The 60,948-nt window shown below is 39.7% G+C and overlaps 2 protein-coding genes and 2 non-coding genes across 4 annotated transcripts in view; 2 read left to right on the plus strand and 2 right to left on the minus strand.

Moving 5' to 3' along the window:
* Positions 1-671, minus strand: part of LOC148791717 (uncharacterized) — a 2,746-nt gene extending 2,075 nt beyond the window's left edge. The window contains exon 1 of the mRNA XM_088888301.1: positions 299-671. Within this exon, the coding sequence (XP_088744427.1) occupies positions 299-671 (373 nt within the window). The remainder of the gene's footprint in view (positions 1-298) is intronic.
* A 22,656-nt stretch (positions 672-23,327) lies between these two features.
* On the minus strand, positions 23,328-24,975 carry LOC148791718 (uncharacterized). Its single transcript, XM_088888302.1, has 2 exons — positions 24,918-24,975; positions 23,328-23,839 (listed from the first exon to the last, which is right to left on the minus strand). Exons 1-2 carry the CDS (start codon positions 24,973-24,975, stop codon positions 23,328-23,330), a joined length of 570 nt encoding a protein of 189 aa, XP_088744428.1.
* A 23,919-nt stretch (positions 24,976-48,894) lies between these two features.
* TRNAI-UAU (transfer RNA isoleucine (anticodon UAU)) lies at positions 48,895-48,968 on the plus strand. Its single transcript has one exon. It is a non-coding gene; the product is annotated as a tRNA-Ile (tRNA).
* An 11,124-nt stretch (positions 48,969-60,092) lies between these two features.
* On the plus strand, positions 60,093-60,199 carry LOC148791719 (small nucleolar RNA R71). The gene has a single exon (XR_016076882.1). It is a non-coding gene; the product is annotated as a small nucleolar RNA R71 (small nucleolar RNA).
* The last annotated feature ends 749 nt before the right edge of the window (positions 60,200-60,948 follow it).

Below are 60,948 nucleotides of genomic sequence, written 5' to 3' on the forward strand. Positions count from 1 at the left end.
ACATGGACTCTATACTCTTATAAAAATTATGAATAATTATTAAGAAAATATGGCTATGGTACCTAGGAAACTACCCTAGGATCTATGTTTACTATATAAAAAAAATCCATCGCCTTAGTGTCGCCTAGGTGGGTGCCTAGGTGACTAGGCGACAAGATGCCCCCTAACACCCAGCCTTGCCATGGCACCTTGAAAACTATGCAATCAATTCATACAAGTAAGCTACATTGTAAATTTCATTGGAGGCATCAACTGATTTCAAGAAGGAAGTAAGAATTCACTAAAAAGTTTATCAAACTTCTTTGCCTCTTATCTGTCCATCCATCAAACATAATAGTGCAACCATAAGTTTTCCAAGAGGCCTCATACTCCTTATAAAGCAACTTTGTTTTCTCAACCTCCCCTTTCAAGAGTGACTCTCTCAACTCATGATAACTTGGAGGTTTGTACACATACCCAAATTGTGCAATTGCTTCTAGTATAATCTCAAAACTCTTCAACTTTATTGTGTTGAAGGGTATTCCGACTTGATAAAACCACTTTGCAACATATTCATTCACCGTTTTTCTTTCTTCCTTTTTCAACCGACTTACTATGTTTGTTTGCACCAAGTGTCCCTTGTACCTTGCCTCAACCACTTCTTCTGAACTTAGCCTCACAAAAGCATCCATGGGTTCTCTAACATAAAGGTGCAAAGTAGGTTGTGTCGGGCCGGCATGGTCGGGCTGGGCCACAGTGTGGGCCTTGGGCCTGTGCCGAATCGGGCTAGATTGATTTTTTTTGTTTTCTTTTTTGAAAATTTTGATTTCTTTTCTATGTAAGTGTAAAACTAAAATATTTAACTTTCCATTGAACTTTGTATTTGAAAAATTAAGAAATGAGAAATCTAAGTTATCTAACACAAATGAAAGAAAAATACTTAACCAAATAAGAATGAGGGAATAACAAATTGGAAGAAAAATGAGAATTTTATTTCATTTAAATTTGAATGATACAAATTACAAATACAATGATCATTGGATACTTGGATGAATTAAATATGAAGATGAAATAAATTAATAAAAATATAAAATATAAAAAATACAATATAGTTACAAATTGACAATACAAAATTATATTGTTAAAAAATAGAAAATAAATTAAATAAAATTAAAAAATTACAATAATTTGAAAAAAATATAAAAAATTCTATACTAGTCAACTTCCTGAATCATGATTTTCATCATCTACTTCAGGTGAAATATCCGGTTTAGTATCATGCCCTCCTTTGTCTTGTAATCTATCTTCTGCATCTAGACAATCCTTAAAGCAGATGCATATCTCCATACCTTCATCATTCATGCATCTTCTCTTGTCGCCCAACACCCTGGTACTTGCACTAAAACAATATTCTGATGGAATTGTAGACGGTGGAGGGGTTAGTAGATCACGTGCCACGGCGGCGAGAACTGGATAGTTTTTTGAATGTTTATTTCACCAGGCTAAAATATAAAAAATTATTCGTTCCCTCACCTAAATTAGAAAATGTCTCAACTTTATTGAAGTTTCAACAAGAAGAAGGTTTGCTCAACCAGCTCAAGTATCTCAAATTAGCAATTTGGGAGGCTTGGACGTTGAAAGGCTTTAACCATTGAAATCTAGTTGGGATTCTAAACCGGCAATCCGAATAAGTCCAATTTAATTAATTTTTATCTTTTCAGAATTAAAAAAAATGGTCGGCTCTTCCCAAAACTGATTCCCCAACATGTTCGCTGTTGACGATATTCAATTGCATCATGATAGCGTTAACATTGATGCTATTGATATTGATGAAAGTGGAACTTTCACCCCTGATATTGATACTAGGGGAAAGAAAAAGAGGGCCGCTAAGTTGAGTAGCCCGGTTTGGAAACTATTTAAAGTAGAGGATATTGAGGGGAAGGGAAAAAGAACAGTTTGCCAAAAATGTAGAAAAAGATTTTATCTATTGTAGCAAGGGTGTACTAGCCATTTGAGCAGACATTTACTCACACATGAGAAGGAAGAAGAAGATGAAGAGAGAGAAATAACACAAACACAAATTGGGAGGAGGAGTTTTGGTACATTTAAATATTCACAAGAAAAAATGAGACAAGAATTAGCAAAATACATTATACATGCAAAACAACCATTTATGTTAGCTGAAGATACTAAGCTTGAAAAATGGTTGCGCAATTCTGTAAATCCACAATATGAAAAAGTTTCTAGGAATACTATTAGATCGGATGCTTTAAAAATTTTTTATTCATATAGACAAAATTTAATTTATTTGTTATCAAATCTTAATTCTAAAGTTGTAATTACTTCTAATATTTGGACTTCTAAATTTAAGATAAGTTATATTTGTGTTACTGGCGATTTTATTGATGAAAATTGGCTTTTAAATAAAAGAATTTTAAGTTTTACTAAGCTTGAATGGCCACATAATGGCCCAGTTATTGCTGCAATCATTTTAAATACTTTACATGCTTATGGAATAGAAAATAAATTATTTTCTATTAGTTTTGATAATGCCAACAATAATGATTCTACAATAAATATTTTAAAATCTCAATTAAAACCATGTTTAAATGCTAAATTATTTCATATCAGATGTGCATGTCACATCTTAAATTTATGTATTCAAGATGCCTTAAATATTATTTCTACTCATTTCTAAAATGAGAAATTGTATTATAAATATTAAAAGTTCAGGGGCAAGAAAACAATAATTTAAATATTTATGTCAAAATTATGGTTTAAAATATAAACATTTTATATTAGATTTAAAAGATATGTGAAATTATACCTATGCTGTTAGAAAGTTGTATCTCATAAACAAATTTTTACTGATTTTTATAGTGCAAATTTTTACTGATTTAAAAGATAGGGGAAATGGTAGTTTGTATAAGAGATTTTTTAAAACATTTTTATGATGCAACTAATGAATTATCAGGTATTTATTATCCAACTAGTTGTATTCTACCTTATCAATTAATGGTGATTAGTGAATGTTTTGCAAAATATAGAAATAATTCACAATTTAAATGTATTGTTGAAATAATGGAAAATATATTTAAAAAATATTGGGAGAACATTTCTCCCCTTTATTGTTTAGCTACAATATTAGACCCTAGGATTAGGAAAGATGGTTTAGATATTTTACTTGAAACATATTGTGAAAATATGAATATTGAAATTGGAAATAAAAAAGAATAAATTAATAATTTGTTATTTGAAATGTACATTTTACATGAATCTAAAACAAAAGGAAATATTCCTACAATTTGTACAACATCTTCTACTTCTGATCTTGAGCCCAGTAGTAGAAGAGAAAAAAATTTTTATTTAATAAGTAGAAGACAACAATATGCTACTTCTATAAGTTGATTTACTGAACTTAATTTTTATTTACAAGCAAATGTTTCTAGTTTAGGTGAGGGAACAAATAATTTTGATATTTTAGCCTGGTGGAGTGAACATTCAAAAAATTATCCAGTTCTCACTGCCATGGCAGGTGATCTACTAACCCCTCTGGTGTCTATAGTTCCATCAGAGTCTTGTTTTAGTGCAAGTACCAGTGTGTTGGACGACAAGAGAAGCTGCATGAATGATGAAAGTATAGAGATGTGCTTCTGCTTTAAGGATTGGCTAGATGAGGAAGATAGATTACAAGACAAAGAAGGGCATGATACTACACCAGATATTTCACCTGAAGCAGATGATGAAAGTCATGATTCATGAAGTTGACACTAGTTGTATAGAATTTTTTATTTTTTTCAAATTATTATAATTTTTTTTTAATTTATTTGCTATTTTTTAACAATGTAATTTTGTATTTTCAATTTGTAACTATATTGTATTTTTTATATTTTTATTAATTTATTCCATCTTCATATTTCATTCATCCAAGTATCCAAGTATCCAATGATCCAATCATTGTATTTATAATTTGTATCATTCAAATTTAAATGAAATAAAATTCCACTTTTGTTTCCAATTTGTTATTGCATCATTCTTATTTGGTTAAGTATTTTTTTTCATTTATGTGTTAGATAACTTAAACTTCTCATTTCTTAATTTTTCAAATAGTTCCCAAAGTTCAAAGAAAAGTTAAATATTTTAGTTGTACACTTTTACTTAGAAATGAAATCAAATTTTTCAAAAAAAAAAAAGAAAAGTAAAAAAATCATTCTAGCCCGATTCGGCCTAGGCTCAAGGCTTATGGCCCAAGCCTACAACCCGGTCCAGCCCAGGCCCGCGACACGGCATGGGCCCGCATGGACCTGGGTCGTGGGCCATGTTGAGCCGACCTCCAAAGTTTTCTACGGGGTGGGCGGCTCAGCCCATGACGGCTCGTGGGTCGTGCCGGCATGGTGAGATTCTCTCTCATAAACCATTTGCTCCCATGGCCCACAATTGTCCTCCACAATGAAATCACTTAACGGTTTCTTCCTCTTATTTTTGCATGTATTCTTGCATCTCCTCTGCAATACTCGTAGTTTTTGAACACTTGGTAACATCTCCAAATCCTCCAATTAAATGTTGTTTTACTCTCTTAATTCCTCCTTTGACAATCTTTCCACACAAGGAACAAATAATAGCATTTTTGTCTTCTAAATCATGCCAATATGTATATTTCCATGCTAGATCTTTTGACAGAGCCTTATTCCTAGTGCAAGAAGTGTTTTGATTTGTCTCATTTTCCATTATCTAATGAAAATAAAAACAAATCAGCAATAAAAAGACTAAGACCAAGGGAAAATCTGCAATGACAATAATTAGTAAATTAATAAACACAAATAATAATTTCTGTTGAAATATAAATTAAATAAAAATTTCAAGCAAGCAAATTTCAGTTATATGATATAATCAAATTTCATTCAGTCTTTAGCTATTCATAGATTTCCTAAGTAAACTAAAGAAAGCAAAGCAAGCAGTAAGTCCAAATCAGCAAATGAGAAAATGCAATATACAAATAGTAATTAATTAATTAATTAAACAAATTTCAGCCATATAATAAAATTCAGCCATACAATTAAGTTTGACGTTTCAGACTTTCAGTTCAGCCATATATTAATGATATAAAAAATATTTGAAAAAAAACTAATGAAAAAATTAAGAGTACAAAACATCCTAATTTTATTTAATGAGAAGAAGAAAAGAAGAAGAAGAATTTAAGCAGAGAAGAGTGTGGTTCAGTTGTTTCTGTTTGAAAACTGAAAAAAAAAAGTGCAGAAACTAGGAAGGGAGGAGAGGAGTATAGGGGCGAAAGAAGAAGAGGAAGAAGAAGTATAGGGGATTAGGGGTAGGGAGGAGTATAGGTCCCTGTTTTTCTGAAAAAAGTGATTAAGACTATTGACTAGGAATAGTCAGGGGCGGAAGAATAAGAAGAAGAAGAGGGGTTTAGGGGCAGAGAGGAGTATGGGTTGGAGACCCTGTTTTTTCCAAAAAAAAAAAGGGACTGAGACTAGCGGTTGAGAACAGTCAGGGGCGGAAAAAGAAGACGAAGAAGAAGAAGAAGAATGAGTAGAACTGTGGAGGAAGCCCTTCTTTTTCGGAAAAAAAAAAGCAAAAAATGACTAAAGCTGGGCTAGAAGAAGAAGAAACTTATGAACTGAAGCTAGAAGTTGGACTGGAGATGGAGCAGGAAGCCTTCGGTTCTCCTCCCTCTTCAATCGAGTAAAAACCCTTGCAGGACAACAAAACAAATGAACAATGTATTCTATTAGTATTGGCTTAATAATAAAATGTTAACATGTAACCACTTCTATTTTATAACAGTATAATAGCCAATAAAAATATCAGAATAATAAATATAAAAAAAATAATTTCTTAAATTTATTTAGGTGCCCGCCTAAGTCTCTAGGCGGTTGCCTAGTATACAAAACCATAGGCGTTTGGGCGAGGTGACACTCTAAAACCACTTAGTCGCCTAGGTGTCGTCTTGACAATTATAAGACATCCTCTTCTCCTTGCTTATACGAGGGAGAAAACACATGGGAGGGATCTTGTTAGATGTGCTCTTACAAGGTTTGCCACATCATTTCTTACTTTGCAAAACTTGTTTACTTTCAAAGAGTCATTGCATTCTTTATTTGTTAGTGATGTGTGGAATAGAAGTAAATGGACAAACAAACCAGAGGGTTTAAGAGTCTCAAGCAATTCTTTCTGTTACGTTTTAGAAAAATTTAAGGATTGCCCTCTAGCTTCCCAACCAATTGTGGAGGACGTACAATTGGTTGATGGTGATGAAAAACTTGCAATGAGGTACTTTCACTTTGTAATGGAACGAGCAAGGGAAAAGATCAAATCAAATTTTGGTGGAAAAGAAAGAGAATATAAACCCATTCTGGAAATTTTTGACAAGCGTTTGAATAATATGATGCAACACCCTTTGCATCTTGCCGGTTTCTTCTTCCTTCCAGTCCTCTTTTATAAAGCTAAAACTGAAGATAAAGCATCAATTGGGAAGTTTGAGATGGGCTTTATAGATTGTATTGGGAGGAACTTGCTTAGTGAAACAGGTAAAATGGGTGTAAGACCAATGGCTACACCTATTGATATGAGTCACAAGCTTTCTGCCTCTGATGGAGAACTTTTGGAGGATAAGGGAGTGTTTCAAAGGTTACTAGGGAAACTACTATATCTTTATGACTTGCCTTGACATTGCATATGCTATTAGCTGCATTAGCTAATTCATGCATGCTCCCAGAAATACACATATGGAAGCAATAGAGATGATTTTATGATACTTGAAGAGCACTCTAGGGAAGGGTATTCTTTTTGCTAAACATGATCATATGAAACTAGAAACCTATATAGATGTTGACTGGGCAAGCGACATTGATGATAGGAGGTCAAGTTCGGGATGTTGTAGTGTGGTGGCAAGCAATATTGTTTCTTGGAGAAACAAGAAACAATCTGTGGTTGCTAGATCTTCAGCTAAGGCAAAGTACAGATCTATGGCTCATGGAGTTTCTGTGTTACTTTGGCTTTGATCCCTGATGAAGGAATTAGGTGTTGAGTATGACAGACCACTGATGTTGTATTGTGATAGTCAGACTACCATTAACATTGTCCATAATCCTGTGCAATACGATAGAACTAAACACATTGATGTTGATAGGCATTTCATCAGAGAAAGAGTGGCTTTTGGAGAAATTTGTTTACCTTTCATTGCATCTGAAGAACAGTTAGCTGACATTCTTACCAAAGGAGTCTCCAAGGCCAAGCTACAACATGATATAGGCAAGTTGGGCATGATTGACATCTATACTCAACTTGAGGGGGAGTGTAGTGGGCCAAATGTGCCATAGCCCACAGTTGTTATTTCTTCTTTATTCTTCTGTTCTGTTTTGTTAATGGGCTTGTTAACATCAATTTTATTTTGTTTAATTAGTTGGTCGCCCAATTAAAGGCTTACTTGTAATTTCTGAAAATTAGTGATAATCTTTTAATGAAAGGATTAGGGGAAGGAGGGATAGTACGAAATACTCTTCTTCTCTCTTCTTCTCTCTTCTTCTTCTCTCTTCTTCTTCTCTCTTCTTCTTCTCTCTTCTTCTTCTTGCTGCTGCTTTCTCCATTCTACTTCAATTATTTGAAAATCATTAGTCATGAACACAAGGTTCTCCTTATTCTATTTGTGGTAAGAGGAATTTGAGTTGATAGGATTTTTCAATGTGTTTATTTCTTAGTGGATACCTGTATGTTTCTTTTATACTGTGTTCCCTATGGGAGAGCATTGTTATGAGATCATGTTTGCTGGGTTGGTTCATGAATGGTGTGCTTTGATCTTGATGAAGATATTAAATCTTGGTGGTGTGCTTTGATCCAGGCTGTTCTGATGGAATACTCCTTGGTCGATAAAGAAATAAAGAATTGAGCATCTGTTTTGTTATTCTTGTTTTCTCATGTCTTTATAGACATTCTTTATTTTAATGTCATTTGTGGTGTGGTTGTGATCGTTGATGGTGTTGATGGAGGTGAATATGTTGAGGTTCTGTCATCGTTTTACATTACTAGGTTATGTTATTTATTGATGTCCTTTCTCTTCTTGCCTTTATTGTAATTTGTGTATTGGTTGTAATCATGCTCAAAGAAAATAGCAGTTTATGGATGTATAGTAATGAGAGGAGGAAATTTAGATGGCTTGTTCAAGAGATGGAAATTAAGATCTGCTGGGTGAAAAGGTCAGCTAACTCCTTCGCCGATGGATTAGCTAAGCAAGGAGTCGAGAGGGAGTTAATGTTTTGGGCACAAATGTAATTATTTTTTTCTGTTTTTGTTCTTGGGAGCTCAAGCTCCAGCTGGAAGATAAGAAAGTTTATCTCCATCCTTGTAATATTTTTGTGATTAATTAATGAAATGTGGTTATTAATAAAAAAAACTCAAATTTGTGCCAACTTTGTCTCAAGATTGTTGCGGTTTACCTTTTCTTTTTCGTTTAGGATGGCGGTAGTGCTTTATTTCAATATGTACTAGGTGTTTGTGTTGTCTGTATTACTCCCTAGTTCAGTTCAACCATCAATTTCCTTCGGTTTAACACAGGTTCAATTCAACCACTCTAGTACTCAACCACCTTTGTCCATGGTGGAACCCCAACTCAGTTCAGCCTTCTTAGGGTCATCCCCTCCACCCAATCTTGGTTAGTTTTAACTCCAACCTGATTAGAATCCCATCTTATCCCTTAATTTGCGATGTAATCTCACCCAATATAGTTCAATGTCTGAAGGCTCATTCCTTATGTAACCTAGCTTAGTGTTAAAAGAGTCATAACTTGTCCCCTATTTTCTGGTGTACCCATAGCTTGGTTGAGTATTCCTCATTCGGTCTAGCCTTTAATCCAGTCTAATCTTCACAAAGTCATAGTTTGATTTACCTTCAACCAATTGGGCCTAGACCCCATCGAGTTACACTCCCAACCCTATCATCAGTTCAACCCATACCTAGCTTATTTAAACCTTGATGAGTCATCCTTTAGTCACCTCATTCCCCAATTTGACCTAAGATTGATCTAGGTAAAACCTATGGAGCCATCATTTACTAGCCTTCTTGGTGACCCATTTCTTACCTAAACCTAGACTTGTCTAGACCTTCTTAAACCAATTCTAACCATGTTGAGTCAATTTTGTTATGCTCTCTGGTCTCCTTTCCCCTTAGTTCGATTCAAACCGATTCCAATTGAAGATTTATTTATTCAATATTTTTCCTTTTGTTTTGAAAATAAGAGGTGTTGCTTTTGTACTTGTTTTGTTAATAAAGTAACCCTAAGTTGCTTGTGCACTTGTGTCTTAATGAAGCTCCTTGAGCGTGAACTCTTTGAAATTGACTTGTGAACTTTCTCTTAAAATCATGGGGGAACTGGTCTTCTGTCTTTAATTCTAAAGTCTGCTCGAAGATGTGGTTTAGATGGTGATAAAATCCAGTTGTAGTGTCCGTACGATTTCATATAAGAAGAAAAAGAAGAATGAGAAGAAGAACTATTCCAGTCGAACTAGAGAGAAAAGATAATCTTCTCTAATCGACCAGCCTTTATTTATACTTTTTTAAACAAACAAGAATTACTCTTATACCCTCACTTAAGTGAGAGCCACATCAGCTAACTTAATATCTACTCATCAGTACAATTAACATATAACTTAATGTAGAAAGCCTATACTACCCTTCTACAGCCGACTCTAACAGATGGTGGTAATTCTAACTCGAGAAGGTAGGAATTCTAGGCTTAGAGGTGTAATGGAAAAGAATGAAAATAAAATAAAAATAGGAGGGTGGAGTGGAGGTCCCAATCCTCAATTAGGGATAAGAGTTATTTTAAGAACTAGGGATGTGTTTACCTCATAGGTCTTAATCGGGGAAAGGAAGCCTAAGCCCATTTCCAATATTAATTGGATGTATCGAAACCCCCCAAATTGTGTGCACCAATGAAGGGAGGCCATCCTTGGGCATTTATTAATCCCTTATAACAACCCAAAGAGTATGGTCAATTACCGCTAGTTAGCCCTTCAAGCCTTACAATGATAAGACTTTCTTTCATGAAGCACATAATCTGTTCCTAGGGGTGGGAATGGATTTTGCTTGGAAGAAGTTGTGGAGAGAGTCATTTTATCTTTTTCCACCCATGCCTTCTTTGGGGAAATGAAGAAAGTAAATCTCGCAATTGTCCAAGGAGGTACAAAGGAAGAAAAGAAAGCAAAAGCCTAAGAGAAGGAAAGAAATGCAAATCAAACAAGGGGCAAGTATACATAGATAAAGGTACCCAAAAGAGTGCCATACAAGGGGAAAGTAAGGATAGAGGTACCCTAAATGATTCTCAAGCAAGGCACAGAAAGAAAAAATAAATAGTTCCAAACAAAGGCAAAATCAAAAGATACCACAAAAAAGGGGCAAAAGGAAAGAAAAAGAAAAAGGAAAGAGAGACAATGAAGAGTGCCAAGCAAGGGAAAAATCAAAAGGCACCACAAACAAGGGCAGAAAAAAAAAAGGAAATAATGATAAAGAATATCGAGCAAGAGGATAAAATCCCAAAGCACCAATAAGGGGTTGATGCGAAGTGCCACAAAGAATGCCGAACAAGGGGTCGGAGATGATGAAATAAATTCCCAACAAAGGCAAGAGATACACTTTTGAGTGGAATATCCTTTTTCTTTGGAACCCATAAACCTATAAACCTCTTTACAACATATAGAAGTCCTCCTGATGCCCCAAGTTGGATAGATTTTTCCAATTGGCAACAATGGAATATGACTCTTGAAGTGGGGGCAATCCAAGTGTTGTTCATTAGATCTACGTTTGACTTGATTCCTGGGAGATGCGAAGAATGTTGGCAAAGAAAGAAGAGAGTTGTCCAATTAAATCTTGATACGTAGGTAGTCCAAGGAACTCACCCACTTCTTTGATGAGACCCAACCTAGGCCATGTTGCATCCTATATGCTAAGACCATTCCGAGATGTGCATACTAGGGGCTTCAAGATTTCCTTTCAAAGTAGGGGAAAGGGTGTCCAATTACTTTTTTTGATGTTCAACCTTGGGCAGAAGAAAAGAGAGAAAAGTAGAAAAAAACAAAAAGTAAAGGAAAAGAAAAAAAAAATAGAAAAATGGAAAGAAAGGAAAAAAATCAGAAAATAAAATTTTCGAAATGGGAAGAGATGGAGGTGTTCACCTTGGCCTAGTTTGGAAATGCATGATAAGGGTAGAATTGAGAGTGCCAATGGCTATTTCTTTCCTTTTTGTGGAAGAATGAATCTTTTCACCCCTCTTGGGCAGGTAGGCAATCTCTTTTTCTTCGTGATGAAAGGGTACCCCTGTGATGAAGGGCTTGGTAACATTGAAAGATAAATGTATTTTGGAGCGTCATTATTTCACATTGTAAATGCTAAGTAGTGGGCCAGTTCTTTTAGTTTTTGAAAATAAAAGTTTTATGATCTTCTAAAAAAATATAGAAAAACAAAAAAAAAAAGCCCCACCTTTTTGGGTGATGAATAAGTTAGTTGTAGACAGTCACTTAAGAAGTTCTTCCCTTTTTGAGCTAACACATCCTTTCCTCTTTTTTACATTACCGTGCTAGTTGGGATATCTAACAGACCTTGTAAAGCTAGTACACTCTTCAGTCTTCACTTTTGCAGGACCATTCACTGACTTAAAACTAACTCCTCCGATACCAAAACCAAGACCAAGAACAAAAGGACAATTGAAAAAGGGAACAGAGGTACAGACAAAAGAGATAAGCTTAACCTTCTCCATCAAAAGCCTCCTCTTGGTTGTTGCCATCTTTGTCCCATCTCCCTCTTCCAATTAACCCTTTTCTCGGTCTTTCTTCTTTCTTCCTTTCAAACTCTTTAAAAGCATTTAAGGCGAAATCCTCACCTCCCCAGAAAAACAAACCCAAGATTTTACCAAATTTTGAATGGGGTTTGGCCCAAAGCTTGAGCCCAACACAATGTAAGTCAAGCCCGAAGCCTGCCTGAGCCCGACACAATGTAAGTCAGGCCCGAAGCCCGACCTGTGAATAGGTCTATTGTCAACCCACTTTAGGACTACTGCCATAGAGAAGATCGAGAATGTCCATTGCAAGCTTAAAAGGTTACAATATTTTTGTGAGTTGACTGATTGAGAGAGGGGAAGGGTTGTTCCCATTGATTAGGAATGCTCCATCATTGTTAGGCTCCTATTATTGGTGGATGGATTTGGGTGATTGAGATAGGCTCCTGTCATTGGTGGCACCTGAATCTATAATTCAAGCATGTGAAGGGGAAGAACAATATAAAGAGAACTTACTAGACACGACAATAGCAGAGAAAGGAGAGGAAATGGCAGAAGATACCAATTTCCGAACCTTTTCTTCATCCATGACACCTGTTGAATCACCTTTAACCGAAGAATCACTTTTGGTGGATACAGTATCAGTTGCTTATCCATTTGTTGCCTGATAGGCCCGGGGCTGAGTCTTTTTTCTGAGAACCCTTAGCTGGTCAGATTGGACAGTCTGGAATGATGTGACCGTGTTGTGAGATGCAATGTGTCCAAAACCCTTACACTCTGTTGTGAATCTTATTTATTGGTTCTGTGTTAAAATGTTGTCACTATGTTGCTTGGTTCTATGTTAGTATGTTGGTAGTATGTTGTCAGCCTAGTCTATCTAGGTGCTGACAACTAGCTTTCTTTTTTCCTTGTTAGTTGTTTATTATTAGGAACTACCGCTAGGGGCATTCTTTTAACTTCAGTTCTTATTATATTTAAGTGAATATAAATAAGAAGCTTGGAACCGCCAGCCCTTAGTTTTTGAGCCTCAATCGACTCTCTCTTCTCTTCTCCTCTTTCTTCTCTCCTCTCTCTCTCGTCTCTCTCAAGAAGGAACACATGGTATCAGAGCAATAATTCTGGGTTCGAAAATTGTTTTCTCTCATCTGAATCTTAGTCGTTTTTTTGTTCTCTTGATCTCTTGGACGTGGAAGACCAAGAATTCTATCGGACTGTTCAGAGTTCCTATGGCTGTTGTTCTTTGGGTTCCTCCTTGGTTGTAACACCAAGGAAACCCTAACAGAAGAGGGGCAATGCTGGAATGACTATCCTCTCTTAGTTCAATGCTGTGAAAAATATTTTTCTGGGTTTGCACCTTCGTACAGGTGCTGGATAGGGGTATGTGTCCCTTTTTTTCTCTGTGGTCTATGTTGTCAAGGGCTGAGAAGGCCTTGGTTTTGAGGTTTACATCTTCGTACAGGCACTGGACAGGGGTATGTTTTTTTTTACTCATGTGCTGTGGTCGAACTGTTAGTAGTTTTTTTTTTAATGACTGATTGTGGTCGAACTCTTGCTGTTAGTAGACTGTCTTCAGTAGCGTATTAGTAGAGTAGTTGCTGGACTAATTACTGGGCTATTCTAAGGGCCGAACTATTGCTGAACTGATTTCAACAGTATCTTTCTCCTTTCGAAAGTGAAAATTCTTGGGAGTTTAGCATTCTATTTGTGTGGAATCTGGTCTGGTATATTTGTGACCATTTTTTCTCAATGGCAAATTATGATTCAGCATCATCTGGAGTTACACCAACTTGTAGTACACCTGGTATGGGGGTGAAAACATGATGTTTCCCATGCCAATTACCCCTTTAAATGGCCTGAACTACCTGGAGTGGGCTAAAAGTGTGAAACTTTATGTAACAGCAAGGGGAAAAGATGGTTACATAAATGGCAGAGTGAAAGAACCTAAGTGTGAGATAGCTGAACATGATAGGTGGGACCAAGAAAACAGTAAGGTGATATCTTGGCTCCTTGCAGCCATGGAACCCGATGTGAAGAAGAACTTAATGTGGGCAGACACCGCGAGTGAGATTTGGGAATGAGCCAAAACCACCTATTCTGAGCAAAGGCATTATTGCCAAGATTTACTAGATGCAAGCTGAATCCTCAACCTGCAAACAGGGAAATCATAGTTTGTCTGCTTATTATTCAACCCTTACTTCCGTATGGAAAGAATTGGATCATTATCAGGCTATAGAGTGGAAACATGATGATGATGCTAAGGCCTATAGGAAGCTAGTTTCTCAGCAACGTGTGTTTGCTTTCTTGTTGGGATTGAACCCTGCCCATGATCCCTTGAGAGCTCAGATCTTAAGAAGCAAAGAGTTGTCGTCGGTTCAAGAGGTATATGCCCTTCTTCAATCTGAAGAAAATAGGCAGAGTGTGATGGTTACAACTGAGGGGGAGCAACAGATAGCATTGGCTGCAATGGGTAATAACAATATGGGAAAGAAAAGTGACTCCAAGAAGGCTGATGATTGTGAAAACCTTATTTAGTCCTATGTTACAGTAGAGAAGAAGGAGAAGAAGGAGAAGAAGAAGAAGGGTTCGACCAGTAGAGGAAAACCAGTCCTCTCTCTAGTTGATTCACTTGTATTTATCTCCAATAACATAGTTACAAGAAAGACCATATTGTCCCTCATAAGTGATGGGGCACATAACTTAAACTTGAATAAAATAGACCTTTCACTCTCAAATAGATAAACCCAAATGACCAAAATACCCCTGTTCTGTGTACTCTAACACTCCCCCTCAAGCTGGAGAGTATATGTCATATAGTCCCAACTTGTCACAAATATAATCTACTCTGCCCCGAGACAATCCCTTTGTAAAGAGATCTACCCATTGATTTCCTGAGCTCACATGAGATGTTAAAACTCCACTTATCACTTTCTCTGTCACAAAGTGACAATCGACCTCAATATGCTTGGTTCTCTCATGGAAGATAGGGTTGAAAGATATGTGAATAACAACTTGGTTATCACAGTATAGTCTCATGGGTTTGTCAACCGAGAACTCCATCTCTTGTAGCAAGTTCTTAAACCATACTAATTCACATGTGGTATGAGCCATAGCTCTGTACTCAGCTTCTACACTACTCCTTGCCACCACTGTTTGTTTTTTGCTCTTCCAAGTTACAAGATTGCCACCAAGGAAGGTACAATACTGTGTAGTTGATCTCCTATCTGATATAGAACCAGCCCAATCAGTATCTGTATACCCTACTATCTCAAGAGTCCCTCCACTTTTGTATAGCAAACAACAACCTGGAGCACCCTTCAGGTACCTAACAATCCTTAGAACTGCTTCCCAATGAGGAATCCGAGGATGCTGCATAAGCTGACTCACCATACTCATAGCAAATGATATATCTGGTCGGGTAATAGTCTGATAATTAAACTTTCCCACCAACCTCCTGTATCTTCCAAGATCATCAAACCCTTCACTCGCATCAACACTCAACTTGACATTAAGTTCCATAGGAGTCTCTATTGGTTTAGCACCTAACAGTCTTGTTTCTTCAAGTAGGTCAAGAAACATATTTTCTTTGACATAAGTTAATTCCATGCCTTGACCTTGCAACTTCTATTCCCAGGAAGTAGTTCAGCTTACCCAAATCTTTTGTATTGAAGTGGTCCTATAGGAACTTCTTCAACTTGTCAATCCCATTACTGTCACTCCCAATTATGACAATATCATCCACATACACCACTAGCAAGATTTTCCCATCTTTTGAGTCATGGTTGAACACAGAATGGTCTACCTGACATTGTTTCATCCCAAAGTCTTTCAGTACTTCACTGAACCTGCGAAACCATGCGCGTGGAGATTGTTTCAGTCCATAAATTGCCTTTTTGAGTTTACAAACCTTACCATCCTCCCCCTGAGCAATAAACGTTGGTGGTTGCTCCATATACACTTCATCAATGAAATCACCATGTAGGAAAGCATTTTTGATGTCAAATTGCACAAGAGGCCAATCATACATAGCAGCTAATGAAATCAACAACCGAACTGAACCAATTTTAGCCATAGGAGAAAGTGTCTCCGTGTAGTCCACACCATATAGCTGAGAATAGCCCTTGGCCACTAATTGGCCTTCAATCGCTCCACACTGCCATCTGGAATATACATCACTGTGTAGACTCATACCCAACAACATGCTTACTAGGAGGAAGAGTAGTGAGTTCACACGTGTGATTGTGTTGTAGAGCAAATAGTTCCTCTTCCATTGCTTGCTGCCACCCTGGGGAGGTAAAGGCTTCCTGGACAGTCTTGGGAATGGAAACAAATGATAGCAATGATATAAAGTTGCGATGAGAAGCAGAAAGGTGAGTAGCTGAAACATAGTGTGAAATAAGATGAGAGGTACAAGTGCGTTTACCTTTCTGCAAGGCAATAGGAAGATCAAGGTCCAAGGGAGAAGAAGCAATGACAGGATCTATCGACGAGGGCTGAATTGGAGGAGGGGCTGGTGCTCTTTTGTGAGTATACACTTGTCTGATTGGTGGCCTCTCAGTAGTAATTGGCACGGGAGGTGAATCTGCAACTGGAATGGGAACCACGGGAAGGGGATCTACAACAGGGATGGGAAGAGGAACTATGGGGGAAGGAGAAGAAACCATAGTGTCCGAGAAAAGAATGAACCAATTCAAAGAAGGTGACATCGGAGCACACAAATGACTTATGGAAGTTAGGGTTATATCACTTATACCCTTTCTGAGTCCTTGAGTAGCCAAGGAAGATATGTTAGACAGTTGTATGCCCTTAGCTCCAATCAGAATGATGTACATTATGAATTTATTGTAAATGAATAAAGTACATATTTGATTCATGTTCCTATGGTATGTTTCTGTGTAATACCCTTAAACTAGACACTTATGAGACTCGTGTTAGTTTAGAATGTTCACAGCCGTTGGATAAGTCTGGGGAGATTTATCCTGCCAATGCTGACACTGGTGTGCTGCCAAATGTTGGGGTGGCTTGTCTCAACCGCCAGCGTGAGACCCAAGGCAAATGCAGTGTAGGATTAATTGAATCTTTGAACCGGACCAGATTTCCAGTATTGCCCTAGACCTTGGAGATTGATGGGCAAAACTGGAAAGTTACACCTGACCCCTAGACTTGATTATGATACTGCACTAGGTGTCAGATTGGGCTATCTTTGAAATACCAATCAGTGAGATCCTTAGCGGGGGTCAAAACCTGGGTATGTTGGGACAGTCTGAAAATTCATCTGAGTGGGTGATCATAGTGACAGGATCAGCCCCTTTGTCGGACAAGGATAATGATTGGGGATGCACTCTCTCTGATGGAAACCAAGACTGTTGGCAGCCGATTTCAATTGTTGAGATTTGTTTTGCAAAATATATTTTATATGAGATATAAAAGTATATATATTACGGTTTCTAATTGTTTGCAAAAAGGTTTTAATTCACGGGATCCATGTGAGTAGAGAGTGCAGCACTGTTCCTTGCAGCCGAGGGAGAGGTTCTCTCCTGTCGGGCGGTGTTTGATCATTATGGGCTGAGAGGTTAAGTGTAAGACCATTGAGGGCAATACCTGATGGGCTAATCTTGCATTTTCCTACAGTCCCTGGGTGTTACAAGGTGGCTTGGCCCAGGGAGGGTTAGTGTTGGGCCCATAGAGCCCATGTGATGGATTTCAGGGGGTGCACTGTCCATAACAGTGTATTCGGCCAGACCTTGTAACAAAGGTTGGGCTGAACCCATGTGGCTGATGTGTAGATCAATGTTTGGGTCCCACGCCATACAAGGAAGCCCAACTGGGCAGCAGTTTGGAAGGCTAAGTGAGCACATAACCTTATTGGGCTTAAAGCCCATTTCGAACTGGGCTGATTTGATCAGTTAAATAAGGGGCAGATTCTAAGATTATATTAGCAGATAGGATTGGGTCTTAACCCTATCCACTCAGAGAGTCCAGATCTAAATGTGATTCCGATCTGGAAACCTCCTAATGAGATTAGGAGAAGGCTGATCTAATCTACAGATAAGATAAGGGTTTACCCTTATCACTTAAAGGGAATTCTGACCCAAATATGATTTGGATCAGCAACTCCTAATGGGATTAGGAGCTGATCCCTTTAAGCTTATAAAAGAAGGAGGGGGCGATAGCCTTTAGAAGACACATATTCACATCCTCTTCAGAGCTGAAATCACAGAAGAGAGAATTCAGCACCACTGTGCTAAATCTCTCTTGCCGCCTCCTTCCTACCGCCGCCATATCTACCAGTTTGATCTCCTGTTCTCAGTGGGAGTGATCAAGATGAGATCTTGATATTAGTTCTTTGTGAAAGGACTGATTGGAAGAAGTGTTCACGTGCCATCCAACTAATTTTTGCGAAGGATCTGGTTTTTTTAAAGAACGCTGCTGATTCTGCTCCATCCTACACTGCGCCATCTTCAGTGGGAGCAGTTTTTGGTTCCTCCCTTGGGCGTGAACACCTCCACTGGGAGATATTGTTTCTCCGTATCAGGTATATCCCTCTCCTACTATTTTTGTTCAGATCTGGTTCGGTTCTTCGTTCAAGATTGATCCTTGAAAAATATGATTTTTCTAAAATAGGGAATACGATTCCCATTAGGATGAAGAGAAATTTTTGAAATTTGCCCATTCTATTCTGCAAGATTCGGGCGTCCATACGATGGATATCTCATCCCTTCAAGATACAATTAGTAGCTCATGCATTTAACTTGTCTAAATCAGGCCCTAAGTTTTGAACAAAACAATCACATCCAAAGACTCTTGGGGTGAGAGGAAATGGAGACAAGGTGGGAAACAACACCGAGAAGGGGGATTGACTTCCAATGATGGACATGGGCATCTGATTGATGAAAAAACAGGATGTGAGGACAACATCACTCCAAAAATGCTTTGAGACATTCATATTACGCATCAAAGACCGAGCAATTTCAAGGAGATGTCGATTTTTCCGTTCAGCTACACCGTTTTGTTGTGGGGTGTAGGCACAAGAAGTTTGATGAATTATCCCATGGTGCTCTAAGTATTGCTGAAATGGTATTGAGGTGTACTCTTTGGCATTATCGAAGCGAAGAATTTTAATATGAACACCAAATTGGGTACGTATTTCAGCATAAAATTTTTGAAAAATAGAGAACAATTCACTACGATTTTTCATAAGATAAATCCATGTCATCCTTGAAAGGTCATCAACAAAAATTACAAAATACTTATAGCCATTGTATGACATCGCTTTGATCGGACCCCAAACATCAGAATGAACTAAAGAAAAATGACTCAAGACACGACTATCAACTCTTTGACTAAAAGAGAATTTATGATGTTTCCCAATCTAACATGACTTACAATCCAAAGGTGAAAAATGACTCAAGAAAGGAACCAACAACTTTAGAGCCTTGAGAGAAGGATGACCAAGTCTGTTGTGCCATTGAAGAGGAGTAAGAGACGACTGAAAAGCTACTGGAGGGCCACCACTATCAAGGTAATACAATCCATCTGCCTCATGCCCTCCACCAATCTTCATCCCCGTCTTGAGATCTTGAAACACACAAGAAGATGGATAATAGGTTATGGAACAATTAAGTGACTTGGTTAATCTACTAACAGACATAAGGTTAAAAGGGAACTTGGGGACATATAAAATAGATGATAAAGATAAGGAGGAGAGATCAATATCACCAACACCACAGATGGGAAATGTAGAACCATTAGCAAGAGTAACTGTTTGAGATGTGGAGGATCGAGAAAGAGAAGAAAATACATTAGGAGTCCTAGACATATGGTCCGAGGCTCCGGAGTCAATGATCTAGTGTGAAGGCTTGGAAACCAAGCAAGGCTTACCTGAATGGGCAAGGGTAGCTGTGTTTTGTTGAGAAGATGTCTGAAGGAACTTCTCATATACTGCATGGGGTACACTCACCATCTCCTTCCCAGAAACACCAGTAGATGTGGAGGAGATTGGGTCAGTTTGCTGACTTTCAATAGCTGTACCACTACCCTTAGTCACAGCATGGTTAGCCCAAGTTTTGGGTGGACCATGTAAATCATAGCAGAAATTAACCATGTGCCCCTCTAATCCATACTATGTACACTTCCTAGGGGCATTACTTCTTCCTTTACCACGACCTCCCCCTGAGTCCCGACTTCCACTCCGGCCACCAGCACGGTTAAACATGGGACTACCACGACTACCTGGAAGTCCACGACGACCACCACCACCACCTTTATTTCCACGACCTCCCCCTCTAGTCACCACAAAACTAGATCTTTCTGAGAGAGAAGAATGCTTTGTAGACTCAATAGATGTCCTCCTAAGATGGGCAAAAACTTCTTCAAGTGAGGGAAGAGCAGACCCCCCCAGTATTTGTGCTCAGACAGGCTCATATTCAGCCTTCAAACCCACCAAAAACCTTGTCACATCAAGTTGCTCATGTTGTTGTTGCTGAATCTGAACATCTTGTGTCAGAGGATGATACATATTGAGCTCATTTCGGATATTCCTTAGACTTGCATAGTATTCCTCCAAGCTTTGACTGCCTTGCTTCAGATTAAAGTACTCTTTGTACAATTGATACACCCTAGTTGTCATGTCTTTCTTGGAATACAGTTTCTTACCATGATCTCAGATTTCTTTAGTTGTATCTTGGAACATAAAGTTCACACTGATTTTTGGTTCCATGCTATTCCACAGCCATGTCATTATTTGTGCATCTTCCTGTTCCCAGTCACTAAACCCTAGAGAATCAGAGGAGGGTTTCTCCTCTCTTACATGTTTTACTTTTTTCTTGGCTTTTAAAAACACCTCCACAGATTTTGCCCATGGCACATAATTCTCACCATTGAATTTAATAGATGTCATTTGAACATTTTGGTAATCTGGAGAAATCATAACACTTGTTTTATTGTCATTCCCATCTCCAATAGATGCCATCTTAACTAATTCACCTTACCTCACAAAGAAATCACTACTATATGTAGAGTATTCACCTTCAAATATTCAGCACAACCTCATGCACCTCCACAAAACCTATCTCACTTTCAGCACTACCAACTTCTTCAAATACACATTACACATCAAATACAAAAGCTGAAATCACTCAGTCATTAAATCAAACACCTGTACTGCACACCGTAGAACCACTCACACACCAAATACAAGAGCTGAAATCACTCAGTCATTAAATCAAACACCTGTATTGCACACTGCAGAACCATTCACACACCAAATACAAGGGCTGAAATCACTCAGCCATTAAACCAAACACTTACACTGCACTCTGCAGAACAAACTTGTACTCAGCTGAACACTGTTCACCCAAACCTCCTCTCTTCATACCATCAAATAGAGAGCTTCCTACCAATCACCACAAACAGCCATTGCACCACAAACCGGAGGCATGAAGGCCTCCCATAGAGAAAAACACCCACTCCTTTTCAGCCTTTCCCTTAATCTCCCAGTGGTTCTTGAGAAATCTGCAAAACCCTAGAGAGGAGGGCGATAAAAAAAACTGGGTAAACCGAAAAAAAGAGCAAGACAAGCAGATCTGAACTTGTTACATGTGCTCTGATACCATGTGAAAACCTTATTTAGTCCTGTGTTACAGTAGAGAATAAGGAGAAGAAGGAGAAGAAGGAGAAGAAGAAGAAGAAGGGTTCGGCCAGTAGAGGAAAATCAGTCCTCTCTCTAGTCGACCCACTTGTATTTATCTCCAATAACATAGTTACAAGAAAGACCATATTGTCCCTCATAAGTGATGGGACACATAACATAAACTTGAATAAAACAGACCTTTCACTCCCAAATAGATAAACCCAAATGACCAAAATACCCCTGTTCCGTGTACTCTAACAATGATAAAGACAAGTTACCCATTGTCGGCTCTCGCGACATACATGTGACACATGTTGAAAAAATCACGAGAAGCCCAAGTGGGCAGTGAAGAACCAAGAATAGGGTAAAGTGCAAGGAAAGAAGAAGACAAATACAACACATAATGTAGCACGTGGCAACCCAAGATACTCAGATTGTTGGTACTACCCGGGACCACTTTACTAGTTCTGACCCCAAGGAAGATATCATGAATTCCTTCAGAGATCACTTGGAGTCATATGGTAGGGCTTTGCAATAGATGGATAGTTCAGTCATTGGTACTCTTTCTACTTCATTTGCATCTACAGCAGGTAATGCGGCTTCTGCATTCCATGTCACTATTACCACTGATTCCCCTTGGAATTGAAGTTGCCTGCCCAAAAAGGGGTATCTTCATTTCTCAAAGAAAGTACACTCTTGATCTGTTACAAGACACAAGCAAGTTAGGTGCAAGGCCAACGGATACTCCTAAGGATGTTGATCATAAATTGGGTAACTGTGATGGGGAACCTCTGAAAGATGTAAAACAGTTCCAAAGGTTAGTGGGGAAGTTGATTTATTTGTCCATGACTCGTCCAGACGTTGCCTATTCATTTGGGGTCCTGAGCCAATTCATGCACTCTCCTAAGAAACCTCACTTGGAGGCAGCAGAGAGAGTTCTTAGATACTTTTTAAAAGTATCTAGGAACAAGTCTACTATTCAGTAAGCATAATCATCTAATGGTGGAAGTCTTTACAGATGCTGATTGGGCAGGTGCTCTGGATGACAGAAAGTCCACAAGTGGGTATTGCACACATTTGTGGGAGGAAACCTAGTGACCTGGAAAAGCAAGAAACAAAGTGTGGTAGCAAGGTCGAGTGTTGAAGCGGAGTATAGGGCTATGGTACATGGGGTGGTTGAAGTTCTTTGGCTTAAAAATCTTCTAGGGGAGCTTGGAGTTGTTGTTCACAATCCTATGTCTCTTTATTGTGACAACAAGGCAACAATTAACATCGCCAACAATCATGTCCTACATGAGAGGACCAAGCACATTGAAGTGGACAAATACTTCATAAGGGAAAAATTGGAAAGAAATGAAATTTGCATCCCTTATGTCAACTCCAAGGAACAACTTGCTGATGTCCTCACAAAAGGACTTCCATACTCGCAACACAATGAGTTGTGTGACAAGTTGGGCATGATAGACATATACAACCCAACTTGAGGGGGAGTGTAGTGAATCTTATTTATTGGTTCTATGTTAGTATGTTGTTTGGTTTTGTGTTAGTATGCTGTTAGTATGTTGTCAGCCTAGTCTATCTAGGTGCTGACAGCTAGCTTTCTTTTTTCCTTGTTAGTTGTTTATTATTAGGAACTGCTTCCAGGGGCATTCTTGTAACTTCTGTTCTTATTATATTTAAGTGAATATAAATAAGAAGTTGGGAACCACCAGCCCTTAGTTTTTGAGTTTCAATCGACTCTCTCTTCTCTTCTCCTCTACGTTCTCTTCTCCTCTTTCTTCTCTTCTCTCTCTCGTCTCTCTCAGGAAAGAACTCACACTCATAGCATTGAATTTTGGAGAAGTCCTTGGAGGTTGGCTTCTTACCTCCATGAGCAACAAAGGTTGTTTCAGTCCCAACTTCAGTCATCTTCCTATCAAACTCGGCTGCAATGAGAAGTCAAGTCTCTTCCCTCAAAAGTTCCCCTAAAACAGAATCCATATCTGGAATAGTTCCCCTACTCAGAATGTTGGACCTGATTATCTCATATTCAGGTCTAAGTCTCATCAAGAACTGAGTCACCTTTCTCTTCTCAAAATGTTTCTGGAGATATTTCACACGCTCTACTGGATCTGAGGGTTCAATGTGAACAATCTCATATTCAACCCATAAATCAAGAAAACTTGAATAATATTCTTGTATCCTCCAATGTCCTTGGTTGTAGGAAAATATTTCTGATTCTATCTGGTACTGTTTAGATACGTTGGACTGTTGATAAACTTTTTCTAGATACAAGTACATCTCATAGGCTGTTTTCATTTTCCTCATAGGTACAGATATATGATAATCAATAGAACTCAGAATCCAAGAAACAAGCTTACCATTATCCAACTTCCATTGTTGTAAAGCCTTGACCTCGGTCTCAGTTGGTTTAGTGACCGTACCATTCAGGTATCCTTCTAAACCTTTCCCTTGAACATAAAAGTCAAAATGGAACTTTCATATACCATAGTTCTTCCATTCATCTTCACAGGAATGATATCCCCTCTGTCTGAAGCCATTACAACAAGAAAATAGCACAAAATAGGGTTCAGCTGAAGTTTAAAGGAACTAGACTAAAGTAAAAATGGATCAAAATGAGTGATGTAAACTGTAATTGAATCCAAGAGAGTCAAAAAACTGAGAAATAAACCCCTTACTTTCACCGGAGATTGTCCAAGATCCAGCAGAAGAAGAAAACTGGATACGCAGTCCATAAAAGGAAAGTTTGGCGCAGCCGCCTAGAAGAGAATTCCAGATCTCTCTCGAAACTTCACAGATCTGAGTGAACCTTTTAGAGTATGTTGAGAAGGGCTAGGCAACAACTCATTTTAAATCTTGCTGCAAACGGGGATGTCAAACAAGAGAGATCCAATGAAATCTCTCTTTCTGGATGTGCAGAAAGCAGAAAAATGGCTCTTGGAAAATCAAAATAGTCCAGGACCAATCGGCAGAGATGCAAGTTCTTAATGAATCAAGAAAACAAGGTGGATCAGAGAAAAAGAAGATCAAAGGGCAACCTGTTCTGATACCATGTGAACTGAATTGAGAGCAAGAAGAAAACAGAATTAAGGGTGCCAAGAATGGTCGACCCCCACCCCAAAGAGTCTCTTTTATATTAATGAGATAAAAGATATGCACAGTTACAAGAATGCCGTTACAGGGCTGAAAGATAAAAACAACAAATAAAATAATGACACAAAACTGTACAACAAGGACTATTCTAATAATGTACATCAAGGTATATCTTCACACTATGTGCCTTGAAATTTTATAGTGGCTTCTCATTTGTCCATGCATATTTATGGTTTGAAATAAGATCTATTTTGATTAATAGATTTTTACTCTCAGACTTAGAAGCCTGGATCCACCCCAAGTGCAAGCCCAAGCCACTTGGTAAGACTGATCTCTTCATACCTTTTTTTTTTTTTTTTTGATAGGCAATGTTTTCTTCATTCCTGGGGCTTAATTTCTATGCAGGATATATGTGACATTTTTTTGATGAATTACAGGAATCTGTGACATTTATAGATAAAGATGGAGAGGAGAAGTATGTCAAAGTTCCCATTGGAATGCCTATGTTAGAAGCTTTAAAACCTATGCAGAACTCACTGTAGGCAACAGTTTCTTCCCTATAACTGTTTCTATCTGTGGTTTCTTCTATGAAATCTGGCTGGTGACTTATTAGTCAATCGTATGCTGATAGACTATTATGTGGTGCGCTTCTTTTGTAATGAAATATCCAACTTTATTGTGTATCATTTTGAAATTTAGCTATTGTCTTCTTGAACATGTGATGGTTTCAAGCTTATTATGTGCTGTGCTACTTTTTGGTAATGATACACAATAAAGTTGGGTATTTCCTTCTGAGAGAGGTTCATGTCAGAATTAACCCCAGTTAAATCGGTTCAATCCAAACTATTATAATGCTATTTTACTTTCGAGCATTTTTTGGAGCCTATTTTAACATTATTTTGCCTTTGAAAATCTTTCTGAATTTGGTGCAAATTTGATTTAATTCTATGATTAACTCTGATTTAATTTTGATCAGTTAAGATCAGTACCGAGCATGGGCTTTTTGAAGACATGGTTGAAAGTTCTTCACTGAATAACTTGTATGACAATTTGTTTGTGTCTTAGTTTTTCCTGGGGGATGGCCAGATGGGGATATTTAAGGACAATAACTTTAAAGAAGGCAATCTGCATTTTTTGATAGATAACCACCGGAGAAGAATTCATTCAAGGAAAAGAGTGAAGAATTGATGTTAGTGTGCTATGGACTGGAATCCTTAAAACTTGTGTAGATGTATGTGCGGATAAATTTTGTATATGGATTGGAATCCTTAAAACCTTTTAAGTATTGATGTTAGTTGCTATGATGGTTGAGTTTCCACCATGGTAAAATGTTGGTTTTGCAATTCTTTGTAATGCTTGACATTGTGAATTATTTAAATGACTACATTCAAGGATGGGAGGTTTATTGGATGAGACTTTCGATGTATTTTTAAAGGACAAATGCTTGATAAAAGTCTCACATGGTGGGTTGGTCATTGGAGAAGGTGATTGTGATTTTTGTGTAGGCAGCACCTGTGAAAAAAAGATTGATCAAGTGACTAAGATTTCGAAAGGTAATCCAGTTTCCTTGGATTCTTAAGTAATATTATAAAATATTCTGAGCTTGTGAAATATCCGAAGCCACTAATGATGATAAGTTCTTTGGTTTGTCCAAAATTTATCCATTATTCTGGGCAGCACTAGTAATATTAGTTTTCTGAACCCGGTGAGTGGAAAACCTCCACTGAGTTTGATTCAGTGGAAGACTGGAAGATGACATGGGCATCTATTCTGCATCTGCCTGTTGTCAACTGCATATCAGTGTTTCTAATTTTTCATGGTATTTGATTTAAAGCCTTTCTGTTTGTTTGAAGGTAATAATCTTATGATTATGGTAAACTTCTATCTTTTGGGGGTGTAAATTTTCTTGAGCAATTATTTGAACTCAAATCATGGTCCTTTAAAATGTTGAAGAATCGAAAGTGCTGGACTGTTAATTTTTATGATTATGATAATATTCTCATCATGGATACGTATGAATGATGTATGATTCAATTTCTTCAGGTTAATTCCATCTTGATTTGGTTAACTTATTAGTTGCATAAATCATTTATTGATATAAGAATGCTAAATTATGATGCCTTTGAGCTTAAAGAGGTGGGGGGCTGTAGGATGTACACCAGGGAGTGGCAAGAGGCGAAGATGAGGCTGGCCTACCTTTAATCAATGCTGAACCAAGATATCAGTTCTTCAACACCGAAGCTTTGACTTCAGAAGTGATCTTTGTGATTACCAGCGATGTTGTTGTTCAAGATGCCATCTTGGAGAAGGTATGGCCATTACTCTGCTCTCTTTTTTACCAGTGTTAACTGTTAACTTCAAATGGGCGATGTTTAGAGACAAGAAAAGTTGATTTTTTTTTTGTTAGGAATCTATTGAATTATTGGAGTATGGGATGCTTTGATTATTCCAAACCAGTAAGAGGGCCATCAACCTCATCTATTGGGATGGGTATTTAATTAAGATGATCATAACCCAGTTGATTATATCAAGTGATCAGTTTATTTGTTTTAGAAAGGGAGGGACTAGGGAGAGGGAGCTTTCATATTCTCTGCTGTTTTGTTTCTATTTCTGGTCTGTGTGTTTTTTGTTTCTTTTTTTGAATTAAGTATAGCTCTAATTTTATTTATTGCTCCACGGCCCATCCCTGAGCTGATAGTGATGGCAATATTAAGGTTGTAAGGTAAAAATTTAATACTTCTCTAAGCAGAGATATAAGGCACGGATGTCCCTCAGCTTTTGATTGTAGTCAACCTAGCACAACTTGACAGTCTTAAACAAAATGTTGTTCACAACTATCGGCCCTTGTAGCAGTGCTAGAAGTTCAGCTCTTAATAAGTTACCAATTTCAGTTGGGACTGAATAGCTAATTAAGATAGATGTTCATTGCCCCTTACGGCTCCTTTATCAGGAGGGGTAATCATGTAACTTGTGTAAAGGGAAAGGATGAAATACTAGATTGGAAACAATTCAGCATTTACCATGGGGTGCTAAAGCACATTTAACACTGTATATATGCCACTATTTACATAAGTAAGATAGGGGATTGATATAATTTACTGTTGCTATTGTTTATAGCAATTACTAGACTTTGTTGGGCCTTGACTATGCTTGTTCTACAACTTCAAGTAGTCAACCTCATCAATTTGAAGATTTACCTATAAATTAATTATATTATCATGAAATTTTATTCATAATTTCTTTGATTATTATATTATATACTAACTGGAATCCATGTGATGCGCGGACCTTGTTATGCAAAATCCAACCAACTCAAGTGTTATCACTCTAGAGAAGCAATTCCATGGAACCCAAATCTAGTTTAGTGTTATATTTTCATATTTAATTACTATGTAATTATTTTACCAAATTAAGTAAATAAATTTGAAATTATTTTAATTACTGTGATATTTTACTTAAATAATTCAGTAATTTACTTAATTCAAAATTTTGATTAATTCACTAATTTAACAACAATTTACTATTAAATTATTGTTATCTTAATTACTGATATTTTACTTAAATCATTCATTAAATATGGTAATTCACTATTAAATTTCTTTTTCAAACAGTTTTGTAACTAATTAAGTGCTGGTTTGGATGACTTGGCCTATTGATTCATAATACCCCTACAAATATAAAAGGTATTCTTGTAATTTTGTCTGACTTCTAACCGCTTACTCCCTAACCGTAATGTTTATGATTTCTTTTAATGTTTGTTTTAACCCAAATCTAGTGTAGGGTTAGATTAGAGTTTTGATTACTTAATGGTTTGGCTAACCCCTGTCCATCGGGTCATAATACACCTACACACAAAAGGGTGTTCTTGTAATTTGGTCTTACTTCTAAACCCTAACCTTAAAGTATATATTTATTTGACTATTTGTTTTTGTTTTTTTTTTCACTTTGGAGAAGTGATACCAAGAAAGCCATCAACAAATTTCCACCTTAAATTAATGGCTCTTGAGTTATCAAAAAGTCTCAACAAAAAATACAATTGAAAGACTACGATACGGATTTAGTCAGTATTGAGTTAGGTTGGGCTGGGTTTGAATGGAAGCATGAGAGGGTTGAGTTTGGGTTGAGCTAAACCATGCCAACACACCCTACCCCAGGGTTCAACCTAATACCAACCCAACCCGTATCACAACCTTTTAATTGTATTTTTTGTGACACATTTTGAAAACTCAAGAGCCATTAATTAAAGTTGGAAATTGGTTTATGGGTTATACTGGGTTGGCATTCTTACTCCCTTATGCTCTATTTTTATTATGTATGGACTTTTTTCGAGAGAAAATGAAGTAGAAAGAGCCCTATGACATTCATAATTTGGTTTGATCATGGGCTAAGTTAGGCTATGCCAATTATAAGTCTTTATTTATGTAATTATTTTAAATAGAATTAATGAAAAAATAGTTTTATAATTATTAAATTTTTCAAAGCAAAATTAATTTTTTTAAGACTATAATTTTTTATTAATTTTATTTGTAAAACCAATTTTATTTTCAATTAATTTTATTTATAATATTAGTAATTTAATTGGACTTTTAATTAATAAAAATTATTATTATATTATTATTAATTTGAAATAATATTTACACTTTTTATAATTTTTAAATGTCACTTGGATTAAAATTATAATTTTTATAGTTTTATTAGTAATAATAATTATTTATTTTGTTACCAAATTAGTTAATTGGGATTATTTAACTACATAAATAAGTTACATAATTAAATAGGTAACATAAAGCAAAGCTTGTTAAATAATTTCCACCTCCAATTGTTGTAACAGGCATATCCATAAGTAGTACTAATCTAAACACAAAAACTACCTATACCTAGGGGTGCAACTTGGGTGAGCCCAGCCAAGGTTCAAAGTATCGACACGTATCAACCCATATTGGCCGATACGTATCATTTTGGGAGCTCCCTGTTATGCCCCTACAGTGGGTGTATTGAGGTTCTAACTGGTTCATGGGTGGAGGAGCCTTAAACCGGCCCCCCTGAACTGGTTTTGAAAAAATATAAAAAAAAGTAAAAAAGTATTGATATTCGATATTTTGAACCTTGCTTGTGTTACAGTCTTTCAATTGTATTTTTTGTGACACATTTTGAAAACTCAAGAACCATTAATTTAATTTGGAAATTGGTTTATGGGTTATTGGGTTGACATTCTTACTCTCTTATGCTCTGTTTTTTATTACGTATTGAATTTTTTTGAGAGAAAATAAACAAAAAGAGCCCTATGACATTCTTTAAGTATGTGTGATTAAACCTGTTCATGGGCCGGGTGGCCCGACGGCTCGGCCTGGCCTATTATAAGTCGGGCTTGGTAATAATTTTAGGCATGTGGGCTCGAGCTTGGGCCTAAAGCATCGGGCCTGACTTTTTTTGGGTCGGGCTCAGGCTTTCTCAAAAGTGTCTGGCTCAAGCCTGACATGATACTATATATTAAATAATAAAAAATATACTTTATTTAATAAAAAAAATATATAATATTTTTTCTTTGTTCTTCTCATTCTTTTCAAGTAATAGTGAGATGTGATGAGAGTAGAATTTATCATATTTTTATCCCCAATTATTCTGTCTTTTATACTAAATTAGCATCTAATTGGACTCATATTTCTTGTATTTCGGTCCAGGGTATGAAAGAAGGCATCAAGAGCAAAGAAAGACAAATCGGATGATTTTTCACAGTTTCGACATTATTCAGTGATCTTTGCTATCTTGCGTCTCCGAATTCCGAATGGGCTGATTCAAGACCCACTGGAAAGATAAGAGAAAGAGCCACAACTTTCATGTTTTGGGATTTCGCATATTCGGCCTGCATCGAAGTCAAATCTGGGCCCGAAGACGGGTTAAATTCATAGGAAGGCCCAATCCGCAGCTGAAGCCCAACTCGCAGAAAAACCTGGCTGAAGCCCAATTCCTAGAGGAGGTCTATTACGAATCCAAGAACAAGAAACTAAGAAGAATCCTTCCAGATCTAAATTCTTGATGTAATCTTAGAGAGATAAATGGATTGAGTTCATTAGATAAAGAGATAAGATTAGAATTAGGATAGGACTTTCCATTCTTGTAAGATTAACTTCAAGAGGAAGTAGGAGACCACCCCTTCCCCTTCAATCTATATAAAGGAGGGGGCGGACCAGCTAAGGGTATCACTCAATCACACAATCACTCACTTCCTGATTTGAATCGAAAAGAAAAGAAGCAATCAGCCAAGAATTTCCAAGAATTCAAGAAACGTGGAGGAGGAGATCAATAATTCAAGAATCCCCAAGAACAAGGTGGTGAAAAGAAGAGGAGATCTTAGCACCATGGGCGAATTCAAGAGTTCTTTCTTTCTCTTTGTTTGCTTTAATTCTTCCATCATGAACTGATTTGTTTCTTGCTAGGACTGTGGAAAGCCTAACCATGATAATGAATATATTTTTATCTTCTTGATTTATCCAAGATTGTGATTTTCATATAGTCTATGAATTATTGTGCTTAATGCAATTAAGAGCTTGGCCACCTCTTAATTGATTTGGGTTATGTGAATGAATTGAGAGAGGAATTCACATAATTGTCAGAATAATTCATAGTGTAAATTGAATGGTATATAGATATATATACATGATTCATCTGAATTTAATGATTTTCTTGGACTTAATGCACTTCCATCTTAAGAGCTCTACTCGAGAGATCGAAGGGTTACCTGATGGGCGTAGGTTTAGTATATCTCGAGAGAGAATATTAAATAAATTTGTGAAAATCTCAGCTTATGGGAATGACAATTAGTCTTGGATAATCAGACCCATCAATATTCATTACATTGGTTATGTGGACCAAAAGTCCTAGCAATTTCACCATTTGCATATTCGATTAGCGATCACCCTTGTTTTTATTTTCTTTGTTCCAATTTTATTTTCAGTAGTTCTTGCTCAATCCTGATTTTTGATTGTCCAAATAATTAGGGAAAACTATGATTCTAATACTTATTTTGTTAAATCCCCATGGGAACGATATTATTATACTACTTGATAACTAATGCACTTGCTAGGGTTATATATTTATAGCTATCAAGATGTTTATTATTTTTGAGTTTTGAAGGTTTTTAATATAAATAAAACACATTTTTATTGAATAAAAAGGAAAAATTTGTTTTCAAATTTTTGGCTGAGCACGGGCTCGGTCCCAAACTTCGGGCTTTATACGAGGGTCAGGCTTGGGCTCAAGACCTAGGCACTAGGCCCGATGGTCAAATTGGGCTCAAACTTGGGCCTGAATGTATTCTGTTGATACATAGACAAAGCTCGGCTCAGCCCGGCCCATGAATAGGTCTAGGTGCAAATGTGTGGTCATGGGCCAGGTTTAGGGAGATCAGATTGGCGCCCCACAGAGGGTGCCCCACAGGACATCCCACCCGTGTATTGGAAACATCTCCCCACGATGTTCCCAATGCATGCTGAGATGTGCATGTGGGGCACCAATGTGATTTTTTGGCTATAGCAAAATTAAATTTATAAGATTAATAACTTTGCTAATTTTATTTATTAAACTAATTCTTTTATTTTATTATTTATAATATTAGTAATTTAATTAGACTTTTAATTAATGAAAACTATTATTTTTATTAAAAAATGAGAATGAATATTTGTAATTCTTATAGTTTTTAAATGACTTGAAGGATTAAAATTATAACTTATATGGTTTTATTAGTGATAATAATTAAAAATTATATTACCGAATTAAGTTAATTAGGATTGTTTAACTACATAAATAAGTTACCTAAACTCCTAAAAATATAGGTAACTTAAAGCACATGCTTGTTAAATAATTTGCCCTCACATTTATTGTATAAATTAAGAAGTCATATTGGTATCAAACTAATGTGGACCTATATGTAGTATGGGACCTACGGGTCTAAAGTCAAAAAGCACCTATATCTAGGGATGCAACTTTGGTGGGCCAAACTTGAATCCAGACTAGCTCGACCCACAAATTTACGTGGGTTGGGCATGGATTTTTGGTCTTTGGGTTGAGCATAAGCCTAAATATTTGGCCTTTCTTAAGTTTTGGGGTTGGCCCTAGGCCCTTGGGCAATGTAAGCTTAGCCCGACCACACATACACATACATATATATATATTTAGTTTAAATTTTAGGGTGTATGTGTATTGAATAATCCAAGCCTGGCCCAAACCTGAGCCTAACCCAAGTGCATCAAATTTTAATGCAAACAAGGCCCCAGCCGAACAAATTTGGCTTGACCTCAAGCTTGAGCCTTAATAATTCTAAGGGTTGGGCCAAGGTTGAACTTAATTATTATTAGTTTAATTACTGTGGAATTATTTTACCTAATTAAGTAAATAAATGTAAAATTATTTTAAATTACACCAATATTTTACTCAAGTAATTCAGTAATTTGCTAAATTATTTTCCTTAACAAGATTATGATTAACTCACTAATTTGACAATTATTTTCCATTTACTGTTATCATAATTATTGATATTCTACATAGATAATTCATTAAATTTGATAATTTTACTATTAAATTGCTTTTTCAAAAAGTTTGGTAACGAATTAACATAACATACATAAATTATTTAACCCAAAGTAGGTGCATGTTTACTTGACCGATAACGGGTCATAATACCCCTACGTATATAACGGGTTTTCTTGTAATTTGGTTTGGTTTCTAACCCTTAACCTTAAGGTTTATGATTTCTTTCAATTTTTGTTTTAACCCAAATCTAGTGTAGAGTTAGATTAGAGTTTTCATTACTTAAGCAAAATCAAGTTTCGGTATGGCTAACCCTCCACCAGGTTGTAATACCCTACACATATAAAGGGTATTCTTATAATTTGGTCTAGTGCCATGATAATGAAGTACTATAATGTTTAAATTATATGATCTATAATCTATAAGAAAAGTGCAATGTAACTATTATACACTGTATAAAAGCATATCAAATAAATGTATTGTTGATTTAATAAAAGAATTTATTTTTTTGTTTTTTGAATCCGGATACACCACCGAAATATCACCTACATAAATGATTGTTCCATGACATTTATATTAGATACAAATGTTAGGAAAAAATACATTTTTTTATCTATTTAAAAAAGAATAAAATGAAACATATCTATAAAAACCTTTTTGCTTGTATATTCTGGAATATAATTGATGTAGTGCAATCCGGTCACTCCTAACTGGCGCTCGCATGGCTCCTGAGAGGTACCTAAGACGAGAGGAAAGAGGAAGAACTCCCGGGGGGTTTCCTAGCGGGAACGCTCCGATGCCTAAGTTTGTATTGTGTGCAAGAAGCAAAAGGAGAACGAAGGCTAAGAGTGCAGGTTATGCAGGTGATTCAAAGATACCTTGTTCTTTGAGAATAAGCCCCTTATAACCGAATTCCGTTGCTTCAAGCCCTCTGACCTCTGACAGGGCAGGTATAACCGCCACTATCAGTCTGCCACAGCCGTTACAAGCAGGGCTGAGGTGGCATGCGCGGGCCCGTCGTGCAGGGTACGTGTCTGTCAGGTGTGGGACGCCTTTCTAAAGGTGGCAGGCGCGGCGAGGGGGCCATGCCTGCTGTCCACAGGTTTGTCGGGTACGGCGGTCGGGCAGGAAGTCCTCCTATGGTATACCGAACTGTTCTCCTGCGAATTACCCTGAGCTGGGCTGTCCTTTGAGTGACGAGCTGCCTGTAGCCAGTCATGCCGAGCTAGCCGACCTGAGGTCTTTGTGCCTTGGGGCATCCGGAGAAGAATCAGTGCGTTCTTGCTTGGGAGTGGCCTGAGGTCCATTGGGAGGAGATCAGGTCTCAAAAGGGGTTAGGGTGCCCCGAACTCGGGACCCCCTGAAGTGCCTTAACCCCGGGGAGGAGGTGCGGGCAAGGTGGCTTTCGGCGAGTAGTTTACCTGCCGAGCTGCCATGCTGAACTCGGCGGGACTTTCCCTCCGAGTTGTGCTCACGTTCATTGTGCTGTCATGCTGAGTCACTGTTTGAGCAAGGTCACGCCCACGTGTACCTGAGCTACGAGGTTGGGCCAAATCACCCTCCATCAGTAATCAAACGTAATAAAATTGTACTTGTATAAGGGGATTTCAATGCAATTGTCAACACTACATATAATCTTTGTATTTTTAGTAAATTGAAATTTTATATTAGTACATGATGATGCACAATCCGGCCACTCCTATTTGGCGACGGGCAAGAGATACCTGCATGAAGAGAGATGAAGGAACCCAGGGTTGCTCACCCGGCGGGAGCACTCCGATGCTTAAGTTAGTACTCGGTTGCGAGCTAGAAGAGAATGAGTTTGCAAAAAGACGAGAAAGCTAGAGAGTGGTGAATATGCGATACCTTGGCCCCTAGAGGGTTGAAGTCTTTATATACTAGCATCCTGACAGGTTTGGTGGGATGGATCCCAAATCTCTGCTGTGGCGATCTATTGTCCGGTAATGTTTCGGAGTGACTGGCTGTTATCATTAGGACTGGGGAGTAGGTGGGCAAATGCGACCGTTGTAGGGTACGGTCCTGCCAGGTAGGAGACAACCTCCGGGGTTGGCAGGCACAATGCCACTAGGCGAGAGACATGAGTGCAATCCTCAGAGTTGGCAGATACTGTGCCGCCAGACAAGGGTCATGGGTGCAGTCTTCAAGGTTGGTAGGTATGGTCCTGTCAGGCAGGAAGCTTCTTGCGAGACCCCGGGCTACCTGACAACGAGCTACTTGGTGGCGAGCTACCCGTGACGAGCTGCTGATGGCGTGCCGAGGTGATTCCGCCCGAGGCAAGTCATCTTTGAGGTGGCCCACTTGTTTGGGTTCGGACTGCTGAGAACTTGGTGTTGTTGTTTCAGTTCGCGATCTGGAATGGACTCAACCCGAAGTACCTTCAGCTCGGGACATTAGTGTACTCAAGCTCGTTCTGTAGCGAGCTGATACTTGCTGAGTTGTCACCTGCGTTGAGCCATGTCCACGTGTCGATCTGCTCATGTCGAGTCACGTACACGTGTCACCCAATTATGAGGTCGGGCCAAATCATCCATTATCAATTTCCCTTCACTCCCCGAGCTAGGGGTCTTGACCTGGTGCGGGGAGTTCATGATGTGGCAAGTGGATTTGATGCGGAGTTCAGGCCGCCCCGTCAGATCGCGTGTTGCTTACGCGCGGACGTCACACGAACTATAAGTCCCACGGACGCGAAAAAACGCGTTAAACTGTCTTCGGTCTAGAGGGTCGTGCAACCGATTTTCTTGTGAGCCGTCAGATTGTTTTGCTTTGGACCGTTGCTTCTTCATTACAATGGCTATAAATAGGGGGTCTTGAGACTAATTTTTCACATCAAAAGTTGTCTTGCCTTCGACTTGAGGTCGTGCTCTAGCTCCGTTAGCTCGGGTCTTCCCAGTTCGCGTATTTTCTCCAATTCGGTCGTCTTTCTTTAGTGAGTCCCTTTGCTTCCTTTCAATTTGGTTCAGTTATGTCTTCTAGTTTTGATAGCTTTTTAGATGAGGCCGTGGTGGGTACGTCAGCCCGGGTCGGTAGCCGAGACGAGGCTACTTCGGGCTCAGGGGTAGCCCGTGGTCTTCCTGAGGGGCAGTCTCCCCCGGAGGCTTGAGAGGCCTCTGGTAACATGGCATCTGCTTCTCATCGAGGTCGGGTGCCAGACAACTTTGGTCCTTCCTCAATGACCCCGGACAGGCTTCGGGCTCTGGTACTTCGGTACAACCTCCTGAGGGAGCTTTCCTATAGTCTCCCTGGGGGCAATTTTCCTTGGGAGCACAATAACAATGAGATCGTGATTTTTGAGGAGCAACTCATGGCTGGCCTCCGTCTTCCCTTGCACCCGTTGGTCAAAGAGGTCCTGAAACACTTTAGTGTTACCATAGATCAATTACACCCAAACTCTGTCCGTAACGTGGTAGGGACCATTTCGCTTTTCGACGAGTATTGTCTCCCTCTCACCCTCGAAATATTCTCTTCGATTTTGTCTATAAAAATGCTTCCTACGACACCCCCGCGCACAGGCAGTCTTACTATCTGTCCCCCTACCTGAGCTACAAGCTTCTTCACCGGCTACCCAATAAGATCTCGGCCTGGAAACAGGACTACTTCGTGGTCCACAACCCCGAGGGGTGGCCTTTTGAACCCACTAGAGGGCTGCCATTCAGAATTTGGTGTTAGGCTAGACCTGAAGACGAGGGAGACGCTTCAGTCCTAGGCAGAGCTCGGCCTTATCCGCGCGGACTACCTTGCCAAAGATAAGCTCGTGCAGGCCGGCTTAAGTCCTAGTAGGTTGCTTTGGGTTTTTCCTCTTTAATGTTTTGATAGCTCATGCTAACCTTTTTTTTGCCTTTTATAGTTATAATGCCAGAGGTCAATGCACGAAGCCTCCTGATGAGTTCCCAAAAGGGAAAAAAGAGGGTGGCGAAGAGGCCGCGTCTAGACGAGGCTTCGTCGTCTAGGGCACCCAAAGCCTAGGTCGTGGAGCCAATCTCTACTGAGCTCCCCACAGAGGAGGCCCAACCTGCGGACCCCGAGGTGGAGATAATAGAGGGCGGTGATGAGGTGGCCCATCCTCAGGAGTCAGAGGATGCACCCACGCCAGCTTAGAGGGGCCTGCTATTGAGTCAGAGCTTGCTCCCGCTGCAGGAGAGGAGAGCATCACAAACCACGTGCTCGCGGTGCGAAAGAGCCGGGATGCGATCTTCATGAATGAGGTCGTGCGGTGGTCGGAGATGCTTTCGAGGCGGCTTTTGGGGCTAGCTGCTACTCACTGCATGGTGGTAAGCATTCTATTTTTTCTTTTCTTCCTCCCCCTCCCTTTTTTTTACCTTAATTCTCTTTTGATAAGTGAACTCCGCTCTTCACGCGTTGGCGTGCCTATCCATGATCCAGTCTCAACGAGCTCAGGATGACAAGGTAGAGGCGCGGCTTCATCGCGAGCTGGACTTAGCTCGGGGTGAAGTGCATCAGGCGAAAAAGGGGGGTGAAGGCCAGAGGTTGCTGATCTAGGACCAAGAGAGGCGAATCTCTTCACTAACCGAGGAGAACGCCTGGCTTAGGGAGCAAATTTCTGCCATGACCGCGAGGGAAGAGGAGCTGTCCGCGAAGATGGCCGAGGAGAGAGCACAACTTCAACGAAAAATCCAAAGCCTCGAGGCCATGGTCCAAGAGTGGGCTCGGGTCTTTGATGTCATTGTTGAGGAGGCGCGGTCAGAAGAGAGGGCCAAGGCCGTTGATCACTTTAAGGAGTCTTCGGAATTCTGCGATCTTCAGGTCAAGCATAGCACGAGCTCCTACCGCTCTGGGTTCAAGCTCTGCAGACATCTGGGTCGGCAGGAGTTCCCTGATCTTGACCTTGGTGCTATCACGATGAAGGGCCTGGCTTCGGAGGCAGCAGATGCAGCGAACGAGGAGCTCGACACGTCAAAAGAGGAGAGTGATAACGAGGTTGAAGTGGTGGATCCTTCCGCATGATGGCTCCTTGCTCTATCTCCTTTTTCTTTTGAACTATGGATGTACTCTCCCGAGCTGCTGAGCTCGGGTTTTAGTAAAAATTCTTGTACTTAGAGCTTTTTGTTAATGAAAGAATATTTTTTCAACCCAAAGGATTCTTTTTCGATCTAGATGACACATGTATAGGTTACCCGAGTCATCGAGCTACCGAGCTGGCAACAAGCGAGGGTAACCGAAGTATGGATCATCATTCCAAACTGCACAAGTCACCTCGAACTATCAGGCTACCGGGCTTGGTAACGAGTGAGGGTAACCACGGCAAAATTTTTCTGAGTGTTTGTCACTTCGAGCTATTTGTATATGAGCCACTTGTTTAAGCATTGGTCCTCTGATAGACCTGGACTATGGTTGTCGCCGAGGTGGTATAGACATCGTAGGGTTCATGCCCGAGCTGTCTATACTTTCGGTTCTAGTAGCAAGGCAACGAGGTCTTATGTGTTTCCGTCAGTTCAGTATTTTTATCCCTTAGGCTCTAGGGGTGACTTGGAGTCCACTCCTAAACTTTTCCCATGCCAAAGAGGCGACTGGGGCTTATGCGATGCTGAGGTCTTTGCCAGTTCAACACTTTAGCCCTTAGTCTCTAGGAGTGACTCAAGGTCCACTCCTAAATTTTGCCCATGCCAGAGAGGTGACTGGGGCTTGTGCGGTGCCGAGGTTTTTGCTAGTTCGGTGCTTTAGCCCTTAGGCTCTGGGAGCGACTCGGAGTCCACTTCTAAAGTTTGCCCATGCCAAAGAGGCGACTGGGGCTTATGCGGTGCCGAGGTCTTTGCCAGTTCGGCACTTTAGCCCTTAGGCTTTGTGAGCGACTCGGAGTCCACTCCTAAAGTTTGCCCATGCCGAAGAGGCGACTGGGACATATATAGCAACGAGTCCGTCAATTCTTAGGCCTTGGGGGCGACTCGTAGTCCACTCCTAGGCTTTCTGGGAATGACTCTCAGTCTGCTCCCCTTGTTCAACAATCACAGGTAGTATTGTCTTAGATTGTTGATGTTCCAAGCTCGAGGTACTTGCTTTCCTTCTGACGTTTCGAGCTCGTATGTACCTTCCCCGAGTACCCGTTTTACTCAGTAGGGACCTTCCCAGTTCGGTCCGAGCTTACCCACACCGGGCTCAGGCACCATTACTTTCCGAAGGACCAGGTCGCCGACATGGAAGTGCCGCTTCCTAACCCGGTTATTATAGTACTGAGCTACTTTTTGCTGGTAGGCTGCGGTCTGGATATACGCGAGGTCCCGTACCTCTTCTATCAGGTCAAGGTTGGTGCGGAGTTTGTCAACGTTTGCTTCTCTGTCGTACGCCTTCAAACGTAATGTAGGTGCCTCGAGTTTGGCTGGATTTACTACCTCTATGCCATAGGTGAGGTTAAAGGGGTTTCACCTGTGGCGGTCTTGACGGTAGTTCGATAGGCCCATAATACGCTGGGCAGCTCGTCTACCCATAGCCCTTTTGCCTGGGCTAGGCGGGCTTTCAGTCCACGGAGTATAGCTTTGTTTGTGACTTCTGCTTGCCCATTTGCTTGAGGGTGTGCCACTGAAGTAAAGTTCTGTTGTATCCCCATCTCGGCGCACCAGTCTTGAAACTTGATATCTTCGAACTGTTTGCCATTGTTAGAGATAAGTACTCGAGGTAGTCTGAAGCCACATACTACGTTCTTTCAGAAAAAGTTTTGTACAGTTCGAGCTGTGATTGTCGCTAGGGGTTCCACCTCTACCCATTTTGTGAAGTAATCCACTACTACCACTAGGAATTTCCTCTGTCTCGTCGCTGGTGGGAATGGTCCAAGAATGTCAATTCCCCACTGTGCGAAGGGCCATGGGTTGGTGAGGTACATCAGGTCGGCAATAGGTTGGTGAGGGATATTGGCATGCCTCTGGAATTTATCACATTTCTTGACGAGCTCGAGCGCATCTGCTTTCATCGTGGGGTAATAATATCCTTGTCGTAACGCTTTCTGGGTGAGGGCCCTGCCCCCCAAGTGTCCGCCGCACAACCCTTCATGAGTGTCATGGAGGATGAGCTTGGCCTCTGAGGGTCGTAAGCAGCGCAAGTAGGGGAGCATGTAGGAACTTCGGTAAAGTCGTCTGTCTATAATGACGTACTTGGCTGCCTGTCGCTCTACCCTTCTGGCTGCGTTGCGATCTGCGGGGAGGGTCCTGTAAAGTAGGTAACTCACGAGTGGGTCAGTCCAGCTCGGCTCTGCTTGTGCAATAGGAGCCACCTCTTCTGCCCCCCCGAGAATTCTAGGCTAAGGCAGGTTCTCTATAAACACGGTCCTCATGGAGTTGCTGCTCATGCTGGCTAACTGGGATAATGCATCGGCCTCAGCGTTCTCAGATCTTGGAATTGGAATTTTCTTGATGAAGTACGATTGGAAGCCGCGTAGAACTTCCCTGGCCTTGGCTAGATAGGCGGCCATGGTGGGGTCACGAGCTTCGTATTCGCCAGTTACTTGGTTGACCACGAGCTGGGAGTCACTGCAAATGACGAGGTGCTTCGCTTGTACTTCGTTTTCTATCATGGGTCCAGCTATCAGTGCTTTGTATTCCGCTTCATTGTTGAATGCTACGAACTCGAACCGGAGTGCATATTCTAGTTTTGCTCCGCCTGGCCCATACCGGATGACTCCAGCTCCGCTTCCTTGTTGGTTCGACGAACCGTCTACCTGAAGGATCCAGGGTTCCTCGTCCCAGGTTGACTTCGTTCTAATCGGGACTGGTTCGGCACTGGTTGAGGCATCCTTCGCATTCTTGATCTCTATTAATTCGGAGGCTGTAGTGCTGAAAGTGCATTCTGCCACGAAGTCGGCCAAGGCTTGGGCCTTAATTGTTGTTTGGGGCTCGTATCGGATGTCGTACTCGTTGAGCTCTATAGCCCACTTAGTCAGTCTTCCAGATACCTTGGGCTTGAGTAGGACTTGCCTTAGGGGTTGGTTGGTAAGAACGATGACTGTGTGGGCTTGAAAGCATGGCTGGAGCTCTCGAGCTATTGTGATCAGCGCATACGCCAACTTCTCGATCTCTGGGGTATCTAGTTTTGGCACCCTGCAAAACTTTGCTCACATAGTAGATAGGTCGTTGGACCTGATCTACTTCCTTTATTAGTACCGAGCTGACCACCTCATCGCTCACGGAGAGGTACAACTTCAATACATCACCCTCCTCGGGTCGGGTCAAAACCGGGATGCTAGTTAGGTACTTTTCAGTTCGTCGAAGGCGAACTGGTATTCTTCAGTCCATTCAAAGTCTTTGCTTTTCTTAATTGCCTTAAAAAAAGATAAGTAGCGATCTATTGATCTGGACATGAAGCGGCTTAGGGCAGCCATACGGCCGTTCAACCTCTGAACCTCTTTTATCTTGCGAGGGGGCTTCATGTCCAAAATAGCCTTTATCTTTTCAGGGTTAGCTTCGATGCCACGTCGGCTAACTATGTAACCCAGAAATTTTCCCGAAGTGACACCAAAGACACATTTGTTATGGTTTAGCTTCATATTATACTTGCGGAGGATTTCAATCACACATTGCAAGTCACGAATTTCAAACACTCAAAAATTCGGTTCACAAGTCTTTGGTAGGTTGCCCCAGCATTTTTCAGTCCAAAGGGCATGACCTTATAACAATGCAGGCCCAATTTGGTAATGAAGGCCGTTTTCTCTTCATCAGCAGGGTCCATCTTGATTTGGTTGTAGCCCGAGTATGCATCCAGGAAACTCAGCAACTCGTGCCCTGAGGTCTCGTCCACTAGATGATCGATCTTGGGGAGCGGAAAATAGTCCTTTGGGCAAGCCCGGTTTAGGTCGGTATAGTCGACGCACATGCACTATTTACCGTTGGCCTTCTTTACCAGAACGGGGTTAGCTACCTAGCTCGGGTAATGGACCTCCCTGATGAAATCGGCTGTGAAAAGTTTCCCAACCTCCTCGTTGACTATCTTCCAGCGCTCCGAGGCGAGGTTGCGTTTCTTTTGTCTAATGGGCCTGACAAGGGGATTAGTGTTTAGCTTGTGAATTATTATCTTTGAGTCTATGCCGGGCATTTCTGCTGCGGACCATGCAAATATGTCTAAATTCTCGAGTAGGAAACTTACCAGTTGAATTCGAAGAGGTTCTCCGACTGCTGCCCCGATCTGGAGTGTCCTAGTCAGATCATCTTCTGAAGTTGGGACGAGGACCGTTCCCTCGGTCGGTGTAGCTCGCTCTTCAGGATACTCTATGGGCCGTTTGAGCTCAACTTTTTCCGCTAGCTTGGCTTTCCCTTTGAGGGCCGCAACGTAACACTTCTGGGACTCGAACTGGTTGCCCCGGGCTACCCCTATCCCAAAGTCTGTGGGGAACTTCATTGTCAGGTAGTAGGTTGATACCACCGCACGAAGCGCGTGGGTGATGGACGGTCCTACAATGGCATTGTACGGGGAAGGCAATGCAACCACTAGGAAGGCGTGTTCAAACCTCACAATGCTGGGCCACATTCCGACCTCTATAGGCAACGAGATCCAGCCAAGGGGCCTAACTTCTTCTCCACTGAAGCCCACTAGAGAGGTACTTGCGGGCTCGAGGTCGCTCTCCTGGAGCGTTTGACTTCAAAGTCGTTGATCTTCATCTTTATGACCAGCGCATCATCATGAGGATACTGGATTACTCGTGCATCGTCCTCGGTAAAAGATATGGAGTCCGCGGGCCGTGGGTGTTTCGGCGGGTTATGTCTTTCATGCTCCAGTTCGCGGACCAAGGTCTTCCCTGCTGTTGAGGTGCAGCCCACGACGATGGACCCACTGGTAATCGTGTCGATCACTCCGCGGACTGATCTTTCCTCGAGCGGTTGTCCCTGCTCATTCTGTATGTTACTGGACTTGGGAGCATCTCTCCTTTGCTCCCCTTGTCGATCTATCTGATTTTTATTACTTTTTTGTACAAAATTTTTTAAGTATCCTCGACGGATGAGTTCCTTAATCTCGTCGTGGAGGCTTTTACAATTTTCGGTACTATGACCGTGATCTCTATGGAAATGACAATATACATTCTTATTTCTGGTAGCGGGGTCCCCCTTCATCTGGGGTGGCCACTTTACAAACGGAGCGTCTTTAATCATCATATGAATTTCCCCTCGCCTCGCGTTGAGGGGGGTGTAACTCGTCCTTTCAACTAGAGGAGTTCGGGGGTGCCAACCTGACTTGCTGTCTCCCCTGGTCGGGGACTTGCTCTTCTTCCTCTTGCCACTTCCGTGGTGCATCCTGTCATCGTCTCTCCTCCTCTTCTCTACTGGAGCTCCGGATTTTTGATTCATTTCCTCTTTAGTCTCGATGAATTGGTCAGCGAGCTTGAGGAATGCGGTGATGTCCTTGGGCTTGTTCACCACTACGTGCCACTTGAACTCCTGGTGAGTAACTCCTCTCTTTGCTGTGGCGAGTCTCATAGCGGGGTCTAGGTACGGGATCAGTAGGCAGGTGTCGTTGAAGTGCTTGATGTAGCTCCGGATGAACTCTCCCTCTTTCTGAACTATGCTAAGAAGGCTTTCCTGCGACCTCGGACACTTCTTGATAGTAACGAAGTGCAAGGTGAGTGCTTGTACGAACTGCGCCCAGCTCTGGATTGCTCCGGATGGGAGGTTTCTATACCACGTGCGCGCTACTCCTCTAAAGGTCGTGGAGAAGGCAACGCACATGCAGGCTTCACTGGCCTCGGCGAGGTGAATCTAGGACTAGAAAGAGTCCACATGGTCACTTGGGTCAAACGACCCGTCGTACTTGTCTAGAGGGGGTACCTTGAAGTCCTTTGGCATGGGAGCTGCTAGGAGATTGGGGGAGAGGGGAGATGGCACCGAGAGGAGAGGGGCGGTCTTCATGACTTCCGAGCTTGCTCCCGTTTTACCTTTGGGTTGTTCGGGTCGGCTGGGCTCCGCGAGCTGTTCAGGGATTATCGCATGGCTTACCTTGGGACGCTGTCTTGGTTGCTTCCTGGCGGGATCCATGTTGGTGCTGCTTGCTTCGGTACTGTCAGGTTGGGTCTTGGCCTGGTGAGAATCAGGCTGATACTGGCTTCCGCGAACCGAAGGGTCTCGTTCAGAGCTCGCGCCCAGGACTTCGAATTGGTTGCCCGTTAGTGAGGTTTCCGGTTGCGCGCGCTGGGGCAGACCGGCCTTGGTGGGGTGAGTGTCTTCTGATCTGCCTCGTTATCGTGAGGCGGTGGGAGCTACTGGCTCTCCCCTGCTACGGGATGAGGCTTGGGAGGTTTCTCCTCTACGAGGAGGGCGACTACTTTGGCGGCGATTGAACGGCTACTGGTTCTGCGGCGTTATTGGGCACCGCAGTGGAGCTGGCTGTCGGCTTTGTTGTAGCGTTGGGAACTGGTGCTGGTAGAAATTACACAGGACTTGCTGCTAATAGTGCTGAAGCTGCTGGACTTGCTGCATCTGGGCCTGAATGGCCCGTACACACTATACTAGGTCACCCAACTGGTTTTGCCCCACTACGGGCGGAACCACGAAGGGTTCAGTGAAGGTGGTGTTCACCGCAGGAGGGAGTGGGGTGTTCACTGCCTCGGCGACCTGGGATAGGTTCAGCGTGGGGACCCTGAAAGTGCTAAGAGGTATAGTAAATTGACCGATACGCATGGTGGGAGCCTGAAGTTGCCCCCCAGAAGTGTTCATTTCGTTGTTCTGCCTAGCGTTGCTAGAAGACGCCATTGATGCTGGTGAAAGTTTTGGTAGAGAAGGCTTTTCAAAGCGTTCCCACAAATGGCGCAAATTGATGATGCGCAATCCGGCCATTCCTAGCTAGCGACGGGCAAGAGATACCTGCGTGAAGAGAGATGAAGGAACCCAGGGTTGCTCACCCGACGGGAGCACTCCGATGCTTAAGTTAGTACTCGGTTGTGAGTTGGAAGAGAATGAGTTTGCAAGAAGACGAGAAATCTAGAGAGTGGTGAATATGCGATACCTTGGCCCCTATTGTCAGGTAATGTTTCAGAGTGACTGGCTGTTATCGTCAGGACTGGGGAGCAAGTGGACTAATGCGACCGTTGTAGGGTACGGTCCCGCCAGGCAGGAGACAACCTCCGGGATTGGCAGGCACAACGCCGCCAAGCGAGAGACATGAGTGCAGTCCTCAGAGTTGGCAGATACTGTGCCGCCAGACAAGGGTTGTGGGTGCAGTCTTCAGGGTTGGCAGGTACGGTCCTGTCAGGAAGGAAGCTTCTCACGAGACGCCGAGCTACCTGACAACGAGCAACCCTGTAGCGAGCTACTTGGTGGCGAGCTACTCGTGATGAGCTGCTGGTGGCGTGCCGAGGTGATTCCACCCGAGGCAAGTCGTCTTCGAGGTGGCCCACTTGCTTGGGTTCAGACTGCTGAGAACTTGGTGCTGTTGTTTTAGTTCGTGAATTGGGATGGACTCAACCCGAAGTACCTTCATCTCAGGACATTAGTGTACTCGAGTTCATTCTGTAGCGAGCTGATACTTGCTGAGTTGTCACCTGCGTTGAGCCATGTCCACGTGTCGATCTGCTCATGTCGAGTTGTCGTTTATGTCGAGTCACGTACACGTATCACCCAATTATGAGGTCGGGTCAAATCACCCCTTATCAGTACATGTTAAGGTATAAATAGAATCAACATAATCAATCATCAACACTGAATGCAATATACAATACTCAACTCATTTCAAAATGATTCAATTTATGCATCATACATTTTAACTTCAATATCATTCCCCTACAAATGTAAAAAATGGAAAATTTATTAAATGAATATTAATTGTAATTATATAATAATTGTTAGCACCCGATTTTTACTCGATCCACTGCTTGAACCCCTAATGTACCCTGAACACCTGATCAAACCCTTATAATCTCTTCGAAACACCCAAAAACCTAAATAATTCAAATGTCAACCAAAAAACCCCCCAAAATCTACTATTCTCCACTATTCGTTGATCTCTTTTCCCTATCATTTCCCTTTCATTATCCTTTCTATTTCTCTCATCTTCCCTTCCTCTTCCCATCACGTTTACTATCTCTCTCTCTCTCTCTCTCTCTCTCTCTCTTTCATTCTTCGCTCACTCTTCTCTCACTTCTTTTATTCTCTCTCTCTTCCCCTCACCTTCATTGCTGAAATCATCGAAAATCCACTCAAAGTTACTGTTGAACTTCTCCTTCCTTGTGATAACAAACCGACGGCAGCGACAACCCCTACCACATCCGTTCTCTCTTTATCTTTATCTCCATTTTCTCTCCTCTATTAGACCCCCTTTCTCTTGGTAGCGTTCTTACCCTTGGCTCGGTCTCCCCTGCCGCTACAACAAATTGCTGCAACAGCCACCGCTTAAATCTGTGCTCTTCTTGGTCTCCAACGAAACCTACACGTAGAGGATTGTCTTCTCTCCCAATTCACGGTAGATGTAAAATATAGATGGAATTCTACTTATGCTATGTTAGAAAGTTGTATATCTCATAAACAAATTCTTACTGATTTTTATAAAGCAAAAATGCACAATGATATTATATTTGATGAAGACTGGGAAATGGAAATTTATAATGCAAAAATGCATAATAAATTATTAGGTATTTATTATCCAAGTAGTTGTAATCTACCTTACCAATTAATGGTGATTAGTGATTGTTTTGCAAAATATAGAAATAATCCACAATTTAAATGTATGGTTGAAATAATAGAAAATAAATTTAAAAAGTATTAGGAGAACATTTCTCCCCTTTATGGTTTAGCTACAATATTAGACCCTACAATTAGGGAAGATGGTTTAGATATTTTACTTGAAACATATTGTGAAAATATGAATATTGAAATTGGAAATATAAAAGAAGAATTGATATTTGAAATGTACAGTTTATATGAATCTGAAGCAGTAGGAAATATTCCTACAACTTGTACAACATCTTCTACTTCTGATCTTGAGCCCAATAGTAGAAGAGAAAAACTTTTTTATTTAATAGAAGGCAGAAATCCGCTACTTCTGCAACAAGTTCATTTACTGAACTTAATTTTTATTTATAAGCAAATTTTTCTAGTTTAGTTAAGGGAACAAATAATTTTGATATTTTCGCCTGGTGGAATGAACATTTAAAAAATTATCCATTTCTTATCGGCATGGCACGTGATCTACTAACCCCTCTAGTGTCTACAGTTCCATTGGAGTCTTGTTTTAATGCAGGTACCAGGGTCTTGGACGACAAGAAAAGCTGCATGAATGATGAAAATATTGAAATGTGCATCTGTTTTAAGGATTGGCTAGATGCAGAAAATAGATTACAAGACAAAGGAGGCCATGATACTAAACTGGATATTTCACCTAAAGGAGATGATGAAAGTCATGATTCATGAAGTTGACTACTTGTATAGAATTTTTTATTTTTTTCAGATTATTGTAAATTGTTTCTAATTTTATTTAATTTATTTGCTATTTTTTTAACAATGTAGTTTTGTATTTTATTTGTAACTATATTGTATTTTTTATATTTTATTAATTTATTCCATTTTCATATTTCATTCATCCAAGTATCCACTGATCCAATCATTGTATTTGTAATTTGTATCATTCAAATTTAAATGAAATAAAATTCTTATTTTTCTTCCAATTTGTTATTCCATCATTCTTATTTAGTTAAGTATTTTTTTTTTCATTTATGTGTTAGATAACTTAGATTTCTCATTTCTTAATTTTTCAAATAGTTCCCAAAGTTCAAAAGAAACTTAAATATTTTAGTTTCACTTAGAAAAAAAAAATAAAAAAATTTCAAAAAAAAAAAGTAAAAAAATCAATGTAGCCCAGTTCATCCCAGACCCAAGGCCCGCCCTGTGGTCTATCCCGGCATGGCCCAAGCCCCACTTTACACCTCTAGTTTCAAGTGGCTTCTAATATTAGCTATTTTTTAAATTTTAGGTTTCATGTATGGTTATCGTCATCTTTCTGTTTTTTTGTTTTGGTTATTATTCTTCTGATATTAGCTATTTTATAAATTTTTGTGTATTTCTATCTTATTTGAATTCAAAATGTGATTCAAGTATTGCTTGGGGGCATCTCAATTCTAATGTAATTGTCATCTCAATTCTCATGTAATTGACTTTCTGAATAGGTTCCAACAATACAATATTCCAGGTTCTATACCTTGTCAATTTACATGATGAGTTGGCTTGCCCAAGACCTTATCTTAAGCCCTGAATAATTTTCATTAGAGTTAGGAATTACGATCTCTCACTCACTATTTCTCCTTTTCCTTCTTTTCTGGTATTTCATCAAACTATAAATGAAAGAATTGATATAATTTGTCTCCTATTACACACCACAGAAATACTGCAAAAACATGCCAACTGGCTTCATGGGTATAACCCCTTTGTTTTGGACCTATCAAGCAGAAGCCACCTGGCAAACAAACACTTCAACCCAACTATGTAAAGTATTAAATCCTAAACAAAGGGAGGAAAAAGCTACAACTTATGTGTATTTAAAAGAAAATTATGAAATCATGGTTACCCCAAAACCACCTTGGCACATAAAAGAATACTTATTGATGTCTTCGTATCTTTATACTTATTTTGTTTATTTTTGCAAATTGATAAATGCGCCATAGTATGCACCTAAGATTATCTTGTACAATAAAATAAAGGAACCATTGTCAGCATCCAGTCTATATCTTGGTTCTAGCAATTTATCACCTCTTGCAATTTAATGGCTTCTATCTTGCTTCATATTTTGGTTGGTTGCCACTACTTCTTGGCTTAGCTCATCAGATGGTATATTAGAGCAGTTGTTTTTTTTTTTTTTTGATTAATATATATCATAACAGTTATTTAAACTTTAATGACCCAACAATGGAAAGTAAGAAGGGAAAAGTAGCAAAAGGTAAAAAGTTAATGCTGACCCTGTAGCTCAGTTGGTTAGAGCATTGGTCTTATGAGCCAAAGGTCGCGAGTTCGAGCCTCGTCAGGACCATTACTGCAGCTCAGCTATGCATTTCAGCCATGATGTTGCAAATATGAATTCAAGCATAGGTCTGTCTATTGAAGCATGTTCTATGCCTATTTTGAGTTATTAAAATCATGGTTTTCAAAATCGGACCAGATCGGACATTTGGACCGGAAAAACTAGAAACCGGATAGGTGATCGATTCTGTTTTTCTCAAAAAACCGAATTTTCCTTCAAAACCATTGATTTTGGTTAACAAACTACTGAACCGGGCAATTAACCATTCGAACGGTTTTGACCGTTTTTTATTTTTTTTTGTTTTTTTGTCAGAACAGGTTGAGCGTTCAGTTCAAACGGTCAAACCGTTCGACCCGATAACCGGACCATGACCGGTTCACTCACCGGGTCGATTTTAAAAACCATGATTAAAATTGTCAAAACTCTAAACTACTGAACAATCTTGGCATTATTTTATTGTCTTTTGAAGCTTTCTTACATGTTTGATGGTCTCCTGCTAGCTGGTAAGGTCTTGCTTTGCACAAGTATTAATAACAATGGGTTCTTAAGATTGAATAGTTTTAATGATTTTTTGATAAAATGTCATCAAGATCTGGTGTAGTGTGGGTATAAATGGAATATTTTATAAGATAGATTTATGCTCCTTATATTGCTAGATAGATTTTTGCCATCATTCTACCCCCACCAAAAATCTCTTATCAAAACATTAATTTTGTGAAATATTTTGAAGAAGAAGTTGACATGCCATGAAATAAGCTAAAGAAGAAATAATAGATTTCTTGCTGATTCCAGATTCATCAAACCTTGTTGCCACGAGCATTCAAAATCCAAGTTTTAACAACATCATATATAGTTATATAGACCAAGTGTCTTTAAGAATTCATAAATTGACTCCTTTAACTCTGTCTTGAAGGTTTTCTCAAGTCTTAAGTCAAATTTCTGGAGCCCCTGTGTGGAATTGGTATTTTCTGGTTTGATTTCTTAAAGATACACATTTTATGTTTATTCTGATGCAAGTATTGGGATTCTACAACCCTGTGCTGGAAAACACTGCAATGTTAGTTGTGGCCTTTAACGTGTACTAAATTTGTTTCTGCCTAGTTCTGGAGGATTACTCTATGACCACCTGTTGCATGTCTGCTCGCCACTCTCATGCTATGGCTGCCACGCGGTATCTTCTTCCTGAAGGACTTCTCGTAGATAGCAGTGGTTGTGATGTTGAACCTTTCTCCTATTCTCATGCGTCCAGCTCTCTACTATGGCATTTGAGTTTTATGCTCTTCTACAGAATGGTACGTGGCAGCTTGTTCCCTATGATCCTATTATGGATGTTATCAGTTCTAAGTGGGTCTATAAAATAAAAAAAATGATGGTTCTATAGAGAGATATAAAGCCAGATTAGTTGCTCAAGTTTTTCTTTAGGTTCTTAGAATTGATTTTATTGATATCTTTAGTCCAGTTGTTAAATCAACTATTGTCCATACGGCCTTGTCTCTAGCCATGCCACGTGGATGGGACATCAAACAATTAGATGTTCACAATGCCAATGATTGTATTCATGAGAATATTTATGTGCGCCAACCTTGTGGTTTTGAGGACCATACTCAATCAAATTATGTTTGCAAGTGAAATAAAGCTCTCTATGGTATCCGTCAGGCTCTTCGTGCTTGGTTCTCTTGACATAGTAGTAGATTAAATGAATTTGGCTTTAGAGGCTCTCAATGTGATCCATCTCTTTTTATCTATCACAAATCCAATATTTCTCTCTATGCTTTGGTATATGTTGATGATATTATTGTTACTAGTTGTACTATTCATGTCGATCTCTCAATTTATTATGATTTGTCTCAAAGTTTCTCTCTTAAGGATCTTGGTTCTCTTCACTATTTCCTTGGTATAGAAGCACATCGAGACAAAGAGGGGTTGCTTCTCTCTCAATGATGCTACATTCTTGATCTTTTACAGAAAACCAATCTTGCAGCCTGGTGTAGCCGGAAGCGTATCGTTAACCACTTCAGAACACCAAGCTTTTGGCGTCGTTGCCGGGGAAGCAATGGAGAAAAATTTTTATTTGCTTTATCCGGATCGGTTTCATCATTTTTTTATTTTCGTTTTATTACTTGATCCGTTATCTCATTTTAATTCTTACTTATCTTTGATTTTGCAAGACGAAATAGTAAAAGGTGGGGTACTGGAGCATTGTGGAACTACGAGAGAGAAGAGAAGAGAAGATTAATTGGATTGCGTTTTAGGTGTAGTCCTCTCATTTTATTTTTGATTTTTTTATTTTTATTTTCGAACTCTTTTTTTGGTAGAATAGTGATTTTTGGATTTTTAATTAATTTTTTTTCTAGATCCGATTTATTTTTTTAGTATTATTTTTCTTTCGTTTTGTTTCTAGATCTATTTTTTTTCTTTATTTTAATTTCTTGTTCAAATTTCTGTTTTAGTAGGTTTATTTTTTTTTATTTTTAGATAAAAAAATTTCATTTATTTTATTTTATTTTTTATTGCCGCATAATCATATTTTTATTTTCGATTTCACCTTTTGAGTAGCTATTTTTTTCTCTCCTGTTAGAATTTATTTTCGGTAGTTGTTAATTCTTTTAAGCACAATTAATTTTTTATTTTCTATTTGCAATAATTATTTGTTGCTTTATTTAGTTGCCCTTTAATTAGTTATTTAATTGAATAATTAATTATTAAATAGAAAATTGTTCAAATTTTCGAATTTGAGTTTATATTTCAAATCTAAATTTTAATTTTAATTTTAATTTCAAAATTTAAATTTCAAATTTTGAATTTCAAATATATATATATATAAATAATAAAAATAAAAAAATTAATTAATATTTTAAAAGTTTTGCATTTGCATTCCAGCATTTAGGGTTTGATATGCTAGAGCATGCATCATTTAGGATTATTTAATTGTTGAAATTGTCTTGTTAGTTGTGAATGTGTTAGGTGTTCTTTTTTATTATTTTAATTGCCTCTTTTACTTAGTTTGAAATATTATTTTATGTTTAATTGCTGATATGCGTATTAGAAAAAATTATTCATGCATTATAATTAGTGGTACTTTCTTTGTTTATTTTGTTTATTTTTCGTTAATCCATTTAAGGGCGTCCAACTTAAATAAGATAAGTTGGGGATTTCATCACCCTTCTTTGGCCCAAAAATCACCACCCTTCACGTGCAGTTCACCCTAAACCCTAATTTAAAATTTGGATAGCAAGATCCTTTAGGGAGCCTCACACTTGGTTCAAAGGTGTGCTGAATTTTAGGGAAGCTTGTGATTACTTTCCATAACCGGCGGTTGGTGTCTAAGGAAAGAGGTTAAACAGCTACGCCTAAGTGGGTTTTGTGGTTACTTAATTATGTCCTTGCGAGGGCAAGGGGAGCCTCCCACATCCCCGCCTCTTACCTGGTTAACCAAAGGAAGTGGTGTAATTCCGAGTGAACCTAAGAGGATTCACATTGGTTGAACCACTAGTTTAGGAAACCTTAGGTCAGCCCATAGGTCATGTGTTTGAATTTCTTGCATTTTTTGTTAAATTTTAAAAATTCAAATTTGAATGTAAATTTCAGGAATTTAAGTTTCAAAATCTAAATTTGAATTTAAATTTCAAATAAAAAGTAAAAATATAAAAAAAAGAGAAAATCAAGATTTTAAAAATTCAAATTTCAATTTCAAAATCTAAATTTGATATTAAAATTCAAAATTTAAATTTCAAATTTCAAAAAAGAAGAAAAAGGGGGATTTAAACAAAATAAGATAAAATTAATTCAGTGGCCAAAGTTTGTGGAATGAGAAACCACTTCCAACCTGAGCCACAGATAGATTGGAACCATGTGTCTCAACAACTAGACAAGATTAATGGGATGGCACAAAGACTTGACCAAGTCCTTGCATGTTGTCAACAATTTAGCCCATACCCAACCATGTCATCCTATTCAACATGTTCCATCTGTGCAAGCTTGACCCATCATGTTAGCTAGTGCCCTGTGGCGGGCCCATGTCAACCAGTCATTCCAAACCAAGTACATGCGGCCAACAGATTTTTCCAACCCAATGCTAATCCATTCTTTCGCCCATATAACCATGGGTGGGAAAATCAGCCAAACTTTAGTTATAGGGCTCAAGTCCAAGAAAATCCCCTGCTAGATGTTCACTCTCAATGGTCTGAAGCCCAGACTCACTGGGAGTACAATGATTACCCTAGGACTCAACCGGCTCAACCATGTCAAACCTACACACAGTCCCAACAACAATACAATCCATCTAACTCCATGGCCCAACAATTTCAGAGGCTACAAGTGTAGAGCCAATTCCAACAGATGTATTCTAAGACCCAACCGATCTAACCGTATCAGGCTTACCCACAACCTCCTCAAACATGTATAGTAGATAATCAATTCATGCAGGTTCAATAGCTGACCCTAAATCAGAAATAGTCCATTGCCAGATTAGAAAGCCATATAGAACAACTTTCCTCGCCGCAACTACCGAGTCAACCGATTGCGAACCCTAGAAATCAGCCACCGGGTTTTCATCCACAGCATATTCAACCACCTCCTAAGGACCCTCAACTTGAAAATACCAAGGTTATTACAACCTTAAGGAGTTTGAGGATTTTAGAGGACCCATATGAGAAAAAGAGAGTTAGTGAAGAAGAAAAGGAGCAGGAAGACCATAAGTTGGGGGGGGGGGGGGGGGGGGGGGGGGGGAAGAAAAAGGAAAGGAGAATTTAGAAGAAGAGCCTATAGTGAACCAAACCATTGCTCCCTTTCCAACTACACTCACAGTCGGGTCAGTGCGAAAGAAGAAAGAGACTCGCAACGAGGAGAGCAGGGAAGTCCATATTAACTTCCATCTCCTTGACGTGATCCAACATATTCCGGCCTATGCCAAGTTCTTGAAAGAGCTGTGTACTCAAATGATGGAGCCACGATCGGCCCCACAAAAAGTGATGCTCTCGGCAAATATTAGTGCGGCTCTCCTAAACCAACTTCCCCAAAAAATGAAAGACCCTGGTGCTCCTCTCATAACTTGTTTCATCTTTGGAACCACCTTTGATCGGGGCCCTATTGGATCTTGGGGCCAGTATAAATCTGCTTCCATCCATTTATGACAGGTTGAGGATCGGCGAGTTAAAACCTACCCCGGTAATTTTGCAACTCGCTAACTGGTCAGTCAAGATGTCTCGAAGTGTTATTGAAGATGTCATTGTCAGGGTAGAGGGTTGTCACTTCCCAGTGGATTTTATCATCCCAGACATGACCCCAACCGAGGAACTGAACCATATCCCGATAATCTTAAGATGTTCATTTCTAGCAACGGCCAAAACAAACATCAACTGTAAATCGGGAGAAATGGACATTTCATTTAGGCAGCAGAAAGTCCAGTTAAATGCTTTTAGTGGCTCTAAGTATCCAAACCTAAGGGAATATGAGTGCAAGGTAGATATAGTGGACAATCTTTTAGACGCCATACCTACCCCGGGGTTAGCCCAATCTGAGTCTTGTATGTGTGGGGAAGAAAGCGAGTCTAGGAGTATAGATAAGAACAGTGCATGAATGTATCCAGCTGAAGACGTTAAACTTAGTGCTGGTTGGGAGGCAACCCAACGTAGTTTTTAGTGTTTCTACTTTTAGGAGTTGAGTTTTTCTTTTCTTGATTCGAGACCAGGTAGCAGACGTTGAACCCCTCAGGAAAACCCTATTGATTGTTCCCTTTAGCTTAATTCCCTTTGCATCAATCTAGTCATGCCATTAGGGATAATGGCATTTAAGTTGGGGGGGGAGAGGAAAGAGAGAAAGAAAATGAAATTTTGAAAAAAAAAATTGAGAAGCTAAGCCTTTAAATATGTAGAATTAAAATTTCACTAGAAAATTTAGAATTTCTTTCCATTAAAAAAGATTCCCAAACATAAAAAGTTGAGGAAACTAATAAAAGAATATTGAATTTTGTAGAATTTGGTAGCAAGTGATTAGAGTAAAAATTAGTCTTATTTGAATATTGTCGAAACCGTTTAAAAATTGGAAAAAACTCCCAAGTTTGCCCTTACCAAGATAAGAAGAGAAAGATTGAGAAATTAGACAAAAATTCCTCAAATTGTTAAGAGACAATTGACTTAGTAACCAGGTCTCTTCACCTAAGTCAAGTGTCGAGATTCACGTCAAACGGAAAAGCGAATGCCAAAGACAATCACCTAACACTTAGTAACCAGGTCTCTTCACCTAAGGCAAGTGTTGAGATTCGCGTAAAACAACGGAAGGTAACAATAAAAATAAGTGTGCATAGCAAGTTCAGGGGTAGAAATCCACTGTATGAAATGATAAGAGGAATACCTGTCCAATTTTAAATCAATCTCATCTTATCAAGATAGTTTGCAAATGGAAGGGTATATAAGATTTTTAAGCCAAGTTTCTGTAATATCAAAGTAGGACAATTTTACCCTTAAGCCCAATACCGATTTATACAAAGTTTGAGAAATCTGGAATCAGTATACTTGGCTAATTTTGTTAGGGCTGACCTTGCAATGGGAAGGATCTATATACTCGGTGTAATTTTAAGGTTGCGTTGCTAAGGGACTAGCAATGGTTAAGTTGGGGGTGTGATAACTCTATTTTTTGCTGCCTTAAAGGCATCATTTCAAGGGTATTTTTGGCCTTAGAATAGTCAAATTGTGCTCTTTTCCCAGTTAAATTCAATGTTGTGACCTCTAAGGGTCTCTGTACAAAAGTTTCATGAATAAAATGTAGTTTTGGGGAAGCTGGTGTGAAGTCCAGTTGAGAGAGGGGGTGTTTCTGTGAAAAACTGAGAACAAGAGGGCGCCTCCTATCTGCTAAACCCAGAATGGCGCCCATCCTACTGTATTAGCATGCTCCCCTTTCATTAACAAACCCTAGGGCGTCTTCTAGCTCATTCTTTTCATCCTTAGCAAACCCTACTTGCCCTTAGCTACTCAAGTTCCACCTTCCATTCCTTCTAACCTCCATCATTCAATTTAGGGCACTCTCTTTTTAGTTTTTTAACCCTAGGGTGCCACCTAACTTCTAATCCTCACCATTCAGCCCCTAGTCATTAGATCTCAGTCCTCTCCTTCTCTTCTTAGCCTTAGGATCAACCCAGAACCATCCTAGCCCTTCATTAGAAACCCTAGGGTGCCCATATCTTTGCTAAAACCCAGTTGCCACCCTCTCTTTCTCTCTAACCCCAATTGTATCCACCCTTCTCTATAAAAAGGACCCAAGGGCTCCTAAGAAAGGGTTGGATTCTGTCCTCAAATAAGACGGAAGGTTGATCTTGAGATGTTCAAGGGTAGAGGAAGAGGAGGATGCCCAAGCAAGAGGAGGGGTTCCTGCTTGCAGTTCGCCTAAGCCACTACTGCCACCTCTGGATTCGGATCCTAACCACTAGTCATATTTTTAACCACTTCAGAACACCAGTTTAGAGATTTATAAATTTTTCCAATCCTCGCGTAACCTTAAACAACGTAGTATGTGGTGAGGAAGGGGTCGAACCCACAGAGAAGCGAAGGAAAATTTTTATTTCTCTTTGTTCCGGACAAATAAAAAGAAAACGGAATTGGGAATTGCAGAAAATCAGAAAATAAAATTTATTAATGCTGAAACTAAAGGTTTGGACTTAAACTAGACAATAATTAAAATTCAAAAATTAAAAGAGTACTAAAATCAACAAAAGAAATAGACAAAAGTGATCCAAAATTCGGATCCAATGGCAGTAGCTGTAGATTGGCCGGACAACGTGTAGGAACCCCTCCTAACAAGAACTGGGTGTCCTTCCCTTCTTCAGCCCTCAAACCCCTCGAGACACCTTAGCCTTTAACCGGACGAATTCAAATATGCAAAACGAACATAAATTAAATCTAAAGGAGTGCTGGAATAAAAATAACAAAAAATAAAATAAAGAAAATAAAAAGACAGTCGATCAGTTCCAGTGGTGGTAGTTGCAGATTGGTTGAACAGCTTGCAGGGACCCCTCCTGACAAGAACTGGGCATTCCCCTCTTCTACAACCCTTGAACTCCTCAAGAAACCTTAGCCTTGTGAACGGGGTGAATTGGCCAACCCCTTCTCTAGGGCCCTTGGGGTCCCTTTTATAGAGAAGGGTGGATAAAACTGGGATTAGAGAGAAAGAGAGGGGTGGTAGCTAGGTAATTGCAAAAATATGGGCACCCTAGGGTTTAGAATGGAGGGTTAGGATTGTTCTAAGGTGATCCTAAGGCTGAAAAGAAAAGGAGAGGGCACCCAATATTATGTAGGGCTGAGATTTAATGGCTAAAGGCTGAATGGTGAATATTAGAAGTTAGGTGGCTCCCTAGGGTTAGAATGCAAAAAAGAGAGTGCCCTAGAATGAATGGTAGAGATTAGAAGGGATGGAAGGTGGAGATTTAGTAGGTAGGGGCGGCTAGGGTTTAGTAAGGATGAAAAGAATGAGTTAGAAGGGGCCCTACGGTTTGCTAAGGAGAGGGGAGCATGCTAATATAGTAGGAGGGGCGCCATTTTGGGTTTAGTAGATAGGAGGTGCCCTCATGTGCTCAATTTTTCACAAAAACACCCCCTCTCTCAGCTGGACTTCGCACCAGCTTCCCAAAAACTGCATTTCAGCCTTGAAACTCCCTAGTTTTCCCAAGATTTGCACAAAGACCCTCATATGCCACATTATTGAATTTAACTAGGAAAATGGGACATTTTGACTATTATAAGGCCAGAAATACCCCTAAAATGATGCCCTTAAGGCATCAAACTACAGAGTTATTACACCCCCAACTTAACCATTGCTAGTCCCTTAACAATGCAGCCTTAAAATTACACTGAGTATATAGGTCCTTCCCATTGCAAGGTCATCCCTAAACAAAATTAGCCAAGTATCCTGCTTCCAGAATTCTCAAACTTTGCATAGATCGGTATTGGGCTTAAGGGGTAAAATTGTCTTGTTTTGAAGATTACATAAACTTGGCTTAAAAATCTTAAATACCCTTCCATTTGCAGACAGTCTCAATAAGATAAGATTGATTTTTAAAATCAGATGGGTATTCTTCTTATCATTTTTTTATAGTGGATTTCTACCCCTGAACTTGATATGCATATTTATTTTTATTGTTACCTTCCACCATTTTACGTGAATCTCAACACTTGCCTTAGGTGAAGAGACCCGATTACTAAGTGTTAGGTGATTGTCTTTGGCATTCCCTCTTCCGATTGACACGAATCTCGATACTTGACTTAGGTGAAGAGACCTGGTTACTAAGTCTAGGGTGTCCATTAACCTTTTTTTTTTGCAAAAACTATTTAGGGTAGTCCACTGTCTCTAACAATTTGAAGAACTTTTTATGTAATTTCTCCATCTTTCTCTTCTTATCTTGGCAGGGGAAAACTTGGAAGTATTTTTCAATTTCTAAACGATTTCGACAATATTCAAATAAGACCAATTTTTACTCCTATCATTTGCTACCAATTTCTACAGAACTCAATATTCTTTTATCAGTTTCCTCAATTTTTTCTGTTTGCTAATCTCTTTTAATGGAAAATTTTTAAAAATTTCTCAATAACATTTTTAGTTCTACATTTCTAAAGGCTTAGCTTCAATTTTTTTTTTCTTTTCAATTTTTCTCTCTCTTTCCTCACCTCCCAACTTAAGTGCCATTGTCCCCAATGGCATGTCTAGGATGTTGCAAAGGAACTTGGGCCAAAGGGAACAATCAGGAGGATTTTCTCATGGGGTTTATGGTCTGTCAACTGGTCTCGAATCAAGAAAAGGAAAACTCAAATCCTAAAAGTAGAAAAAACTACATTGGGTTGCCTCCCAACTAGCACTATGTTTAACATATTAAGTCAGACACATTCATACACATCTTTCATCTAGACTCTCAAGCTCACTTTCTTCTTTCCACAAGCCAGGACATGTTGGAACGCATCGAGGAGAGGGATGTTAATATGGACTTGTTTGAATAATTCCTTGATCTCCCCATTGCACATCTCTTTCTTCTTTTGCAATGGCCCAACTGTGAGTGCAGTTGGAAAGGGAACTACAGGTTGGTTCACTATAGGATCTTCTTCTAAAGTTTCCTTTCCTCCTTCTTCCCCCCCCCCAACTTAAGGTCTTCTTGCTCCTTTTCTTCTTCTTCAAATTTCTTCTTCTCATACGGGTCTTCTAAAATCCTCCCACTCCTTAAGGTTGTAATAGCTTTGGCATTTTCGAATTGAGGATTCTTAGGAGGTGGTTGAAATTGTTGTAGAGGAAAAACCGGTGGCTGATTCCTACGATTTGCAACCGGTTGACTCGGTAATTGCCCTACTTCTCTCCTTGCATTGGCTTTGGCAAGCTATCCTTTCTGTCTTTCTAATCTGGCAATGGACTGGTGGTGATTTAATATTAGCTGCTGAAGCTGCATGAATTGGTCATCTACTGTATGGGTTTGAGGAGGTTGTGGATAAGCTTAATACGGTTGGGCTGGTTGGTTCCTAGGGTACACCTGCTAGAATTGACTCAGTACTTGTGACCTCTGAAATTGTCGGGCCATGGAGTTAGATGGATGATGATACTGTTGGGGCTATAAGTTGGGTTGATGTGTCTCCAAGAAAAGTTTGGGTGATTTCTCCACCCAGGGTTGTAAGTTTGAGAATGGATCATTGTTGGGCCTTGAGAAACTCTGGACTGCCTAAACCTGTTCTTGGATAAAGGGCGGAAACTGGGCCGCCGTTGGACATTCATCAACCTGGAGGGCTGGGCTGGCACAAATGGAACACACTTCGGGATAGGGTGTAGATGGGCCAGATTGTTGGTTAAATTTGAAAAATTGATCAAGCTTCTAGGCTAGAAGATCTACCCTGTCCAATTTTCTGGAGATGGCATTCAAGTACATTCTTGCCTCAGGCTCGATATTATTCCTGACTTCATAGAGCCCTACCCTCTTTCAGGGTCCCACCAACCTTTCATAGGAATACAAGCATGCATTATTGATGGAATTTTCACTCAAGGTCTTGAAAAGAGCATACACTTCATCCTCACTTTTGCTCATAAATGCCCCCCATAGGATGCATCTACGATTTGTCGTATTGATCTGTCAAACCTTTATAGAAGGCTTGGACAATTTGCCACTAGGACAGACCATGATGTGGACATTTTCTCGTTAACTCCTTCATTCTCTCCCAAGACTCATGAATTTGTTCACCCGGTGTTTGGGTGAATCCAATGATAGCTCTTCTCATGGTATCGGTTCATCCTATAGGGTAGAACTTCCTAAGTGTTAGACAGTGTATGCCCTTAGCTCTAATCAGATTGATGTATCTTTTGATATTTATTGTAAATGAATAAAGTACATAATTGATTCATGTCATTATGGTGTGTTTTTGTGTTTTTACCCATAAAGTGGATACTTATGAGACTCGTGTTAGTTTAGAATCTTCACAACCGTTGGATAGATCTGGGGAGGTCTATCTTGCCAAGGCTGACACTGGTGTGCCACCAAGTTGGTTGGGGTGGCTTGTCTCAGTTGCTAGGGTGAGACTTGAGGTACATGCAACATGGGTATTCTTGAAACCCTGAACCGGACCAATTTCCAGTATTGCCCTGGACCATGGAGACAGTTGGGCAAAACTGGAAAGTTACACCTGACCCCTAGACTCAATTATGGTACTGCACTAGGTGTCGGATTGGGTTGTCTTTGATATGCCAATCAGTAAGATCCTTAGAAGGGGTCAAAACCTAGGTATGTTGGGGCAGTTTGAGAATTCACCTGAGTGGGTGATCATAGTGGCAGAATCAGCCCCTTTTTCGAACAAAGTGAATGATCGGGTAATGCACTCTCTCTGATGGAAACCTAAACTGCCGGTAGTTGATTTCAAACGTTGAGATTTGTTTTTGCAAAATATATATTTATATAGAGATACACACACACACACACACACATATATATATATATATATATTATGGTTTCAAAATGTTTTCAAAAGGTTTTAAT

The sequence above is a fragment of the Nelumbo nucifera genome, chromosome 5 (assembly GCF_055504915.1).
Source record: "Nelumbo nucifera cultivar China Antique chromosome 5, China Antique-T2T, whole genome shotgun sequence".
In the NCBI taxonomy this organism is placed as follows: domain Eukaryota; kingdom Viridiplantae; phylum Streptophyta; class Magnoliopsida; order Proteales; family Nelumbonaceae; genus Nelumbo; species Nelumbo nucifera.

Bases quoted from the DNA above. Each gene is read 5' to 3' on its own strand.
- LOC148791718 (XM_088888302.1), bottom strand. From the start codon at position 24,975: ATGGGAACTTTGACATACTTCTCCTCTCCATCTTTATCTATAAATGTC. The intron at 23,840-24,917 runs GTAATTCATCAA...TTTATGTTCAAG, and splicing joins TATAAATGTCACAGATTCCT to GGAAAGGTTTAGAAGGATAC.